The 72,089-nt window shown below is 40.1% G+C and overlaps 1 protein-coding gene across 1 annotated transcript; it reads right to left on the reverse strand.

Moving 5' to 3' along the window:
* Positions 1-15,203: 15,203 nt before the first annotated feature.
* Abca3 (ATP binding cassette subfamily A member 3) lies at positions 15,204-60,381 on the reverse strand. Its single transcript, XM_080279968.1, has 36 exons — positions 60,289-60,381; positions 59,990-60,132; positions 57,824-58,044; positions 57,554-57,649; positions 57,091-57,239; positions 55,933-56,080; positions 54,802-54,885; positions 53,681-53,847; positions 52,317-52,435; positions 50,906-51,030; positions 49,021-49,376; positions 46,900-47,034; positions 46,082-46,205; positions 44,629-44,783; positions 41,734-41,820; positions 40,048-40,327; positions 38,808-39,057; positions 36,849-37,078; positions 35,984-36,046; positions 32,284-32,441; positions 30,497-30,595; positions 30,024-30,176; positions 27,640-27,879; positions 25,216-25,327; positions 24,891-25,012; positions 24,540-24,705; positions 23,879-24,100; positions 22,690-22,896; positions 21,453-21,552; positions 20,626-20,827; positions 19,966-20,153; positions 18,716-18,886; positions 18,401-18,523; positions 17,314-17,426; positions 15,839-15,990; positions 15,204-15,371 (listed from the first exon to the last, which is right to left on the reverse strand). Exons 1-36 carry the CDS (start codon positions 60,364-60,366, stop codon positions 15,321-15,323), a joined length of 5,589 nt encoding a protein of 1,862 aa, XP_080136094.1. The 5' UTR covers positions 60,367-60,381; the 3' UTR covers positions 15,204-15,320.
* Positions 60,382-72,089: the final 11,708 nt, after the last annotated feature.

Consider the following 72,089-nt stretch of genomic DNA (forward strand, 5'->3'; position numbering starts at 1 on the left):
TCATACACTTCATAAATAACGTACAAAAGGATATTAACCAGCGATATCCAGAAATAAATCGCTGAGGGAAAGATGTTAGGATGCTTCCTTACCCAACGATAACCGTCTTGATCCTGGCCTTGATATCAGTTTACATGAGGCTAGGTCGAGGTTGGATTGGGTTATTGAGATAGTTTGGGCGACTTATATTTTCCTGAGGTGTTTTCACTGCTTCGCCACGTTTGAATATTACCAAGTGTCTTTTCAAACCCACAAGATGAAAGCAACTGCGTTTAATCCCGGTGTCATATGCACAGAGTGACTTATGCAGGAAGTTACCGTTCCCTTCTCTATTTGGCCTAAATTAACCTAACTTTACTAAACCTAAACCAACCTTGATCTAACCTAACCTAACCTTGTCATACATCAACCTAACCTAAATAAACCTAATCTTATTTCATGAAATGACTGATTTCACAATCTACCTGTAACATATATTTATTTATATAATGTAATTCCTTATATTGACCTATAGTACAGCAAGTCAAATTACTGTCTCTACTTCCTCTTAGGCCAGTCATTTTGGGGAGATGCTTAAGATCAGGCTGAATGTTCTTGTAGGAGAAAAATTACTTTTGGAAGAGATCCCTATTTGAAACTGATTGCCCTTGTACATACCTTGGATTAGTTTGCCGGGATGAAGCTGTTCCTTCGCTTTTTCTTACCTTTTTCTAAATTCTCAAATAGTGCTAGTATTCTTTTCACACACACAAACTCAAATAATACATTTAACGCCGCAGGTGGCCGAAATACACGACACGAGCAGTTTTCAAAGCGAAAGGCTTCAAATTCAAAGATGAAAATAATATATAGTTTGTGCATAAGTTCAGATATTGGTGCTCATCTCTTATCGTGCTATGTTAAAAATTATATTCATTCCTCAGCCGATCATAATATGCGAAAATAAATATACTTACTTTTGAAAAAGTTGCATTCGAAAACCTCCGTCGCTTGTGACGTCACGGGCGCCAATTACAAACTGTAAGATGATTCATCCATGAACTCCATTTTGAATGCTGAGCTATAGCAAGAGATTAACACTAGAATAAGTAGGTAATCACGAAGAAGTGCTACGGCAAGGATGCAGGATCATAGTAATATCTTATTCTGAAACTGACCTACGCAAAAAAAGGCCTTAAAAAATCTCCGCCAAGTTAAAGTGAATAGAGAAGATGGAGGGATGGGATGGAGAGGTATATGAGAAGGGTGTGCGAGTTGGAGGGAGGGTGTGCGAGCCAAATGACAGAGGACAGGGTGGCCTGGATGCGATTTGTTTGTGGCCACCCCTTATAGGATTAAGGAGTCTGGTTATAGATACATAAAATAAATAATGAAAAAATGTCATTTAACTGAAGGCATTTAATAAACTGCATTTCTATAGACGGATATAATTCTTCCAATGATGATAAAAATTAGAAGAACAATTCCAACAACGTAATGGTTCATGTATAGGACGGTACGAGAAAGGTAAATGAGAAATGTATATGATGCCCTGAGAAAGCATGTGTGTGTGTGACAGCCTTCTCTGTATACCTATTTTCCTCCTCCTCTCTCACACATAGGCCTCGCTAGAACATCGTCCCTCCCTCCTTTTCCACCCTATGCTGACCTTCCTCTTTTCCCTCCACGTCTTTCCTCCTGCCTTTCCTTACATTCCTTCTCTCCTGTTTATCCCTAGGCCTACCCCCCTCTTTCTCATAGGCCGTTTTCCCCCTCTGCCTATAGGGGATGCAATTATAAACACTCTTAACCCTAAGTAAGACATGGTAAATGTTCCCCTTCCCTTATAAACCTAATATACATCTCACAATCAGATTTTAGTGAATGCAGTAACACAAGAAACAATAACGACTCAAAAAATAAATGTTACTGAGATTCGTTTACGGTAAAGTTGGTTAGGATGCTTTATAAATACCTTCTCCATAGGCCTACCTTCTCCCGCCTGCCTCACACATAGGCCTACGTACAGTGCTTTCCCGTCCAATAGAACGACATAAGGCCTACGTACTGAAAAATTCCATGGTACTGATGTTTTTATACTTGGTATTTGGTACTGTAGAGGAACGCCTTCACGTGGTGGCACTAATACACCTGGCCGGCTCACCTGTCTGGTTATACAAACGTCCCTCAATACTGTACTTACCTGTCACCCAAAGAAGGACGGTGGACTGCAAGAGCTGGGCAGTTTAAGCCTGCAGTCCACCATGTTCACATTTCAGATGAACCTGGGGCTACTACAACAGCAAAAACTACTACTACTGCTACTACTACTATCACCACCACCACCACCACCACCACCACCACCTACTTACTACTACTACTACTACCACCACCTACTACTACTACTACTACTACCACCACCACCATTACTACTGCTACTACTATCACCACCATCAACCACAACTATCACCATTACTTTTGCTACTATTACCACCATTACTACTACTACTACCACCACCACTACTACCGAAATCTCATGGCTGGTAGAGTGAGCACACAGGCCTACACGTCTCAAACAGCTCCTTTTCATTTCGTATTTTTATTCACTTCCTTATTTGCATTCTTCATTTCCTTATTTGCATTTTTTCATGTCTTTGGTTCAGGGGATATATGATGGAGTGAAGGGTTAGATACAGCCTTCAATAACCTCTTCACTACGAGAGTCTTCTTAAGTTGAATACAATCTCTGTAAATGGCAAAATAAAATCACACACACGCAAATGCACAGACCCCTCCTCTCTCTCTCTCTCACACACACACACACACACACACAAATACATACAAACGCACACAGACCCCCCTCCCTCTCCCTCACACACACACACACACACACACACACACACACACTGCCGCCAGATGCATTGATGGTAACAGCCGCACATAAGCAGGGAGAATACCAGGTGCATTGGGCTGCATACAGGGCAGGGGGAGGGGCTGAGGAGAGGCAGGAGGAGAGAGAGAAAAAAAAAGGAAGGGGGGGGGGGCGGTGGGAAAGGAGGTGAGCAGGTAGGAAAGGTGGAAGGAAAGGTAGGGTGACTAGGACGGAGGGAGGGTAGGAGGGAAGGCAGGTAGTGTAATGGAGGATAAACCCATGGGAAAAGTGGGTAGGATGATGCTCCCCTCCTCATTCACCAACGCCCCAGCCAAAGCCAGCAGGAAAAAGTGAGAAGGGCAACCATGCAGCGAAGAAAAACTGTAATGAAAAAAAATCCATGAGAGCGATTGAAAGTAAATGCTATATTCTACATAATCTTAATCTGTAAGGGTAAACATACATTATTTTCTTAATAATATTGCCCAACACCTGTACTGCCTGTGATCAGAATGTGAAGAAAACAATTAGCAATGCACTTAGAGAATGCAACACCCGCTCACACGAAATGGTCTATGGCCGGAATATCTGATGCTCTTGACCTTCGACAGATTACAATATCTGTACTTTACAAACCAAATTAATTCATTTTTGCCTAACCTTTAACACTTCCACCAGCTTTGGTTCAAATCAGATAAAAACTGTTTGACTTTGCACAGTGACCCTGACTTTTGAACTATTTCTCAAAACAATCTCTTTGTTTTAAACGCCCTTCCACAAAACTTTGGTTTACATCGCATAAAAGACTTAGCTGACCTTGCCATATGGCCTTGACCTTTGACCTATTCTCAAAAAACAATAAGTGAACCTCTCTTGTAATTCTCAACTCATACAACAGAGGATAACACCAAAGGCTTTACTTATGTCTATTGTTGTCAGACATGTACTTCGTGTGGGTCTTGTGGAGTTCATGCCGTCACATGCGTGTTGGTGAGGTTACAGGAGTGTTCATAGAATGTAGTGCTCCAATGCCATGTTGTGAGGGAGCAAAAGGGGACATGACGCATGACTGTTACGAACTGGGTGTTCAGGTATCTTGGCTGGCATGCTAAACAGAGTAGCATTACAGGTCTGTGTGAAGAAGGGTGTACTGGATACTTGTCTGGTTTAAGAAAACAGAAGCAGTGACTGTGCTATCTTTCCACACACTACTAGTAGAAATACTAAAATGTGTTTATGAGCGGTTACTGCTGTTTGTGAGGACCTGGATGCCATGTGGACCTAAATGATTCAAGTTTATGTTAATGATACCATGAAGAGAGAAACCTGTCTTTTTTAATGATACCATCCAACCCTGTGCTTTCTAGAGTTTTTTGTTTTCTTGATAATGTTTTGCATCTCTTCTGGAGTGAAGGGGGTCAAGTAAAAAGAGCTACTTTTTTTTTTTTTTTTTTTTTTTTTTTCCAGTGCATGTTTGCGGAAGGTGAAATATGATTGCATGGTGATTCATGAGTATGTCTGGGTGTTCTGTGTAAGAAGGGATGTGTTGGATACTGAAGGTGAGGGAAGCATGGGTCTTGTATGGGTTTGTCTGTGATTCAATGGCACAGCTGTATTGTGATGTGTTGTGTACAGCTGAGAGAGGTCTGAGGAGTGGCTGGGTGTTGTTGCAAAGGCTTTCCAGTTTTCTGTTTTCTTTGTGATGATTCTGTGCTCATGTCTGAGTGAGATGTTTTATGAAGCAAGCAGTCTCTGGTGTACAGTCAGGGTTGTAATGCCTTCTGCTGACTCATGGAATATAGTGTTTGTCTGCAGTAAGTATGATCTCGTTAAATTTTGTAATGTTCCTGCCAATGTTAGTGGCAGGTATGGGTTTTGTGATGAAGTGTTGCCTTGTTCCTTTGGTAAATTTTGTCCAGTTTGCTTTCTTGTAGTTTATGTAAGTGATGTGTGATTGCTCTGGACTGGAGTGTACTCTTGTGGTAATGACAATAGGGAAGTGAGCTGATGGGAGCTTGGGTTCCACTCACTAGGGGGTAGCGTGTGGCAGTGTGTGCGAACAAAACATGATGTCTGGGGAGGAGGGGGAGTGGTGTGTTTGGTGTGGGATGTTGGCATATTGTGTGGTGTCACTGAGAATGTAAATGTTGTTGAACTGTGATCCAATGTCAAGGTCTTGGCACTTGTTTTCACTGTGCTCATACCAGGCAGTGTTTTTAGCATATAAAATCTGTTTATCCATACAAACAAAAACCTTTCAGCAAACACTAATACAGAACTGGGAAGAGGAAATAAAAAATATCAGTAATATATATTGAATTTATATATGTTATAATTTATTTGCACTAGTTAATATAGAGCTTAGTTAAATCACATCTACCATACAACAGACTTGTTATAGTTCTCACCGTATAATTATATTCCATCTTGTACCATATGACACATATGGTCTATACTTCTACTTACTGCATAACTCTTGTACTGCTCATTAACACATCCTTCTAGCAATACACACACACTCATTGTTATATTTAAAGAAATATGCTACCATATATATATATATATACTGTACACATATTTGTACAAAAATATTGACTTTAAGTCAACTTCGTAATAACATCTAGTTAACAAGTTTTATGGCAATTTTCTCATAAATCACAGTTCACAAAGATAAACATCTGCATACTGGTATACAAGTGGTGAATAACCACCTAAGTGAAAGGAAACTTTTAAAATGATGATGAGGGTGATACACTTATGGGCATGGAATGAATGAGAAAAAGAAAAATGAATCTATCAAAGAGAATGATGAAGTGGAGTGCTCTTGGCTAACTCAATGGGTGAGACACCTTGAGAAAGGGGGATAAGAACATGAGGTAAGGTCGAGAGACATTATAAGAACTGATAAATTTATGATATCACATGAATTGAAAAGAATGATGAAATGTACTAAATTAATTGCTTCACTGCAGTTAACAGAAATGCTGTACCATACCTAACTGCACACTGGAGCAGGAGTCTGCTCTAAAGTTATGAGACAACAATGGAAACCTTTAGTGTAGAATATTATTACTGTCAGTTTTCCACAAAACAATAAGAAAAATAGAAGCAGATGGCAGAAACAGTGAATAGGTGAATAACTGATTAAAGACAACTATGGAATGGCTCTACATCACAGGGAAGGTGGTGGTCAAGTATGGTGGGTACAGGAAAAATCTGCTGTCTGAAAAGATGAGAGTTTGATGTCCATTTGAGGCTGGGAACAGTGTAAGGAATTTAATCTTTTAGACAAAGGCTTTACTTATCTTCCAAATGACCCACTAACATGCTAAAAAAAAATAAAATAAAAAAAATAAAATAAAATAAAATAAAAAATGGTAACACTGGCAGGCCAGTTTTGAATGAGACAGGTATAGCATGTATTCAGGAGACAGGAATTAATGACATCAAGCCAATGCCCTGAGTCCAGGTAGTCAAGTGATGTCCAGAGTTCAAGGGGTCATGAAGTCACTGATGGTACTGTGTTGGAAGTGAGACTGAACTGAGACTTTTGAGAGCTTGGAGGATCAATATACAGGTACATCCTATCACACTATGTTGTCTTGGCAGTTGCTACTTTGTTGTGTCTGGAACCTGCCCACTCCACTGTCATAGGATACTGAATAATGGATGATGGTTACATGGCAGAGGTAAAAACTTGCCTGGGATGCCTAGAGAAGTTATAGTTGTGTAATTATATAGAGAGTCATCGACTACAGGTTAAGATCAGTGGCAAACAGGATGAACTGAAAGAAGGAAGTACCTGCTCCCAGATCTTCCAACCATGTCACCTGGCAAGGCCTTGAAATTACTGACGATAAGGAACTGAAAAATATGTTGCACTGATATTTTCAGAAGGAAACATGTCTTATTCACTTCATTCTGGATCTCCTCAGATGACTTTATGCAACACAGAAATTGTGCACGGGAAAAGAGCTAAAAACTATAACTGTTAACCTCTTCAGCATAAATTTTTTTTCATTACATTCTGGCCTTTATCTTTTGTGCATGCAGGAAGGGACTGCTCATACTAAACAGCATTATAGAATTTAAATAAGTTTGTACTGTACATAAATTTGATATGATCGGTTGGGGGAGAGGGGTGCTGAAAATACTGTACATGGTACAGTACTGAATTGAGAGCTGATTTGTGATGCAATTCTTTGATGCAGGCAGAAGTTTATACTTAATGGCAAAGAAACCTCATAATTTGTTGCTGTTATTTTTTTCCCCTTGGCTTACACACATATGAACAATACAGAACTCTAACAAAGGCAGTCCTTGTCATGTCAGGGATGTGTTCCAAATTATCATGACACTTTTCACACAACTGGTTTTGTAAAATGGGGGAAATGGCCAAATCAGCTGTATAGGCACCAATGAAGGTTTATATATATTTTTTTGTAACTTACTCTGGAGTTAGCTTAAAAACATGAACATAAAACACGAACACTTGCTGTAATGATGATGATGTGAGGTAGATTTGGGTCATGTCAGACTGGCTGATTATTGGACACATTAATGGAAGTTAGAGAGAGTAGATGAAGCATCTGTCCAGTAAACAAACAAAGAAGGGATGTGACAAACTGTATAAGTGTATATTACACGTCTATAAGTTGATGCTAAGTTTTTACGTCAGAAGCAGAGACAAAAGTACACAGAGTTACATGACAGTATAATACATTGAGAAAAGTCAAATAAATGAACCTAAAAGAATAATTAATTTCTGGATCTTATTAAACCCAATAAAATAGTAGAAAGGTGTGACGCCAATGATGATGAAGAAAATCTTACCATGATAAAAAAGAGTGATGGAGCTGAGAGGTATATGAGGGAGGGGGGGAGGAGTTGGGGGGAGGGTAGTCAAATGGTGGGTGACAGAGCGACTTGGAGGCGTTTTGTCTGCGGCCACCCTTTGCGGGATTAGGGCGTCGGGCTATAGATACAGTAGATAGATAGATAGATAAAAAAGAAAGTGATGAAATTGTAAATTTTATATGCACTGCCAGGCTACATAATACAGTATATGTGTAGCACAGTATAGGAAGATGGGATGCTGGCTACACCTAAAAATAGGAAGTACTGTATTTTCTTGAAAGGTAGGGATGTCTTGTGAATACTGCATAAAATGGGAATGAAAGATCGAAGAAAGGTTGCATCACAGATGAGGAGTGACGGGAACACTTAAAAACTTAAATGATGCATCTGTTAATTAAGATATTCACCATGGAGTTTTGACACCCGAACAATAAATGACATCGTACTTTGAAAAAATAATATATATGGCAAACACAGCTATGATTATAAGTAACAAAATGACAATAAAAACCATTAAAAGTCAACTGTACAAATGAGTTAAGGTGCAGTTATATGGGAAATTTTAAAAAGGGATGGTACAGATGTGCTTTAAGCTTGTATGAGGTTAAATTTCATCTAAAATGTATCAAGAAAATTCAGCTGTTTTATATGCCTTCTACTGTACACACCAGTCAGAAAGACAGGGGGAAGGAAGGAAGAAAATCAAAAGTGACAAACTAAGTGTATCAGTATTAACAGTAAATAAAAAAAAAAATAAAAAAAAAAAGAAAGAAATACTAGGAGGGTCCAAGCTTTTAGCTGGAATCAGATTATAAAGCACTCAATTCACGAGATGAGGAAAATGATTATGAACACCAGTGTATATAAAACTGACACCATTACAGTTCGGTTACTGAACAGTGCACAATACTGTACATTAGTCTATCTTTCTTCCTTTTCATTCATTCAGCAAATGTGCAAACACATCATAAACATACAGTAATTTGTATTGATAGTGTATAACATTACTAAGATACCATATAATTACACAGACAAATAAATCCCTTACAATAGGAAAATGAAAAAGACATCTATGAACATCAGATGAAAAATTGAGTAGGAAGTGTGAGTCATTGCACATTACACTGGCTATAAATATCCAAACTGCTAATCTAATACTCCCAACCACACACTAGATAGTTAAACAACTTAGTACGCCGTATTACTGGTACATTTCAAACTGTTATTTTATATATATATATATACTGTACTGTATTAGGGAAAATTTCAGCTTGTAAGTGTTCTATAGATAATTATACATCACAGTTACATACAGTGCTACATAATATTACATTTGGTTATTTATATAAGCTGTAAAGATCTTGTTTTACAAGTACTGATTATCACAGGAAGAAAACAGTTTATCTCCATCTGCTGACTTGACATTTCATACACTCCCATTCCCTCTGAAAGCTGATCTGGTAACATCACAAAATAGCTACTATCATCATCATCATCAAAATAGCAACTAAACCTGCAAAAATAATACTGTATGAAGATTACACCACAAAGTTTACACTGGGAGAAATTTCAAAACACCTTCTACAATTTCTTGAAATACGTAAAACAAAGCCCACACAATCATCCACACGTCGTGTAGATGTGTCCATGGATTTAGATCCACAAGTTTTGGTTTCCACAACTTCTTAAAAAAAAAAAAAGTACACTCACAATGCTGAAAAATGTGATTAAGTTGCTCAATAATTCTGCCAGTTATGACTTATCTACCTTGCAGTCAGCTATAGTACAAAAGTTTCATTTCAGTATCATAACTATATTTACCTGTATGTTTGTATATACGTGGAGAGGCATACCTGTGAGGGGGACTTTGGATACCAAGAGCTTGAATGGTGAGTGAGTATGAGTGTAGGCCATTTCATTGGGAATGTTGTTGATTAGCAGTTCGACTGTCAATTTTTTTCTTCTCTTTCTCCTTGCTCTCTGGACCCTATCTCACCTCATCAGTATATGGGAGAGATGGGCTGGATCAGGATGATGATAATGATGTATGTTTCAAGTTGTTTCCGTCCCAGGCTCATCTGATGGAGACCCAAGGACTGTACGAAAACCAGCCACTTTTGCCAGGTGCTCCAAGAGACATTTTGTGGAGACTAAAATGAACTACCAGTATTGTAAGAATGAGATACTTAAGTATGTTGCAGTATTGGGCAATACAGTACAGCAACAGCACAGTGGACTGAATGCAAGTTGTATATTCTGATTGTACTGAAGCAATGAGGATTCATGATGGATGCTGTTTGGCTGTAGTTTTGGATGGCTGTGGTGGCATGCACTTGTGTACAGGTTTGTGACAGGTGGTGTTGGGAGGAAGGCAAGGATATTTTTAAGGCATTTAGTTTAGTATTGGGACTATCTGTTTATTGATTTATTTTGTCCCTGAGCGGAAGTACTTTTGTTTCTTGATGCAGGTGGTGCTTTTATGGCCTGTTATTATTCTTAAAGGTTTGTTTTGTGTCTTAGAAGCTTTTTGTGGCTGCAAAGGTGGGGCCCAGTTTGTTTGTGTAATTTACTCTTGTCTGGATGAACTGTTTACAGTGATTCTTTCTGTTGTCTGAAGGTAGTGCATTTCAGAGTGTTCAAGACACTGAGTTTATGAGATGCCTTTGTATTAATGTTACATACATGTTGGAAAATAGTCATGTGAGTGTTCATCCTAGGTTGTACAGTTTGGTTGGCGAATGAAGAAGTGAAAGAATGTTGTGGGGTAGATGTGGATGTGATTGAGAAAATTAGGTGAAATACACTGAGGTGGTTTGGACATGTGGTGAGAATGGAGAATCAAAGACTGACCAAGAGGGTGTATGTAGATGAAGTGGAGGGAGGGATAGGGAAGGGGGGACTATGGATTATGTGGAGGGATGGAGTTGAGAGATATATAAGGAAGGGTGAAGTGCAGTCAAATGGTGGGTGACAGAGGGACTTGGAGGCGTTTTGTCTGCGGCCACCCTTTGCGAGATCAGGGCGTCCGGCCATAGATAGATACATAGATAGATAGACAATTTGGTGGCACATTTACAGTGGAAGTGGTTGGTTAAGGAAGGAAACTTGAGGGTATGCTTGAGATCAATTTTTGTCTGGAGTGAAGAGAGTGAGTGTATGGTAGCCAAGCTTCAGGTACTCTTCCCTCTCCAATAGGGTCAGTATGGGACTGGTTATCACAGTTTTATATGTACTGGCGTCACCATCATCATTATCATCATCACCTCCCACCCTTACTCCCACATAAAAGATGGGACAATGTTTTCATTCATTCATTCATTGCCAGACGCCATGCATCCCACACGGGGTGGCCAAGGGCTTAGAGTTAATTGTTTTACAGGGAGGGGCACTAATCCTCCACCAACCCCACTTGACACGTAGGGATGCCAACAGCATCTGGTGTTCCCAGGCGGTCACCCATCCAAGTACTAACCAGACAATGTGCAACCCAAAAATAAAGAAAACAAAAGGGTGGACGACGTGTCAAACAAAATGCCCCGTGCAAATGGGATACACGATCATCCGCACATTATTGAAACCTTTGGAATCCTGTCTCAACCTCAAATGAAATTCCAAATTATTGGCCAATATGAATGTGGGATTGCAGTCTCTTTCTGAATGATTAACGAAAACCCAGGTTCAACACTAACAGGAGAAGCACTTCTTGCATACATGTTCCTAAGCCTTTGAAGTGCTCCATTTACTGAAACTTACCAACAACAGCTGTTACCTGCTGTCAAATACGGCTGACAGAGTGATTTATAAGTGACGTCAATGGGGTGGAAAGAAGTCAAGGGAAGAACAATTTTGCAAGCCATTCAAAAAACCCTCACATTCTCAAAAGGATTGATCTCCTATTGTGTGAATCTGGTGCCCATAATGGCTTCTGCTCATAGCAATCTCACAAATATTTGCATTTAACTGTACTTAAAATACAGTACTTCACGCAATAACTATTACTGATGAGCATGACTAGGCAAATCACTATGAAAATCATATAGCAAATTTATATTATCCAGATTTTTAAAGAATTCTGAAGTCCACACACATGCTATAAAATTCTCTGTGCCAGCATAACTCCTTGAGTCTCATCTCATTATAAGGCTTCAGTTACTGGGTCTAACAATTGTTGTACAGTATTAAAGCATCCTATCTTGCATTACTCTGTATGTTACAGCAGCTGTACAATACATCACAGTTATCATCTAGGCCTATAAGAATTAATATAGTACATTATACTGTACAAGGCTATATATGAACCTTAGACAAGTTCCTATGACTGCAAAGGAAAAACTTTTACAAACAAATAAGTGCATGTAATTTCATAAAACTAAAACAGTATGGTGGTAAGTACAACAAAAATAAAAGAACTTGAACACATAGTTATAATCTATACTTAATCACTTGTTAACAAGTACTTCTAGAAAACAGTGCATTTTAAAGTTCACAGTACACTGCTTGATGGCACAAAGGCATGGAGTTAAGTTGAACTCAACCAGTTATAAAACAAGTAAAACTGTCTAAATTTGATTTTTTATCACAGCTTACATCACGAGCTTTCCCTTGAAGAAGGGTGACTCATAATAACAAATGCACACCGGTACTGTACAGCAGTACAATTCAAAAACGGTAACAAATGTAATAGGTTTTGATTTAAGTACCCAATACACAAGTCCTGCAATTCTAGGCATCCTGGATCTTAAGTGAATTTTATGAATTAGTTCTGGCAATATTTCTCATTCTAAACTTTCATCAGACAGATAAAGGTTTCAGTCTGAAATGGTGAGATAATGTCTTTGACAAAAGTAAAGTACCAGTACTGTACAGTACTGCACTTGTTGCTGAACAACATTATGATCTAATCCAGCTGAAAACATGTGTGGCAAGAAGATAACCAACCAAATCCACTGAGGCAGACCACTGATCCAGCTGAACTGAGATGTTGTGCTCTTGTCTCAGTTACATGACTGCTGCACCATGTGACAGTATTTGTTGTGTGGTGTGGGATGCAACTTAATGTACAATATGTATATTGTCCACAGTGCCATCAAGTATTTTGCACAAGCAGAGCTGCTGGGTACATATGACTACTTTTTCCTTGTTCAAATATCTGTACTGAAGCATCTCCTCTGATACCACTGGGCAATGAAAGACATAAAATTCTTCACTGATACCCAATCCATCCACACTAAATACCTATCTTGATATTTTGCTCTTTTAAGTTACCTGCTATCCATGTCCTGAGATGCTAGGTATCCTGGACACAAAATAAGAGTTCCACTTACCCCCTGAAGGACGGTTACAACACTTCTGAATTACATTCTGGCTACTACAGTCAGATGACTCTGCTCAGTGAGGAATGGATCCCTTTCTTAAAGGGTCAAAACCTGCCTCACTTAGCCTCGACAGGATTCCTGGCACATTTCAGGTTATATTTTTTCTGGCTACCACCAGTCAGTTCAAGAAAATCATCTGTGGGATGCAGCCAACTTTTAGAGGGTTAAAGTACATGATATTCTGGATTTTTTTTAAGGAGGGGCAGGAATGATAGGTACCTTTTTCAACCCCAGACTTCCTTTCACACTCTGATCCACAAAATGTATGCTATGGATAACATCAAATGAGGGAAGATTAACTACGGTACTGAATATAACTTCTGTCTTAAAATTATAATCCTTCCTACCTTAATTATATAAAAAAAGGAAAACTAAGATAGATGAGATTCTGTAAGAATCAAAGTTTTTCATTTGCTTGAATGCCCTAGTAAACCTATGACTAGTTCTGTAAGAAAAAATACTGTACAGTTCATAAATGTCAAGATTGATCCATACTCAAAAGAATTAACCAACTGAAGCCATTGTGACCATAAGGAACAGACCATATTCTACTTCACCTTTTTACAAGTAACAAGTGCATCAGTGGGTGGGTGAGGTCATTTCATTCCCAGACCAAGGATAAGTGTGGTGGGTGGAACCACCTTACTTTGTAGCCACTGAAAGTTTAGGTGGGCAGAGCAATGCTCAGTGAATGAGTACAGTATATATCAGAGGTAATGTGATAAATGCACAAACCAAATACAGCTTTGCTCTGCCAGGCAGCATGGAGCTTTACATCAACACCATTGTTCACAATTTTCACAACTTCGCTGCACATACATCTGAATGTTCATCTCAAACAAAGTCATAAAAGGATACATACATAAATCATTATATGAAATATCTAATAAAATAAACCCACTGAAATACTGACTTTAGATATGAATCTTGAAAATTTAACTGTTTGTATCTTCCAAGCATCCAGACAGTGTCATTAGTCTATGAAACAAAATGTATTGCATGCACAATAGGCTTGTATCACCATATTCTTTTCCATGGCTAACACCTACAGTATTAACGTGTTTGCTGCTACGGCTGTACTCAGAGTTTTGTTTTTGCTATCAGCAGCAAATTTTCTTTATCTGAGAGTACTCCTTTGCATGATACACAGAATTCCCTAAACTGTACTGTACTTGTCTTCATTTAATTCTAATAGCAGCTTTACTGGCGTATGTTTATTAGTTCCTTATCAAATGCCATTGTCATTACACAAACAATGAGGCATGTTGTGTTAAAATGTATTAAGACTCCCTACTGGCCTTACAAAATTCATACTTTTCCCTCACCCTCATCCTATATTACTCTCTCTCCATTACCCACACCGACTCTCCCTGTCATCCACAATTCCAGCATTTCTTTCCCGGCATTCTCCCTCAATCCAACCCCTTGTCATCTTCATCAGAAAGTACCAGCAGTAGTGGCTAAGTCTGGTCTGAGCTAGTTATGAACTAGTCTGAGTGTTGCTAATTAGTTCATTCATTCATTCATTGCCAGATCCCATGTATCCCAAACGGGGTGGCCAAGGGCTTAGAGTTAATTGTTTTACAGAGAGGGACACTAATCCTCCACCAACCCCACTTAACACGTAGGGAGAACGAGCCAACAGCACCTGGTGTTCCCAGGCGGTCACCCATCCAAGTACTAACCAGACCCAACGTTGCTTACTTTATCATTAACTCAGAGAGAGTGTCACCTAGGAAGGCAGATAATATCAGACTAACCTAGTGGCCTGAGATACCAGTGTACTATATAGTCATAAGCTACTCTATTTTTAAACTTTTCACAAACTCAAATTAATCAGTTCTGTTTAGAATAAGCACCACAGAACTGTGTTAATTATTATTAAAAAATGTCATTACTTCTCAAGAGCAATGCCACAGGTGTCAACATACGTACCGGTACCTAAGACTCAATGACACAACCCTCAACTTAACAAGCTAAGAAAGATTTAACTCACTCTATATCCTGATTAGGATATCAAATTAGGAAGGATTTCTAGCTTTGATGAGATTCATTAAGGCTGTAAGTAACCCTTCCAGTTTGGAGAGTCTCTCCTAAGCTTATTAACATTATCTGAAGTTGAAAAGACTAAAATAAAAAATATATCATTGGACTGATGAGGTTAGTCACACATAACTGTCAAATCATGAAAAGTGTACTTGCAAGCAGGAAAGATGTCCTTATGGCAAGGTATCCCTCTATCTCTTGTCCTCCTCTGGCCTCTGTCCTCGTGTGAAAGTTAGGAATACCTGGAGGCAAAATAAAGTAAAAATGTAACAGATGGATTTTCTGGCTAGAGTATTCCCAGTAATTATCACAAGTGGCTGATATGCAATAAGTACAAGAAAAATTAATACAATATGAAATGACAACGTAGTTATTAAGCTTGCAGCCAAAACAACAATATTATGGTATCAACTACCTCCTGTTACTGCCACTAAGAAGATGGAAACAAAACCTCTGATTAGTGATAACTCAGATCAATCCTCTGTATCAGCATTTTGTGGTGTAGTGATGGGGTGGTTGGGGTTTATTGATCACATAATGCCACTCAGGGATGTGTCAGGCTGCTCACTCTCAACTTAAATGTCAGGACCAACCAGCCTAGCCCCAGGCTCCTACATTCCTCTTGGGGCAAAACAAGATTAGATGATAATGATTATGTGAATGATATCAACAAAACAACCATTATAATTTTATTCCTTAGTATCCATACCCTTTCTAGAGTTGTCTGAGTAACTGCATAGTCTTCAATGGGAAGTATGTGCCGTGACCGTTCCAGGGTGCCAAACACACTTGCCCAAGTCACACCCTCGGCTCCCACAAAGTACTCCAACCGACCCCACTGTACCTCTCGCACATGGTGGCCTAAGAGCGAAGCACAAAAAGGTGAGTAAATATTAATATGCAGGAATATCTTTGGATACATGAAAGACTGACTACCTTGTGTTAAAAATACACAACCCACAATTCTCTTGATACAGTTTTAAATTATCATTAATCTGAACTGACAGTTAGCAGTAAGGTAGTATGCAGTATTTCATTTAAACCAAACTTTTTCCTCTGGAATCTTCCATGTTATAATAACACATTTTCACCACTAATTTATTATGATTTACATCAAGTGTAACATACAGGATGAGCTGCTTCAACAATGTCCAGTATATTTTGTATGAAACTGGAATCCACTGGCAACAGGAGAGCATAACTGGAATATCTAATATTCTGATGTTTGGCAGAAGCAGTTGCCATATGCTTAACTTATCAACACTGGCACACAGCATACTGATGCATCCTTCACAAACATCAGCAAGCACCAATTAATGTGTCACCATATCTAGAAGGAAATTCAAATTTTGGTAGTAAATTTTGTGTGTGTGGCACCTGAGCTGGATCTGGAGTACTCAAGAATCCATGGACTCCTCTCCATTTTTAATATGCACTGAGTTACCTTGATATCACACCAATCATAGCCATACACAGAATTAATCCCACTCCGTCTTCTCATCTAGTCAGCATCTTTTTATTTATTTTTGCTGCTCTCAAAGAACATCATTCAACTTAAGAAGCATCTGCCAGCACCTGAATTTCTCCTCCAAATGAATAAAATCATTTTGAGATAATGAGAACGAACTACAGACTGCATCACCATATTCAAGGCGTTAATCACATCACACTCTGCTTAGCATGTCTAAAGCAGGGCAATTTCATCATCTGATTTTTTTTTTTTTTTTTTAAAGCTTACTTCTGATTTCTCCCCATATTTTCCATTACACAGTACCAGATATGCTGCATAAATAACAGATACTGTCTCCCCCTCTGAAATGGGTTAAACACTTCTAATATAATTTTCATCTGTGTACACATGCATTTAAATCTATTTCTTCTCCATATCTGCCCTGTCATGCAGTTAATGCCCAGAGAAATTAACTAACAAAGTCTGAGAGTCAATACATCCTTCTGATGCTCTAATATTCCTGTTTACATAGAGGAAAAGGAGAGATTTAATTTACTTTATATCATCTGATCCTTTGTGATCCTTCCTCATCCCCTATCACATTTTTCTCCTTCCCTCATATCCTTTCTAGACTCCTACTTCTTATCTACCATAATTCATCGGCCTTTTCATAACCATGCCTCCTTTTCTCCTCATCTTTGCCATCCACAAATCCCGTCTCTCCTACATCTTACCTGGGTATGTCTCGTTCATGAAGTTCTGTATCTTCTTCATCTCTGGAGGCATATTACTGGCTAGTTGCTCCACACTCCTGTCTTCTTCCTCTTCAGTCTGGGACATTCGCACCCTGACAGGGCAAAGGGTGTCTTACTGCGGTGCATTTATGTCAGTGTCAGCTGCACTATTAGCAGGTGACCCAGCTGCTGGGACATGAAGCTCTTATAACTCTGCAAAGTTCTGTTTCATTCACATTTTCCCACAGCACTACTCAATTCTCATCATTTTTGTAACTCCTCACTTATTCAACTTTCATCACTTGCCAATTACATCATACTACTACCAATGTACCGTATTACAATAAAAACAACAACTACAACTATTACCACTACTACTATAGCTGTACTACTGTGGCCACTGCCACCACCACCGCCACTACCATTGTCTCTCCCTCCTCCTCCTCCTCCTGCGATGGGTAATGACAAAGAGCTAATGCAGATAAAGGGCAAAGTGTCGGCTACTGCAAGAGAAGATGGCTCAAAATGTGATATGCTGGTGAATGGTGCTGTGACTGAAAACTGGGGGAAGTCAGACTGACTCAATCAAATGGAAGCAAATGGCGTGGATGGATGATGTCTACAGGATAGAGCAAAGAATTCTGATGGCTTGAATGGTTAATGAATGAATTTATTTCTCATGTCTTGATACTCTGTTGATAGTGGTTTACTTACTTTTTTTGTTTTCCTTTTCAAATTTCTAGATCCTACCCATCCCATGGTTTATGACACTGATGATGTACTAATGGTGCCATATGGAAGAGCAGTGAAGTTCATTAAAGCAAACTTAACTGATCTTCCAAAGACCTGCCAACATGTAAAATCAACCCTGCTAATACCAATACACCAAGCCTCTACGAGACTGCCTTAGCATGTATCTGATGTGCATGAGGGGTGTTAATGTCAAAGTGGTGGTATGTGGAGGTGTATGGTATGTTGGAGGACTGATGGGCCTTGGAAAACATACTATTAAGCCTAAGCCCACAGTCGCATGGAAAAAAAAAAAAGGTCACCAACTACCTTCTGAGAACTGTGTGTCCTCTCTCACCTGATAATGATGGAGTAGCCCTGACTAAACTTGCTCTTGAGATGCTGTGGGGAGCCAAGGCAGCAGAAACGACCATTCACCATGATGGCCAGGCGTGTGCATAAGGCTTCACACTCCTCCATGCTGAATGGAGAATAAGTTACAGAATAACAATTACATACAGACTTACTCCAGAATATCTATAGGCAAAATTTATTTTATTATGGTGCTTAATGTCATCAACTTACTTGGTAGAAAAAAATTAAAGTTTATTTTGCTGATGGCTCATACCTTCCTACCCTTGTCTGGCCTATCTTACCCTTCCACCAGCCTTACCTGTGAGACGTGAGAATTATGCTGCGTCCAGCATCCCTGGCGGAAGTGAGGACTTCCCAAAGGAGGCGGCGTGCTACAGGGTCCATTCCAGAAGATGGTTCATCCAGCAACACCAGAGGAGGGTCACCCACCAGTGCCACACCGGTGCTTAGTTTGCGTTTGTTGCCACCACTGCATGGGAAGGCAGCACATTCAGTAGACTGGCTGGATGGGATTATAGCTGAGTATTTACAGCACAAAGTCATTTAAGGCAATACAGTAAGATTTACATCAGTATATATACTGGTAAACCTTACATCCCTCTCAAATATAAAATACCATGTATTCAGTGTTCAGTATGATGTACACTACCCACAGCCCAGCTTTAAGAAACTGTGAATCACTGAAACTATTTTTCTTTACTTGGTATATAAAAAATTTAATTACTTTCTTGTTTTCAGATGCATACGTACATCATATCTATAACCATTAATGACATCAACAGTTAGCCAGTGCAAAAATTAGACATCACAGGTGTCATCTGGCATTACCATCAAAGGAACAAGTGTTAAAATGGATTACTGTGTTCTTGTGTAGACTAACTGTGTTCAATTGAAGCCACTTCAAATTCAGAAACTTCAACTGCATCTCCCACAAAAAGCAGTGCACAAATACCCCACTTATTACTCTCTATCTTCAGAACCCCTTTCCAACAAACTGTCCTTGTTTTCCCCCCTCATTACTCCATTCAGATGTAGACCTACACTGAACAGTCACGGTGACATGCCACACAACCATATTAATCTCCTTAGTTTCACTGGGCCCTGGGTAGGCACTTGGTTTCTGCATCTTTATCTGGTTTTCACTTTGATGATTTATTATTTTAGTGTTCTTGCTACCTCTGGTCAGCTATATTTAACAAGAAAGATTTTGTATGTGAAGAGTTAATGATGGCTACATGCAATCCCACCAGTTCAAACAAACTCTCCCAAACAGAATACTGTAACTTCAAGTGACAACAAGAATAAACAAACCAATGCATCAATGGGTTGAAGGAGTGAAAAGGTAGTGGGATTCCTGGTCCTGCAGCCTCTTCCATTAACTTCATAACACACAGGGAATACATGGGTAGTTATTTTTTACTATATCTATATGACAATTTTTAACTGTTCAGTATGATTATCTACTTACAACTTACAACTTCCATTCCCAAAGATACATCATCTTCACTGAAACAACTAGAATATGATACTTTTCAATGATTCCCTCACCTATAATTTCCAAAGAGATTGTCAAGGTGCTGGGTGATCAGAAGTTCTTCTGCTAGGCCAGCTATCATGGAGTTTATCATGCGCTCCGGGACACCCCTAAGCCGGGCAAACATGCGCAGAACTTCTCGTCCAGTCATGTGGTCATGTAATGCATCAAACTGTGGACAGTAGCCTACTTGCTGTTGCACCTGTAATGAAGATAGAATGTCTAGTTAAAATAAACTGAGACATTTAGTAAATGACAATTATAAAATAATTTAAATGACTGCAACATGTGTGAAAACTGAATAATTTAAATGACTGCAACATGTGTGAAAACTGAATAATTTAAATGACTGCAACATATGTCAAAACTGAAAACAGTCATGGACATTAGAGTAAAACTGCAGAGGACTGTGTGGCAAAAGCTGGATACCTCTGACACACAAAAATCTAGGCAAAAGTGTGCCTGGAAGATGATGCAAGAATTAAGACCATCTCCATGTCCAGATGGTCTAATCCACTGTGGTGTCCTTAGTTTATGGATGCTAAATATACTCATGAATGCAGTAACAATCAGCCTAATACACAGTAATTCACTCAGATGAATAAATCACCTGGTCTTAGCTGCAACAGAGTACAAGCAGCACCATAACTAGGAAAGGGTTAATCATTATTTACTTTCTTTAGCTGGGTCCTGACACTGGCCCCATTGACATAGGCATCTCCTGAGGTCACTTGAAGGTCACCCGTCAGCATCTTAAACGTTGTGGTTTTTCCTGCCCCGTTGATCCCAAGCAATCCAAAGCATTCCCCTAGAGGTACCCCAAGGTTCAAGTGGTCCACAGCAGTCAGACCACCTTCATAGGTCTTGCACAAATCCCTGTGGTAGGAAAAATATGGTATATCCTTGTTATAAAAGGCTATATATCATGTTTTTTGTTATGAGAGAGAGGGTGTGAGCTGGAGGAAAGGCAGCAAAATGGCAGGGGACAGGGTGACATGGAGGCAATTTGTTTGTGGCCACCCCTTATGGGATTAAGGTGTCTGGCAATAGATAGACTGATAATTTTTTAATATTGAGTTTGTAGTAAACAACAGAAATTTCCAATGAAGTTCTGATGTTACTTATGAAGTTGGTATGCCAGTTTCCTCACAGTTTATATAGCAACTGTATGGAAGAAGTTATATCTTTTAACACATCTCTGATTTACAATGAGGACTGCCTGAGGGAAGATGTAGCTCAAGCTGGCTGATAGAACCTGGGTTAATGTGAGACTGAAGAGTTCAATGCACTTTCTTAATAGACATCTTACAATTCTAAAACATACATAATCATGGTAACGAATTTAAACAAATTAAATGTAGTTTACCTTAAAAGCATCAACTCTGTAGAGAAAACAATGATACAAACCAACATTACAGAACCATCTAGTTCCCGATATGTCACAAGCAATTCTATTTGGAAAAACTCATGATTCAACTTTGTATCAACCTGGCAGTCTAACCTGAATATAAGTTTGTCAGTTTCCTGCAAGACGTCTGGTGGAGTGTTGTGTATCCTCATTCGTTCAGCTGCTACATCTTCATCCTCGCCCTGACTACCTTCTGCAAAAACTAAAAGTGAAAAATGATCATGGTTAGAATAAAAGTACAAGTATAGAAAAATTTAAACATACGAAAAAAATTCTGTAGTTATCAAAAGTGCCTTAAAGTTGGGATACAGTATTCATCTACTGTACACTGCAATTAATTTGACTTTTCAGCCAGTTTTAAAAATAGCAGCTGCAATCAGAGAAATAACTAATCTATCTATTTATCTATAGCCAGATGCCAAAATCCCATAAAGGGTGGCTGTTTGAATTTGAGTTAGTCATTTTATGGGGAGGGGTACTAACCCTCCACCAACCCACTTGTTGACATGAAGGGAACACATATATGTTGGTTATATGGTTTCCACCAAGAACTGTAAATGGTTTCCTGGCTTACAGGAAACCATTAGGCTTGTCACTCAATGTAAAGCCACTTGAAAAGGACAGAAGAGTATTAAAAAGTGACAGGAAAGATGGAAGAAACAGGAAGAGAGGAGGGCAGACACTGAAAGACAATGACAAAAGTGAAGGAAGAAGTAGGCGGCACTACATCACGTGAGTGAATGATGGTCGCCACCACCTACCACCTAATTAATTACTGGCATGAAATTAAACTTAGCTGAAGATGTAATAAGAAACAAACAAAGCTTCCAGTATAGGTTATTTAGTCACCTGCACTTTAGCTCCTTCATTGCCGTGATGTCTTATTTTAGAATATTCATGCTGTGTCAGGTGAATTTTTACAGCAGAGGAAATCTCTCACCTAAGGAGCTGATGAAAGTTACAACTAACCCCTCAAGTTCAGAAAGTCTATTCTGGGCTGAATAAAAATGCCTTGATAGAACTAAGAATAATATGATAACTCCATCACTCTAATGAACAGGATAAGCAGACTGAGCACTATTGTGGGTTGGTTTTCCTCAATGGGAACTTGGCTGCTTTCATACGTTAAATAATATGCTATGGCTGCAAGAACCTTGATGATCTGTTGTTATAAGGCAGGAATGAGTCTTCTTGGTTACTAGTTAAATCTTCCCTCTAATCACACTACACTAGGCTATTAACTAAGCTGAAAAAAGTTGGGGGTTTCTGTCAGATTAAACACACTATAGTATCAGCATGGTAATTAAATAGGCTTGCTTGCATCACCTACCATTCCCCGGTGCAATTCTTTTCCAGAGGCGCGTAATGATGTACCTAACGCGTCGCAGGACCCGAAGCTCTATCAAGGCCAGGATGATGTAACAAGCCACCCCTTCCACTCCCATAAACACAAGCATGCGTCCCACTCCAAGCTTCTGCCAGCCAAGGTAATCTTCTGTCCACATCACACACCCAAAGCTCCCACACTGGTCTGCTTCTATGGTGTGGATACATGAGGAAAGAGCAAATAGGTTTTAAGAAATTGTAAAGTATTTTTATATTTATTTGACTGAGTTCTACCATTTGAAAAAAAAAAAAAAAACTATTAGTGAAAGATTAGGAGTGACTGAGATTAGCATAAAGGTACAATGGAACTTCACTTCTAAACAGTACCAAGTTACCTTTCTGTTACATGTATTTTAGATCTGACAAACCCATCCAGGGATTTAAATGGTGAGAGAAGATAAAGTATGGAAGTGGGAGATCTATCAACAGTATGCTCTGTGAAATGGGCCAGACAATCATGCAAGCCCTAGGGATTCTGGCTTCTTCTCACACACCTGACCATCTGCATAAATTCTTTCCATATAGATGCACTTCACAGAAAATTGGTAGGCAGTAATTACACTGACCGTTACCCATTAACCCCTTCGGTACCGGATATCTGCTCTGGTCACATTTACTGTACCTTAGACATTCCTCATTTTCTACTGGGGCCACACAGTACAATACTGTGTGTGTGTGTGTGTTTCTTATTACAGCTACATAAGGAAAAGCTGGGAGTGGAGCCGATGTCATGAGGTGCTTAGCTGCAGTGCTCAGCTGTGTATCTTAGGCCTATGACCCAATGGCAGGTTATTCACTCACTACCCTGGCATACAAGGTCACATACCACCTCCCTCAGGTGATACCATAACTGTTCTAATATGGTAGAGTGCTTAACACTCTATGGGTACAGTATTGCTGTTGACTCTGAGACATGGCAACATATCTGGGGAAGCAGCCACCTGCCAATGGCTGCTATATCATATATAACTTGGACATTAAGTAGTCTGATGACCATGAGTGGGCAGAGCTAATACTTGAGCTGGTGCGCAATTCTGGCTTCCCCCACATCAACAAGTAACCTCCTATCCTCCCAATATTCTTTAGTATGTCTACCGTACAGTTACAAATGGAAGTACCAAACAGGAACCCACCTCTGCAGCATGGGTTGGGAGCAATGCCAAGGGAGCAGATCACCGATACTGCTGCACGGCTGCAGATCTCGGTGGAGCGGTAGTTGCTGTACACATCAGTAATTGCAGCTGCCATGGCATATGAAGGAAACAGTAGGAAGATCCAGTCCAGGAGGTCTGCCACATGCTTCAATTCCAGGTCAGGAATACGCAGGATGGTGACTGTGATGACAGTAGCCATACCTGTGGCAGGGAAATAATACTCATAATCACCATCATCATCATCATCATCACCACTACCATCATCATCACCATTATCCAATATCAATTCCAAATGTTTATAAAGGGTGTGGAGTTCCAAGTCAAGGCTCTTTGATGGATGGACTCTCACCACCTTTACTTTTACACAAAATCAAAACCAGACTTTTTCCACTATACTGTACTGGTATAATCATCCACAGAAATCATGGAGTTCATCCAGACCCACACATCCACCCTCAGGCCCACACTAACCCATACTCCTACTCACACTGTTATCAGGGCAATGCAACAGTTTTCTTCTGTACAGAATTAACTTTCTTAAAAGGACTGGGTTCACAGAAAGCTGGGTTCAATGACAAAACTTCTGTGAATGAATGTACAACTTTACTTATTCAAGGTTTCTGGCAGATGTCTTACCCACCTGTGATAATGTTAATTAGGATCATCTTTGTGAAGCCACCTGAAGGCACAGAGAACGCGAAGGAGAAGAGGTACATCAGCGGGAGGGACACCCACGCATAGAGCACAAAGATCAACATTATGCGACCCAGTTGTTCTCCCTCACTCAGACCTTTCATGCCAAATATCTGTAAACGTAAAGGTGAATGTAAAGCTGGAGGCTTGGGCTGAAGCAATCTACTGGACAAGGGTTACAAGAGGTGTTCCTACTGGTTCAAAGCTCAGGCCTATAGTGTTCTAAATTTATATAACTGATATCACAGAGGGAGTAAACAGCTATATAAACTTATCCGTGGATGTTACGTGTACTTACAGAGAGACAGAGGAGACAGAGACTGCACGGCAAGAGAAAGAGCACATAATCCCAAACAGCTGAGGCAGTCCAGTACGTCCAAAAGCTGACACCAGACACAAACTGCAAGTGCTTTGCCTTTGCTGTATAAAAACACACTCCATTAATACACTATTTTGTTGTACAGCGTGATCTCTCCAGTAATATTTTTGGCAATAATGGTAAGTTAGAATAGATACTGCATATTCAATTTAATGACCTCATACATAATCATTTTATATAACAAAACGTATACAATATAGTCAGCATAAAAAAAAAAAAAAAAAAAAAACTCCATATAACTCACTGCTACGCTCCTGGATGATGAAGATCACAAAGGAGGCTGCAAGGAAAGACATGCCAAATGCCAAGTTGAAGCCAATTTGGAATCCCAGATTCTGTCGTTGATCTTGTGTCAACTGTGAATAAAGAGGGGAAAGAATAACTGGATAATGAAAAATCTGCAAAGAATGAGAAGAAAAAGCATGAAACTTATTTATCTTTGGCACAGATGTCATGAAAGTGCACAAGGATGAGTTACAATGCCGAGTGACAGCCACAGTCAAGCATACTGAGCAGAGAAGGGATTAGTCTGACTGCTTTTAACCCCTTCAGTGTGGGCAATCTTGACTATGCTGGATCAACATATTTGATGGCAAGAGAATAAAATACTGAAGAGGCACAATAGAAAAGATGTTCTCTGACTGAAAGGGTTACAAAATGTAGTTTCTTACCACTATATTACCTTACAACATTCTACTGTGAAGTATACAGCATTACATGGCTTGATCCATGGGTGCTGTATTTCCATGTAAAACTGACTCTCTGCACATGGGTATAGAGAGCAGGAGATGTTACAGAGCCTAAAACTGTGGATGCAACCGTTAATAATTTATGGGATGAACAGGCTGTAGTGAGCAGCCTTGCTAGATTTCCCTCCTTGATCAATTTCTATCTACCTAACACCAATTTAAAGTCCTCTACCAATGGTTTTATACAGAATAAATAGCGAAGTTAAGCAACGTTGGGTCTGGTTAGTACTTGGATGGGTGACCACCTGGGAACACCAGATGCTGTTGGCATGACGTTCTCCCTACGTGTCAAGTGGGGTTGGTGGAGGATTAGTGCCCCTCCCTGTAAAACAATTAACTCTAAGCCTTGGCCACCCCGATTGGGATACATGGCGTCTGGCAATGAATGAAAAAAAAATAGTTGTTATGGTTTTGTTGTGGCCTCAAGCATATATGGATGTGAACCTAGTGGATAACAGACTGAATGCATTTCTCATGCAGTCCACCATCCTTCTTTCATGTGTTAGGTGGGAGCTGTGGGATGTTTGTATAACTGGGCCAAGGAATATTCTGATTTGCTGATTATACCAGACTAAATGTACCAACTCCCTCAGCAAGTCAGAGACCTTGAGTCAACAAAAACAAACTATGATTTTCTCTTTCCCAAGGCACTTGTCTTCTGACTGTCTGACAATAAAGACTGCATATGTGGTATCTTTTCTAAGCATGCACCCTAAATGCATCTCACTGATGATTATCTATGTCTAATCACTCCTGTAATGACTCTTCTCATAATTTTCATAATCTGGCTATCAGTTTCTGATTTCTATACTAATCCCATTCCAGAGCCCCTTACTCATGCCCAAACCACTATTTTTTTTCTTTTTTGTTACTGCCACAATGCTAAAATATTCTCTTAATCTATCAACTGCAGCAAGAGCCTGTCATATGTTAAATGTTACAGTATTCTGAAACACATCCTTGACATATAAGGACTTTCTGTACTTCCATTTATCTACAGCTAGATGCCTCAATCCCACAGGGGGTGGCCATAAACAAACTGCCTCCATGTTGCCCTATTCCTTGCCATTACATTGTCCTCTTCCCAAATCACACTCCCCTCTCTCATATACCTCTCCACTCCATCCCGCCATCTCATTCTCAGTTTCCCCCTCCCTCTTCCCCCCTCCACCTCACTCACATACACTCTCCTAGTGTGTCTCACACTTTCCATCCTCTACACATAGCCAAACCACCTTAATGTATTTCTCCTGAACCTTTCTATTACATCCACATCCACACCACAACGCTCCTTCACTTCCTCATTTGTTAGTCTGTCTCTCCATGTAACTCCATATGCTCCTCTAAAACAGCTCATTTCCACTGGTCTCACTCTTGACTTGTGTCCTTTCAACAAGGTCTAAGCTCCCTGTACTTAGTGAATTAATGCTTACATTCATACAGAAGTATTACGAGAAATAATTGGCATGGGCATTCTGAAACCTTCATGAACCCACACAACACAGTGAAGATAAAGCATCCTTCTCCTCAGTTCTGACTGTGTTCAGTTGAAATCCATCATTTTGTTACACTTGTGCATAGTGGGAAGATGAATATTGTCTCCTAAAAAGCTGCCTTCATGACCTAACAGGGAAAAATAGGCTTTTGGCCGGACAACAAGTTATACATTTATGACTACCCATGCAATGTTAACATCTTTAACTCATTCAGTCTAATGACACATTTTTATTTTCATCTCGTTCCCTCTAAATAACTGTATTTAGCTCATGAAAGAATTTCTGAACTGGAGGACATAAGTATAACCTTCACTAATCCCTACTGGATATCCTCTCTAAGATGAATATACTGTAATCATCTGGTGGTGGCCAGAATTAAATACAAAATTACATCATAGTGATGGGTCAAGGCTTGATGCTGACCTTCTCTATGTCAGTCCTAGGTAGGGGATGGTTTGAGGTAGAAACAGTGATGTTGGGGTTGCCTGTGGCCACGCGCACAATAGCATTATCAGCAACAGCCAAGGCAAGTGGTGGAGTGTGGAATGGCTGGTTGTTGAAGTATACCAGAACATCAGCTCTGCCTCCCCTCACTATTGCCTGGCCTTTAAGCTTGAGTGCCACCATCCAGTGCTGGTTGAAGGATGGCAGGTCTCGGCTGGTCTGTTGGGTTAGTATAAAATGGTTCTTTAGTCACAGTGAAGTACAGTACGAACAAATGTCATGGGCTGTACTGAAGTACTTAAACTTTTTCTCAAGTGCAAGAATCTCCATTCACAACATACCATTATTCAGCTCACCTTCTCCCTCAGTAACCATCATTTTACTGTTATCTACATTTACTTTTAAATCAAGCCACCCACAGGCATTCACCCAACTCTCAAAAAGCTCCTTTTTATTGATATCATGCAACACTGTATCACATGCAAAGATGAGGCTCCACCCAACGATTTTAACCTTTCACTACACATATAATGAATAGCAATGGAGCTGTCATAAACTCCTGTCTCCTTCCAATAGTCCTGTAGAACCACTCACTTCAGATATCCAACTTTTCTTGGGGAATCAAAGGAAAAGTATAACATGATGAAGATGAGAAGAAAGTATAAAAAAAACGAAAAGGGCAGAAAGAACAATATACCTCATCCTAATACACTTGTAAAAACACACACACACACACACACACACACACACACACACACACACACACACAAACACACATAGAACCACACACACACACACACACACACACTACAGAGGCTAAAGGACATCCAGCCAGGCCACAATGTGAAGCTGAACAACCTGGTAGAACAAAGACCAATGACAGCAAGAGAACACCTCAATGATGCAGTCAAACAAAGCAATGCAAATGAGTCTGGGCAGGCAGGGAGATAACACCAAGAGAATGAAGACAAATGATGCATGGACTGCACAAGGGAATCACATTTATGAGAATACAATAATCAGTGGGAAGATTCAGTCCATGACTCCTTTAACTGCCAGACATATACGGTAAACCAGTGTCAATGTGATTTTCTTTTTGACTGGAGCTGTTATGAGATAATGTAGCTTATTCCAGGCAGTAAATCCTGAAAAGCCATAAAAATCATAATTTTTGCAATCAGTGTCATCTTTACTTAAAAAAGGGTACAATCACATGCATAATATACAAAGAAAGTTTAGACTGTGACTCTTGAGATGATCAGGTTTTTTCGTTTCGTTTCGTTTCTGAAGACTCCAACATGCTTGCACGTGTCGACCTTGGTCACCTAATGGCAGCTCTCCATGCTGCTTGATTTCTGGGAGTTTCCCTGTTTAGTCCCTTATCCCTGGGGTCACACTCAATGACCTCATCCCAGGTCTTTTTCGGTCTACCTCTTGCTAACCTACCCCTAACATTAACACTTCTCACTTTCTGTACCCAATTATCAACCCCATCCTCTCCACAAGCCCAAATCATCTCAATTGTTCTATAATTTAAAATATCATTAATGCCATATTCTGGTCTGCTAAATTTAAATGTTATGGACTACAGAAGCCTAAGCTCAAGTCCAAAAGCCTCAAAGGGAATAATATGAGACTGCATATAACTTTTCATGTTATAACACAACAGAATCAGAGAGGCAGGAAGGGATTAATCTTGGTGGAAAATCTTGAGCTATGTTAGCAGAGATGATATGAAATGTACTGGAAGTGGAGCTGGAGCTAGCTCGGTGGCAAAGGTAAAGAGAGGTTGGAAGAAGCTCAGGGAGCTGTTGCCCCTCCTGACTTTGGGAGGACTCTCCTTATGTCCTAAGGCGTCCTTATCACGTGTTAGGAGTGTAATGCCATACAGCAGTGAGCCTGGGCCATACAGGAAGAGGATATTCGTAGGCTCAAACAAACAGAGATGATTATGATTAGATGGATGTGTAGTGCATCCTTGAATGACAGGCCTAGAAGGATTTGGACTGCAAGCGAAGAGTTGAGAGGAAGGATGGGACTTGAATGTATTAGTGATGTGATGAGAAAGGATACACTGAGATGGTTTGGGTATCTGGTGAGGACAGATGATGCCAACTGGGTACGGAGGGTGAGAGGTATGAATGCTTAGAGTGGAGGTGTGAGGAGCAGACTGAAAAAGACTTGGGATGAAGTCATACAGTGTGACCTCATGGAAAAGGGACTAATTTTTTAGGCTAATAGAAATCGAGCAACATAGGGAACTGCCACTAGGTGATCAAGGCCGATGCATGCAAGCACATTGGAGTCTTTGTAAACAAAACGAAATGAAATGAAACAATTACACTCCTTTGAGGTAAACCTACTTCATCCACAATAAAGGTGGTAAGGTTAGTGTCCATGTCAACTTCTTTCATTCTGTCACGATGTGTGAAACTGGTTTCCAGCGCTGCTTTGAGTTCCTCTGTATGATTATTTGGCTCAACAACCTGAACTGCTGTTACTGTGCCATCAAAATTCTGTGAAAGAGATCACACAATCAAAGTAAAAATCTTCACTTAACTTAAAAAGTCAACAGTAGCCTACAATTTACTGCAGTACATGTAAAGCTTAGGGGGAGGAAACTAATACTCAGAGATAGAAGGTAATCTATGCCCATCATCATCATCATCACCTCTGTAAATGCCACACATATCTCTTTCCTTGAAGGATCAATAGAAAAAGTAAGTGTAACCAGTAAAATGTTCTGAAATAATAAGAAACATGAATTACAGGTAGACTTTTGAAGGAATATTTCCTCTGAAGGGTAGAATAATGCATCCACAACTGCATGACTTACGTTAAGAGTGATGTGGAGCTGAGGTGGGGCATCATTGACCCCTGGCAGTGTCTGAACCACAATCAAAGCCAAGATCAGGAACGCCACAGGGATCATATTCTGCAAGAAAGAAAAGATACCTTATGTTAGGCAAGAACAAGTGCTGTCATGGTCATACGTTCATCAATATTTCCTTGCTGTTTATGGTGATGGAAGGTGTTACACGAAATATTTCTCTGTGATAATATAAGTAATACAATGTGAGAGTAAGAGAGGGAAGGATATTCTGATGGTTCAGGAGGATTTAGAAATACTCAAAGCAGGACGCAATGCTAGCAGGGGACTGCCGATGAATTTTTGCTTGTAACTGCACTGTACCTCAGTGTTCTGGCTGAACATACCCTCACGTGGCACCGACCAATGTTGTAATCTAAAATATAAAGCACATTGCGTGTATATATATATATATATATATATATATATATATATGTTTATCATGATGCAGGACCATGGAAGTTTTACTTAAAAAAAAAAAAGAACCAGGGTAATTTCCACTCAGACCATATTTAAGAAGCATGGGGTCCCCAGCGGGTATCCCCGCCAGTAAAACTATAAATGGATATCTCAAAAGTATAAAGCTGCATGGACCTGAAGCTAAATACATCATGAAAGTTTGGCCTAGTGGTTATTTTCATTCACCTATCAAATCTTCAATCAATTTGACCACAGTACAAATTCTGGGTCAGTAGCAGAAGCTGAGCAGATGAATAATTTAAGGTAGATATATATATATATATATATATATATATATATATATATATATATATCTATCCTAGACAGTGTACTAACTGGGAAGCCTTTGGTGTGCAAAAATTTAAATTTGTGTAATCTAAAAATTCCCTCCACCTGACTCATATACTCTCTCCTCGCTCTCCATCCTCTCCACACAGCCAAACCACCTCAATGTATTTCTCCTAATGCTTTATATCACATCCACATCCACATCACAATGCTCCTTCACTTCCTCAGTCTTGTTTCTCCAGGTAACTCCACATGCTTCTCTCAAATAACTAATTTCCACTGCTCTCACTCTTGACTTCTGTCCTTCCAACAACGTCCAAGCTTCACTTCCATACGTTACAGTTGGTATCACAATACTGTCATCAAGTGACTTTTTTTACTTCCTTGCTCACGTCCCTGTTTCTTATCACTGCTTTCAAAGAACCAGCAACCTTTCTTCCTTGTTGTACCCTTTCAAGCACTTAACACTCCAAACTTCCATCCTTACTCATCACACTACCCAAGTACTTAGTGCACATACATTTTCCATTTCCTCATCATCCAACCTCACTGTACTGTACATTCTCTCGAAGACCATACCTTTACTCTTCCCTACATTCACCTTAATAATAATAATAATAATAATAATAGGATATCTGACTACTTCAGTTTAGAGGTGTTGTTTGTATTTTATTATTTGCTGCTATTATATGATTTTATTAAACTTACAAAGACATATCCAGCAGTGATGAGATTAATGAGGGCTGTGCCTAACCCTCAGGTGTTAAGAGTCTCTCCTTAGGTAAATACAATTGTCAGAGATAACAAGAATAAAATGAAAGATACAGCAAGCATTGGCTTTCAGGGTATAAGAACTGAAGTTAATATATTATCTGTATACTACACTGCTATTGCTTTGCAGGCAATTTAATAATTCAATAAAGTATCAGACAAGGATAATAATTAAGTAAAGCAATGAATTACTGTATAATAAAAATTCGAATACATTACAGAGGTTAAAATCTAACCTGTGCCAGCGTAAGAAAGAGGTTCCTGAAGGTGTAGAGCATCTTTTTGACCAGCATGGCTTGGAACTGCTGCATGAGCAGGAAACAACCAGAATTTTTCTGTAGCGGGGTGCGTCGTGGGTGGGACAACTGTAAGGTGTTGTTGGCAGCTCTTTTGGCTGTGGACAGGCAGAGAAATTTAATGTAGCAATTTACTGATATGTGAAAGGGTGGGGGGGAGGGGGCATTCTACTGCTCACATGTCTAATAATTATCAAGGGACTGAATGTTTGAAAGGATGTGAATTCAACCCCGGGCTGAAGCAGGGAAGAGGTTGATGGTTTTGAACTTCATTACAAAACAGACTGTATTGCCCTGGCAAAAGATTCACCAACATATAAAGACACCCCTACCAGTCATAAATGAGACAGTCCTAGAATGAATTCACTATGGACAGTGGGTATCTGTGCCAAAGTGGTTGACATGTAAAGGAATGTAACACCCTGGAGAATGTTGGAACTTAGCAAACAGACTTTCAAGAGGTCTGCTATATTAGAGAGAGAGAGAGAGAGAGAGAGAGAGAGAGAGAGAGAGAGAGAGAGAGAGAGAGAGAGAGAGAGAGAGAGAGAAAGAGAGAGAGAGAGAGAGAGAGAGAGAGAAGGAAAATGTATACAGTGTGATACGTCCCACTGTTTAAGGGTTAATACACTGCTGACTTGCATATTAGCAAATTCTTACTGGACTGTCTGGAGTTTCTTCAGTTCAGTGGTGTTACTCAGATAAACTACACCGGCAATAACACAAAAAATGTACAAATTTATTCTGGTAGGGCGATGTCATGATTCCAAAGGATTAATCTGGCAGACTTTTGCAAGTTCTCCTGCTATCAGGTTTTTCCTACTTTCTGGACTCTATCCCATCCCATCCTTAGGTGGGATAAGAGGTCTAGATGATGCTGCTGCTGCTGATGATGATGATGGTGACAAACTTAAAAAATTCTGGACTAATGATGTCAAGATACTTTGTCTATCTATTGCCAGACGCCTCAATCCCGTTTGGGGTGGCCACAAACAAATCGCCTCCAAATCGCCCTGTCCCCTGCCATTTCACTGCCCTGCTCCCAACTCACACCCCCTTCTCTCATATACCTCTCCAACCCATCCCTCCATCTCATCCTCGGCCTCCCCCTCCCTCTTCCCCCCTCCACCTCACTCACATATACTCTCTTCGTCAGTCTTTCACCCTCCATCCTCTCCACATGGCCAAACCACCTCAGTGTGTTCCTCATAATGCTTCCTATCACATCCACATCCACACCACAACACTCCTTTATATCCTCATTCGTCAGCCTGTCTCTCCATGTGACTCCACAGGCTCCTCTTAAATAACTCATTTCCACTGCTCTCACTCTTGACTTGTGTCCTTCCAACAACGTCCAAGCTTCACTTCCATACGTTACAGTTGGTATCACAATACTGTCATCAAGTGACTTTTTCACTTCCATGCTCACTTCCCTGTTTCTTATCACTGCTTTCAAAGAACCAGCAACCTTTCTTCCCTGCTGTACCCTTTCAAGCACTTCACTCTCCAAACCTCCATCCTTACTCATCACACTACCCAAGTACTTAAACGTACTCACATTTTCCAATTCCTCACCATCCAACCTCGCTGCACATTCACCAACTTCACCTCTCTCAAAGACCATCACTTTACTCTTCTCTACATTCACCTTTAGATTCCATTTCTTACACACTCTCCCAAACTCATCCACCAAGCCTTGCAGCTCCCCTTTGTCTTCACTCAACAACACAGTATCATCTGCAAACAACAGTACAGGGAGTTTCCAAACACTACCCTCTCTCACCAGGGCCACTCCCCTTGACTTCAGCTATATCTAAAGTTATTAGATATGTAATACTTTCAAAGACAAATGAATCAGTACCATTCAGTGTTGTGTTATGCCTTACAAAATGTAGTGGTCGGAACGTTTAGGGGTAAGTGACCAGCCACCATCCCTGGTGGTATTACATCATATACAAAGCATCCAGCCATGTTTTAAGTTACACTGACATATTTAATAAATTTATTTTAACACTAAATCACTGGCTTGGAACATTACTGTACTAAAAACTCAGTTAATTAAAACTTCTTACAATTAACTTCTACCTGACATTGCACATGATAATCCATTAACGTATAAATATCTCTAATTTCTGAATACGTCCTTAATTAAATACAGTTTAATAACAATGACAGAACTCACCGTAGACTCCAGCCCTGAGGATATGGGTTAAGTTAGGTGAGTGAGGCATCATGCAATTCATGCAAAACCGTCAAGAAGCAATACCACTCAGTCTGGGAAATGTAGAGTTGTACATGCTCAGCCGTGCATTAGTATTAGGGTGTGCTGGGGACAAATTTGGAAGAAATTCTAAACAAATACTAGACAGTACCTGACTTTTGATTCAAGCTAACGACAGTAATTTCTGAATTTTAAACTAATTAATGTCAAGAATGAATCACATGAATCTAGGGCAAATGAAGAAAATGTACATTTCTAGGAAGTATATTCAATGATATGCTTTATCTAGCTGTATCAATCAAATATGGAATACTTCATAATTATTACAGCAATCACATTTTACAGGTAGGCTGACTCAAAATAGACTGCTTTTCTACCTAAAAATCTATTATTGTACAAAGACTGCCTGATGCATGTAGTAGCTGCTTTGTAATGATTACAGTCAACAGCACATGATTATATTTAAAAAAACAGGAGTGCTTAATAGAGATCAACAGCAATTATGCTTGGCAGGTGAAATAAGCCTCACTGCATGAAATGAAATAAGGGTGAGAATGCTTGACATAAGAAAGCAGTAAAGCAATGCTTATCACCTATGCACAAATTTTAATGTTCCATAGCAATACAATCCAAATGCCTGCTAGTGTGCATTATTAAGAAAGTAGTTACTGTGCTTTATTACAATCGTTACCGTATATTATCAAGTTACAGTATATATGGATATTTCATTTTTATGTAACAATACTGAATAATCCATAAACTGTGACATTAAGTGTTCAACCCTTCCTGTGGTGTGCAAAAAACACTGGTTTATCAACTTTATCTTAAATCTGTTTTATTGTTTTGATGTGGAACGAAACATGTTAGTACTGTATATGTACGCTTACTATGAGGTTCATATCTTTCATAGTTTAGCTGTAACTGAATCATGATCCTGGATTTGTACAGTATTGTGAGTTGAAAAAATATAATTTTTATTTTCATCACAAACAGTTTTTAGCGCAATTTTATAAAAATATATTTTTTAAGTATGGATCTGCCTATCTTTAGGTCAATACCTGCAACAGCATGATCTGTGTGAATGATAAAAGCTTGGAGTTTTGTGGAACAATAACAGACAAATGAGAAATCCATCACTTTAGGTCCAGGGATTTTGTATGACAAGTATGTCACAACAAGACATGCCTGATATAGACTGGCAACATTTTGAACTGTATAACTGTGGAACAATTAAAGGTAGTCTCCTTTTCCAAAGAGTATGTAGCAGTTACCCATCACACTTTCTGGAAGGTATGTCACAGTCTATGGGTTGAACTTCCTTCCAAAAACCCATGAAAAAGAAGGGGAAAGGTCAGGGAGGTTGAAAAGCAAGATATACAAGGTTGAGGCAAACACAGGTAGGGTTTTGTGACTGTTTACCATTCTCTAGGGCAAGTGTGATGCGCTGTGAGGCTGTAGTGAACCAGGTAGATCCACGTGTGCCTGTCAGGTATGGATGCTTGTATCAAGGCTGTCTGAAAACTTTACATTCTAACTCTAAAAAAAAAAAAGCACAGCTTTCATATACTATACAAACTGGAAAAAAAAATGTACTGGCAATAAATAAACAACCATATGAAATTATACAAAAATGTACTTAAATAAAAGGAAGTGCTGAAATGTTCACATTTATGGCATACGTAACTCAAGAAGTGGTAAAAATATCAGCAGTGCGCCAATACGATACTATATATTTAATATAAATAACTATATAACATAAACTGGTCCTAATAACTGTGTTTTAAATAAAATACATAATGGATATAATCAGTTTTCAAATAAGTTTTGTTAGTAAGGACAGACAACATCTTGTGTACACTTGTAATAAAGAAATTACGCTGTAACATGTCATGCTGTTGTAAAGCAGACTTGCTATTTATAAGAAATTTAAAAAATGTAAGCTAGTTTCTCCATTTAAAATAAAACAATCAAAAACATAAACAATATTAGTAATGTACTGTACCTAGCACTGAAACTAAAATAAATGTCTGAACACATTAATAAACTGCAATAAATATCATTTGTTATTGTACTCAAATTTGAGAGTCTGGTCACATACAAACATAGCATGCAAACACAAAATATAGTAATATTAAAGTTATGTAAATTAACAAAACATTCAGACGATACACAACTGTACAAAAACGATATGCAAGCAATGAAAATTGTGTCCTTCCACAGTGTGAATATCTTGAAAATGCAGTATGAATTGCCAGTAAGACCCAGATACATGAAAATGCCTTACCCTGGTCTTGTGAAGTCTCCACCATCTCTATCTCTTCTAAGGTGTCAGTGTGCTCCATACCCAACAGGAGCCCATTTTCCACACCTACTGTGTTTGTTACCTGACCATTGACTTGAATCATACGTCCATTCTTTTGTCCTGGCACGGCTCCATTCACTCGGCTTTTGCCCCCAACTGGGACAACTTTATGAAGGTGCTCAAGTATCTCTGGGTCAATGGCTTCTCCAACCCTGAAGAAGAATGATAAATGTAAAAGAATGCAGATAAGGAATAGCAGGTAACCCTTTAATTGCTCTGGGTGCCTGGTGAAGCTTGACTATTGTGATAGTGTTACAGAACTCTTTGTACAGTTTTACCATTATCAGCTGTCCCTTTTTCCTTGCTTCCGCTCTAGTAATGTCAATGCTCGTTTAGCTGCTTTTGAACAAGATTCAAAGGACTCACACTTGTCAGGAAGGGAAAGGGAGGCAGGTGGAGGAGTGCTGATAGGAGAGAAGGTTAAGACTCAAGAATGTAAGGGCAGGAGGATATTTCTAGCAAGGAGCTGGGAAAGGTTATAATTCAACCTCTAATCCTATTTTGCCTTCATCTGTACGTCATAATTAAACATAAATAAGAAAGGGTGAATGACTTAATACCCACAGAAAACAGCATTCATCATTTAAGAATTTATTCTTGCATGCTGCAGTTACTAGCCCTGGTACTGAGGCCTCAAATAAAAATTGACAAACACTGTTAGTGAAAATCACATACACTCAACAACAACTATTGACAGCTTAAAACTTATTTATGTGACTGGGAACATGTCACTAGGCAAGGAGATAAAAGAAAAGAGTATTACTACAAAAGCCATGACCATCTTATGTGTTTATGCAACAGCCACTTCAGGCATTTCATATTTTCATCATTAGCACTAGCAGCCAACCCCACACATCATTCAAAACATGTTGAGCTTGAAGCTAAGCTTTTCATAATCCAGAACAGCAGAACTGTAAGATGTCAACCTATGTCTCTGTAAAACTGCCATTACAGTAAACTCCCAATTATCCAATGTAGTTCAGCCAAGCCCTATGTCAAAGTAAAGTGCCAGATGTTGCGTAGTATCCCCCACTGGTTCAATATACGGCGTCGAGCCTGATGCTGCATTATTATCCGCCTTGAGCCTCTATCCTGAAAACTTTCCCATGAGTAAAAGATAAAAATAAAGCTTAAAATACAATAGAGTAATGATACTATAGAGTAATACAGCACTACAATAAAGTAATAGCACAATACAGTAACAGCACTGGTTGGCTACTGCTTACTAGCTGGTTGACACACCTCAATGCCAGATATTGCATAGAACCACTGGTTACGTCCAATTCTGGTGCTGGATATTCCATAATTTTGCCAGATACTACTTTATTAGAGCTGAGCCAGCAGCACCAGAGAATGCGTTGGGCCAGATACTACGACAACAGATAATTGAGAGATTACTGTATAAAAATGATCTCCATTCATGTAGTTACTCTCTCTCTCTTTTTTTTTTTAACTACCGACAGACATTTGGTGCACTGCTACAGTAGTTAGAATGCTCCAGCCACAGTAACAGACCTTACATGGGTTCAATTCCCAATAGGTGACTGAAAGCTTTTCAAAAATGTTACGCCACCAATGGAAGATGACTGGTTGTCTACTTGTAAGTGTAGTGGATTATGGCAGCCTAGCCTGGGGCTCCTAAACCCTTATATCTTAACATGGGTAATAAGGGACTGGCTGTTCCCAGGCTACCACCACATGATTTGTATTACGTCTGGAAGATTTATCTCATACTGAAAAGGTTAAAACTAAGCAACTTACCTATTTCTGTATGTTGACATGTTCACTGCAGGTTACTCCTCTGGCTATTACTATCAAAACACTGAGAACAATATCATTTCAATTATTCATGTCACAAGTTTAACTGCTGGCATATCATACCTTAAAAACACTTCATCCATTGTAGTTTGTGAAGCCCCATAGCTAGATATAGAAAGTTTCTCTTTGCCTTCCTCCAGCTCGGTAAACAGTTGTTCAAAGCGTCCAACATCTGCATTGGGCAGGACGTATGTCAGTTCTGCCCCAACATTTTGATCCAACTCTGCATCAGGAATATGTGAACGCACAACGTCGCTTATTGCACCAACATCGCATCCTTTCTCTTTCACAATTATTAAACGGTATCCAGCACCTGAAGGGATGAGAAAGAACATTGAGGTAAAGTAAGGTGCCACTCAAAAGATAAATAGAATACAAACAGGATGGCAGAGTTTTACCTAATTAGCATAAATATACTGACACATGACACTGGTTATCTCTTTCCTAACCTGGCTGTAGATGGGCTGGCTCTACTTTACACATATTCTAACAATGACAGAACACCATCAAACAACATGAGAAAAGTATTGCCTGTGGGACGGAGCCAAGAGTAATGAAAAGAGTCAAAGGATGTGTGACCCTTTGTACTGGGTACAGTGTTAAACCATTCAATCTGCTTACATATTTTTTATTTATTCTTGCAACTACCAAATGATTTTATTTAGTATAGTAGGTTTTTTGAACTAGATTAGTTAGATATAGCCCTGATTAATCACCTCATTACTAAAGGGCTTTCTAATGTTGGCTGATACTGTCTGAAAGTACAGTAGCCAGAATAATCTATGAATAAAATGATATCCTTGGATTTAGGGGCCCATTATATCCCTCTCACTTATATTTTCATTACTTTTATCTCTCTGCATAGATCACATTGAGGATTTTAAGACAGAATGATAATGATATAAATGATAAAGCAACAAAGAACTGTGTTCAAGACAATAAAATACACAGTATTCTTTCCCATACAGAGTAGGTAATGAAAGGACAAAATGAAAGTGAAACTGGTGAAGAATGGTGATGGATGGCATATATAAAATCTGAAAATCTGATGCATGCAGAAGATACTAAGCAGCCAGATAAAAGTGATCAAGATATTTGTTCATTCATTCTGACTTCTGTGAATAATTGTGAGCCATGAGCTTTGATCTGACAGAAATTTGAAGTACTAACTGTACAATCATCCTCAAATGTTGTGTCATCAACCCCCACTCCACCGCCACCCTCGAACATATCCCTCCTCACCCTCTGGTCTTCACTAACTCAATGCCCTACACTGGGTTAATCACGCCCAACTGACACTCACCATATTTGCGTTTGAGGAAAAGCGACGAACCACAACACTGCACCACCCCATTGGCCATAATTGCTATGCGATCTCCCAGCAGGTCAGCCTCCTCCATGAAGTGTGTTGTCAGTAGGATGGTGCGCCCTGATCGCTCATGCTGCAGCAGGTCCCATATCAGTCGTCGTGCTCCGGGATCCATGCCAGATGTGGGCTCATCCAAGAACACTACCCGACTTCCCCCACACAGGGCAACACCAACAGACAGTTTACGCTTCATGCCGCCAGACAGTGTTTTGGCCTGGGGGGAGTGGGGAATCATTGATTACATATCACACAATTTGAAAAGAATATATGATGAGTTGCCATTTTACTAGCAGGGATTTTCCACTGAGGGGGAAAAAAAGAATCACCTCGCATTGGACAGAATAAAAAATCTAAGTGCGATACTACCAATGAAAGGTTCCACCTGCAAATTACAACATACATTCCAAACCACCAATACCTACTCAGCAGCCAGGATGTGAAGGTTCTCTCCAAGACTGCAAAGAATGACCATGGCCAACTCTGCATCATGGATGTGAAGCTTTTCACTCTGTCTGTCTGTCTCTCTCATTTATCTGTCACACATAGATGTTCTTAGTGTATTTTAACTTTTTATTGCTTAAATACAGGTGCTAATTTGTCACAAACACCAGAGAAATATGACAAAAATTAGTCAGCATGACTGAAGGCTTTGATGATCTCCAGGGTTTTCGGTTATGGTCAGCTCACACAGGTTACATCAAAATTTATGTAAGATGGATTGTGGCCACTGTTTTGGTCACTGAACAAATCATATCCATGTGAGTTCATCTGTGGAAGCTGGAGAATAACTCCTCAACACTGGTCAACAATGGAATTTTGTTCCTTATACTGTATTTTCCAATGCTTATGATCTCCAATTTATTGTAGTTTGTTTTTCCTTTGCAATGGCAAAATTTTGCAGGGTTTGTAACCTCCTTTTTTTTACCTGCATCAAATATGTTAATATTTTATCTGTACAGTATTTAAGACACAGAATTAAACAAAAAAGTTAGAAAACCTTCCACTTACTGACTACCATTCACATCAAACTTTTCTATCTTCTAAAAGTGTATCATAAATAAGGCATACACAGGCCAAATTTTCATCATGCTAGCACATTATAAGACACACAAAATAGTAGAGAAAGAGAGAGAGAGAGAGAGAGAGAGAGAGAGAGAGAGAGAGAGAGAGAGAGAGAGAGAGAATGTTAGTTTCAGTAACTCACCACACCAACTTTTAATATAAAGTGAGTACTTTTTGTGCAAGCAGTAAAAATAATATATGTTGGTTAATCCCTTCAAGCCAATGATGTATTTTTCAATTTGTTCATGCTATCTTAGAGGTTTTTATTTATCTCTGGATAGATTTTCTGAAATGGAACGGTTTTATATAGCCTCCCTTAACCCCTTCACTGCAAGACATCTTCCTTAACATGAAAAAAAATTATCTAGGAGTAGCAAGATTAAGAAAGAAAAATACACTGTCAGAGAGAGAGGATTATCCTTGCTTCTGAAATTTCAAGCATGTTAAACCAACACAGATGAAGCATCCAATTTACTAGAAAACATCATACCAGGTCACAACAACAACTGAAAAGCAAGATATCACTGTACACAACACAAGGGACAAGCAATGACTTACCGGTGCATCTCTCTTGTCCTCCAGTTTCAGTTTTTTCACCATTTCAGCCACTTCCTCATCAACTTTATCTCCTGACAAACCCTTCAGCTGTACAGAACATGGAAACATTAAAATATCATGCTTATTCAGATCTCACTCATCGTTCTCACTTATACCACCACCTACTGACAATTCTTAACCCATGGATTGCACAATTACCTTATTTTGTCCCACCCCGTGGTGTGCAAAAAGTTATTATTTTTTTTTTTTTGCTTTTGTTTATTATAAACTTGAAGATAAACATCCAGGGCATCATCTGGTGAAAAAGAGAGAACCTGTCTCTCTCTCCATCTTTGCACTGCATCGCAGGGGTGGACTAGGTAGTGGTGATGAACGGCCACTGGAAGGTTAGCACAGCCTGAGCTATGGCTCGCAATCCACGGGTTAATATGTTTAACACAATTAAACATATGAGATAGCTTGGGATGGAGGAGTGACTGGTCAGGGTGGATATGGCCATGTATGTGGGTGCTCGCACCCAGGTAAGGGTGAATGGAGTTTTGAGTGAGGAGTTTTCTGTGAATGTTGGTGTGCATCAGGGATCAGTCATGAGCCCATTGTTGTTTATTGTGGTACTTGAAGCCCTCTCACGTGACTTTAGGAATGGACTCCTGTGGGAGATGTTGTATGCTGATGATTTTGTGTTGATTGCAGAGAATGAAAGGAAGGCAGAGGAAAGATTTCGGAAATGAAAGGTAGTATGAGGCACATGGGCTTAAAAGTAAATGCAGATAAAACAAGAGTGATAGTATCTAGTGCTGGGGACGGTACTGCCAAAGAAGAAGGGAAGTGGCCATGTGTGATTTGCCACAAGGACGTGGGAAGTACTGTAATTCCATCTTGTGCGGTGTTTGTGATAAGTGGGTGCATAAAAAGAGATGTAGTGGTATCAGATGTAGACTGCGAGATAACGCTGATTTCGTATGTGTGATGTGTTGGGGAGATTGCCAGGTGTGAATAAACTGAACTTGCTGGTGAGTCTCTTGAGTGTGTGGAAGAGTTTTGTTATTTGGGAGACATGTTATGAGCTGGAGGTGGGGCTGGAACTAGCTCTGTGGCTAGAGTGAGGAGTGGCTGAAGAATTTCAGGGAACTGTTCCTCTCCTGACACTGAGAGGGCTCTCCCTCCGTGCTAAGAGATCTTTGTATGCGGCATGTGTTAGGAGTGTAATGCTGTATGGCAGCGGAACCTATGCAGTAAAGGAAGAGGATATTTGCAGGCTCACACAAACAGAAGTGGCAATGATTAGGTGGATGTGCAGTGCGACCCTGAGTGCAAGGCCTTGGGGAGGGGGGGGGGTGAGGTTTACAATGGACAAGTTGAGAGGTAGGATGGGACTGGAGTGTATTGGTATTGTAATAGGGAGGGGTAGATTGAGACAGCTTGGGCATGTGAAGAGGATGGGAAATGATAATTGGGTGCAGAGTACATGAAATGTTAATGTTAGAGGTAGGGTAGCAAGAGACAGACCAAAAAAGCCCTGTGACGAGGTCACAGAGTGTGACCTCAGGGATAAGGGTTTAAACATGGAAGCTGCCAGAGATTGAGCAGCATGGAAAGCCACCATTAGGTGACCAACACCAACCCATGCAAGCACATTGGAGCCTTCAAAAACAAAACCAAACAAATTTCATCATTATCATTCAAAATAGTTTTCAAACATTTCACAAGAGGTAGGGAGAGCTAAAAAATGGATCTTTGATCTTCTAAAGGTCATAAAACTGAGGAGAAATTGCAAATGATGGTCTACTCTTCCCTCTTGCACCATATAAGGCTACCTACACCTCCAGTTAATAAATCCTCAAATAGTAAGGTAGTATCACCACAGCATCACTTGCTATCAGAAGCTTACGCTATGGAGCTGGCAATACCACAAGTCTTCTTGGCTCTAAATACATAATCCCAGAAACACGATACCCTACAGGTGCTTCCAAGAACACCCCTATAGCATGAGAGCACATATCACGCCTCTACACTCAACAATATACCCGTATATGATCTCTTTATATCTCAGACTGGCTGCATCTACTGTGCTCTGTATTCCTTGCACTAGTTTAAATGGGACCCTGGGAATATCACTAACCTTTCAACTAATCGCTTATTATTTCTCACAATTTTTTTTCTTTAATTACTTTATCTATTTCATTTTCTAAGATACGCTGCATCAAAGGTGAATGAACCATTCTTAAAATATAGTGTATAACATTAGGGTAAGATTGTCTAGAAACACAGTTGTAAGGCTAGTGTCACAACTACTTGAACTGTCTCAAACTACCACCATCATCATCATAACCAACCTGTTCACTTTGTAAATACAGCATACAAAATGTTTAAAGATATGAAGGTGAGACGTCATAGTTCAATTTCCTCTCTTTTGTTGCGAATGTAACGAATGATGTAATTTCTTAAATCATTGCAACAACAGAATCACAGTAAGTTACTCAGACTATATAGCATTCACTCACACTGATGAAATTCTTTTAATCACTGCATCAGATGAATTACAGTATTTTACTCAATTCTGGTTTACATCTTTGTTCTTATTTTGCATACGGTTATTTTTCAGTCTGCTCACACGCTCATAATTATCAGATGCTGTTCTTCCTTTTTGGCTGTTTCATGATCAGGATTACTCCAGTATTCTATTCCAGCTAATGCCAGACAATTTATTCAGGTAGGGGTGAGTCATAGGAGCAGGAATGTAAATATTGGTGCCACAAACCTTCCCACAAAGAGGACAACTCTAATATGGTATTGTATTTTATTCTAGTTAATGCCTGGTTATTTTATTCAGCTACCAGGGCATCACAAGAGCCTCAATGTATGAAAAATTTTATACAGTCCACAGCAACGTACCTTGCTGAAGAAAATGATGTGTTCTGCAACAGTGAGTTCATCAAATAATACATCATGCTGGGGGCAGAGTCCAAGGGAGCGACGCACTTCATTCATCTGTCTCACAATATCATAACCTCCAACTAATGCTGTACCAGAGGTTGGGGGGAACAGGCCTGGGAAAGGATGGCAGTATGAAGAAAGTTGGGGGGAAAAGAAAAGATAGGAGAGATTTGGCATAGGATTTAGCTATAAATCCTGAAATAAGATTAAAAAACAAGGAAAGGGAAAGTATAAACATGAGATAAGTATCCAGTGTATGCCTAGTAAGGGGGCCAAACAATACTCTGCATCTCATTCAAGCTCCTAGAATCCTGGCTGCCAAACAAGTCTAACCATCTGGATACAAGGTGCATCCAGATAGTCATTCCATTAACTATCAGGTCAAAAAGGGAGTGTCAGACTGTTGTCAGTTTCTCAATACACACACATCATCCAATCAGCGGAATCCCCTGTCAATTCCCAAGCCTCATCAACTTCCATACCTTAATTTCTCACATATTCATTTACCATAACCAATCACCATTTTCTTGGCCTACCATCTTCAGACTCACTCACATAATTGGCCACTTGTGAGTTTTGGGTTGCAAAGAAGTTAAATATATCAACACTGAATATTTTTATATCTGTCATCATCATTCACTCATCACCCAGTCCTGTGGTGTCCCATGAGGAGCATAGGAGCCCTGGCCCAGGCAAGTTGGCTTTGGCATTTAAGATGAAAGTGACCAGCCTCACTCATCCCTGAGTGGCATTATGTGAGGAATAAACCCCAACGGCCCCTTGGATATAAATCTGCCCAAACTCAATCCGACTGGAGAGCCTCAATTACCCACTAAACCACCAGGCGTCGTAATTTGGTTATATGGTCACCACCTAGCATGGTAAATGGTTTCCTGGCATACAGGAAACCATCTGTCTTGTCACTCAGTGTAGAGTCACCCTAGGACAGAAGGAAGAGGAAAGAATGAAAGAAAGAAAGACAAAAAGGAAGGAAAGAAGGAAGGAAGAGAAGGGCAGTCACCCGACGCCGCACTACATCGAGTGAGTGGATGGTGAGTGCCTCCACGTACAACTATCATTTTTATACCATCACCATAAATTGCATTTAAAATAGATAATTATTGCTGAATACAGCTTTAACATAATACCAAGTGCTTGCTGAACAATGTCACGATTCAATTTAGCCATAAATAAGAAAATAATAAGCAGCTTCCCAAACACTGTTCAGCATGTACTTGATATTACATCAAAGCTATTTTTCACATGACATTTTTCTGTTTCAGCTGCAACTGGTTCTAACAATATGAAAATTATCGCTGTACACATTTTCAAATTCCTAGTGACCCAAAACTTACAAATGGCAAATTTTAACCTGAAGGAAGTAAAAATATAAAACAATAAAAGGGCATACCAGTAAGCATGGACATTGTTGTAGTCTTTCCGGCTCCATTGTGGCCAAGCAGCACAGTGATCTGCCCATCATACATGTTCAAGTACAGTCTGTTCACTGCAACCTTCTGGCCACGTGGGAAGATCTGGTAATAAGTAAACAAATGCAAACACCCATTCATATGCAGTACTGAAATTACAAAGACAAAATTCTCAACCTCTTGACTCTGATGATGTATTTTTGATTTTATTCTGGCACTTGAGGCACTATTCAGAATTTATGACATGGGTTGCCTTGGGAGTTTTTACTGCATACACTAATGATTAGGTTTTAACTGCTGATTGTATGCATGTGGTTAAAGAGAGGATTCTAAAGAGATGGAAGGATGGGATGGAAGCATAGGAACTGAGAGCTGATACTGATAAAATAAAGGCCATGATAAGTAGGTGTGGGGTCAGCAGCACAAGTTGTGGAGTAACCCTGGTCTATCTGGCTATGCACACCCATCAACCACAGGCAACCAACCACTCCTGCAGAACCATCCCATACACTGAACTTTCCTTTATGGTGGAAAAGTAGGAGTGTTAATGATGTACCTCCCCTAGAAAATAAATAAAAAAATAAGTAAAAGTTGTTTCTCAAACTGCTGTAGATACCTGAAACAGTTTGGAAAAGGTGATGGTGTGACCAAAGAACATCTGTTTAAAATGACTGTAGACCAGATAATAGTAGACATGGTGACTGGACAATGCAAGCTTAGTTCAAATCCTGTATACTACACTTGGGAAAATACCCACAGAATTTAACACAACACTGCAGCTCATTCGTTGAGTTCTCACCTTTGTCAGCCCTTGGACTTGGACTCCTGCAGATAGTCCCTTTGGGTCATCTTCAAAGAAGTTGTCATCCTGAACTGGAGATGTGACATTGTCACCACCTCCTGCATCTTTTGCACGTCCACTCCAATACCAGCTCTGGAGTTGGCCACACAATTATTTGATATGTAAGAAAACAAAAAAAATGTAATTTACTACCATAAGACTGAGATAGGAAACAAAAATATTTCTGTAAAGAAAAAAACTTCATTATATTCATGGCAGGTGATTTGAAGGCATCCTAAGGAAAAGGATTTAAGCCCTCTTACAACACCACCCAGGCATTTTGAATGGTGATTTGCAGAATCAAGGTGTTAAATTTCTTGTTTCCCTATAAAATACCTTACAAGGCATGGTGACTTTCATCCAAGGACATCAATTCTACGTCTACACATTCACAGTAAGCACTCTATGATGCACTTCCTCTGTGGAGCACAAGTGCTCCCTTGAGTGTGTTATGCAGGGCCCCCTGGCAAGGCCAAACTAACAACAGGTGTCTAAATTCTCATACAGCATGTGAAAAACATGGAATTAGGTTTGCAAAACTGGTGTATTTTAGAATAAAACCCTCTGCTTCATGGCTAACATTGTGTTGTGCCTCAAAACTATGTATTCCATGCTGGATGTAGGAGGTCTTGAACAATACAGTACTTTCAATCACTTAGCAGAAAAAAGGATTCCTGATGAAAAAGTATTATCAAGGCACGACTTATCCATGAACCTGACAAAACCTCTGAGGGAAGAGTTACATTTTTGCCTCCTCCTCCTATTCATCATGAACACCATCCATCATGTTCATCATCATCCAGACCTCTTTTGCCACCTAAGCATGGAGAGATAGGGCCCAGGGAGCAAGTTAAAACGTAACAGAAGAACCACTATAAAAAATCTGCTGAATTAAATGAACCACACACTCTTTCACTCATCATCGAAGCCCCCAGAATCATGACTCCATCTCACAATCATAAACATCCACACTTCATATTACCTATCAGCTAGAGTTAATCCAATGACTACAACATCACCAGGAAAAAAACAGGGGTGCCAAACCCTTGTCATATACAAGCAAAACTGTTCCAACTGGCTCAATTGGTAGAGAGTTGGCCTGCAGTCCTGACGGACCCGGGTTCAAATCCCGCTGGGGCAGGGAACAGCTTAAGGATTTGTATTTCATAAAAAATCAGACTTTACTGATCTACCAGAAGGCCCGCCGACATGTCGTAAAAATACCCCCGCTAATACCAATACACCAGTCCTGTATGAGACAGCCCTAGCATGTATTCAGTATGGATGATGGGTGTTAGCACTGAAGTGGTGACATGTGGAGGTGTGCGGTATGTAGGAGGACTACTGGGCCTTGAAAGCAGGCTGTGAAGCCTATGCCCAGAGTCGGTCACATAAAAAAAAAAAAAAAAAAAAAAAAAAAAAAAAAAACTAGCTTGAGGCCCCACTGTAACAGTCTAGAACCTTACAACTGGTCAGTCTTGGTTGAGCCAAGGTACTGAGAAGGACCCCAAATCAGCACACAAAATATAAAGGTTAAACATGGACAAGAAGATGTGAATGTGTGACCTCAGCAAACCACCACTAAGAGCAGAATCCTGATACACTCCATACAGGAAATGTGCAAACATCATAAAATTCTCACTTTCAATAAACAAACAACACACTGAAAAACCTTGTCACAATGCTTTGTGGGACATTTTAACTGAAAACAATCAGCAACAAACCATCATCTCAGATCCATAAATAAGAAATGATTCTGTGCCAAAATTTAAAAGGCTTGGATGCTGTCAGAAAATAGTTGAATGCCTCATCCCTAGAGTGCCTCCAAATATGGAGAGGAAGCATTCTGTAAAATATAAAACCTGATTACATATCTGTTATTTCAAGAGCTTAACAGTTCCTTTATCCAAAGCTACTTTCCTATGCAAGGATAAACTGTCATGTGGCATTTACAAAAGTAATCATAGCAAAAGTAACAACAACAGTAGCAAACAGATGTCAACAAAGAATGTATAATACTGAAACTATAAATATGTGATACTGTACTACACAACTGCAAAAAATAATAACATTACTTACTTTAAAAGGAAAATACCATGGCAGAGGTACCCCAAAATCTCCCGGCCAGACTCCCTCAATATACCAAGTCAAGAGTGCAAAAATCAGCGTATCCAGCAACAACATGCCAAACACATGACCCAAGGTGAAGGGGTCATCTGGGGACACGCCATCTGCCAACAACTTCCACTGTATGCCTGAGCCGACTCCTTCAAACATTGATGTGAGCTGACAGCCTAAGCTCATGGCAGTGTTGGGGAGGAGGCACAGAACCAGTTTGTTGGTCTGGGTGAGGGTGGAGTAGCGGGGCCGCAGAATCATGTATGGCACGTAGGTGAAGAACCAAATTAGGAATGTCACCGCTGCTGCACTGTTGGCTGGACAAACACAAAAATACTGATTGGGTTTATTTGCTCAAAACTGATTACCGTTACTTTTCTTAATTACTCTTATCACCTTTATCTGAGCTTAATTAGCTTTGGGAAGATTTTTCAAACTGGGGATAATAGACATATCCTTCAATAACCCTTCACTCTTAGACATCATTTTACAGTTTGCCTATTTAAAACTGTCCCAGGGCTGCAAGATTAAACCTGTAGTAAAATAGCATATCATCATAGTGAAGGGGTCAGATACATGTTTTACTTATGACTGATGATAATATTACATTTCCATGATGGACTTTAGATAAACAACATAATTCCTTCAGTCCAGTGACATTTTTAGCTAATTAATGATATCATGCAGTTTTATTAATCTTAGAAGGGTTACTGAACTGAAGGGATTCGGGAATAGTAAGATCTTACATGTCAATAAAGAGTTCAAAAATACAATACCCAAACTTTTCCATTATATGTCAATAAAGTGTTCAAAAATACAATATCTAAACTTTTTCCACGCTACTGCAAACATATTCTATCATCTATCTATCATCCAATCCTATGTTGCCCCGTGAGGAGCGTAGGAGCCCGGGGCTAGGTAAGCTGGTCCTGACATTTAAGATGAGAGTGACCAGCCTCACCCATCCCTGGGTGGCATTAAGTGAGCAATATCCCCAACCACTCCTTGGATATAAACCTTCACCGTCTCAATCCGATTGGAGTGCCGCAATTACCCACTAAACAACCAGGAGCCATAATCTGGTTACATGGTTACCACCCAGCGTCGTAAATGGTTTCCTGGAGTACAGTAAACCATTAGGCTCGTCAATCAGTGTAGAGTCACCCATAGGCAGAAGGAACAGAAAAGACTGAAAGAAAGAAAGAAAGACAAAAGAGGGAGTGTAAAGTCACCCGTAGGCAGAAGGACGAGGAAAGAATGAAGTAAAGAAAGACAGAAGAAGAAGGAAGGAAAGGAGGGACGAGAGGAAAGGTCAGACGCCTGAGAGCAGCACTACATCGAGTGAGTGGATGGTGAGCACCCTCACCTACCACAAATGGAAACATAAACTGGGGAAAATGGCATATTAGCCTCACAGGTATCAATGTAATGTAATTGGTAATTTTCCTGTATAAACAGTAACTGTGGATTTAAGAGCAAAAAAATAGCATTTAAAAGCAACATACTTAAGATTTCTTGTACTCAGTTTGAGATGACTGATAATAATAATATAATAAATAATTATAACATTGCTTTTCTTTCCGTTACAGGTGGCTTTACATTGAGTGACAAGCCAAATGGTTTCCTGTAAGCCAAGAAACCATTTACAATGCTGGGTGGTAACCATATAACCACACCATACGTGTTCCCTACGTGTCAAGTGGGTTGGTGGAGGGTTAGTGCCCCTCCCTGTAAAACAAATAACTCAGAGTCAAATGGCCACCCCGTGCGGGATTGTGGCGTCTGGCAATAGATAGATAGATAATAATAATAATAATAAACGCTAAGGAAAGGAAAGTAAGCTGACCTTTGGAGAACAGTGTAGACAGGAAGAAGCAGAATGCAATGGCACAGGCAGTGTAGAGGAGAAGGAACACCAGGACCAGAGAAGGGTCAGATTCACTCAGCACGGCTAGACTCCCAGACCCATGCCTGGTGGGGGTGAATAAATAATTAAACCCTTTGGATGCAGTGCATGACTTAGAAGCACCAAACAAAACGATATTTCCTAAGACTACAACACACGAGTCACTTCACAAATTCAAGTCCCTGTTTTTGTCCTTGGTGCAAGCAAACCCTGCTCAAAGGTCTCATGGATGGCCCAGGAACTGAACCCAACATCAATTGGCTGTTGACTGAGTGTGTTTCCAGTTAGACCACCGTTACAGTTTGTGCACTTGGGTACCATGTTCAGGATAAAACTGTATTGTTTTGTTCATCTGTGAGAAATTCAAATACTGTAACTTTAAATATTCAATCTTCTAGCTGTGATTGGTACACTTAAGTCTTTTATTCAGACTAACAACAAGCAATTTTGTTCAACTCTGAAATATCCAAGTGGTCAAAAAGCTTCAATAACATAATCATTTTGCTGCAATTAGTGCACCTGGGTATTTTTTTCAGGTATTGCACCAGACAAATCTTGGTAGTTAGGGATTAAACTAGTAATATAGCTGATGTTGTTGTTGCTTAACCTAAGTCATGCCTGGGCCAGCAGACACAGCAACTGCAACACAGCGTAATCAAGCACATATCTGATACCTGTAGGGTATAATCATTATTCAGTATGGGTACTTTGCCAAGTACCACAAAGCTCCTTCCTCGCTGTGCAAAAGGGGTCAAGTAAATAGTTGGTACCAATCATCTGACTACCTCATCACTTATCTACACAAATATTAATACAGAATTACATTTAATTTACGAGCAGTCCTCTACTAAAACAGTCCTCTTAAATATCAATATATGGATGAGTAAAGAAAATAGTATACAGTACTGTAATAAAGCTGGAATGAAATGACAAGAGCATGATCCAATGAATGTGTACAGTAATGCAAACTACATTATAACGGGTATATCCTCAGAAGAGCTGAGAAGTAGAAAACATCAGAAAGGAAGTAAAAAGATGAACGACTGGTTTACACATGCTGAGATGATGGACTAGGGGAGCTGCGTGAGAAGGCATAGAAGTATTGAGGTACTTGGCCATTGATGGAGAGGTAAATCAAGGAAGACCTGGGATGATGTAGAGGCTACTGACCTTAGATCCAACGGTATTCCTTGAATGCTGGCACAAAACACAGCAAAGTGGAGAAGTGATATCAGGTGAATCCATCTAACCCATGCTACAATGAAAACAGACATAAAACTACAATTGAAGATAATTTCTATTTTCTTGAATACAGTGGGGAAATCACTACAAAAGCCTTGCCTAAACTTACCAATGTGTACAGAGGAGGATGGTGATAATACCAGTGGATGTGGCCAGGAACATGAAGGATTTTATGAACCATGCGGACCAATGAAGCCAATTCTTTAAACCCATCATCTTCATTGACTCCTGTTTAGGTAAGACAGTGAGATCTAGTGTTACCAATACTGCCTAATACTTATTAAAGCAAAATTATTATTATTATCAACAACCTCCACCATTCTAGCCCGATAAAACTCCCTCTGAACACACTCTTATTTTTCTCAACCAACTTAACTTTTTATTTTCCAAATAATACAGAAGAAAGTATATTATCTACATATGATAAACATATTTAAACAAATAATATACATAAAGTGAGGAGGCTTCAATAAATTTCCCTGGAGAGGTAAAAGGATACTGTAACCTCATGATTCAAAAAGGAACTTGTGACTGCGACCAACCGTTTCCTACAGCACAAAATGGAAAGAAAGGAACTGTAACTTTCTTTCACCTTTGATTCATGTCCCAAAGAGGTAATAAGAATATTACTCTACATTTATCCACTTCATGTGGATACATGAAAAAGGGTTAAGATAATAATTAGGAACTAACTGATAGTTTCACTTGGTAACTTACCCACCATTTTATCATTCCCAAGTAAACATGTGATGGGGTTGGATTCAGAAACAAGGAAAGAGTAATGACAAAAGTAACAAAACTATCAACTGCATGCCAAGTGAATGGACCAAGTAATTATTCACATATCATTCATGTCTTCAAAATCCTGGCTCTATTTCAGTCATAACCACCTGCACTTTTTTAAAATCATTTTCCTTACAGATGCATCATCATCATCATCATCCCCATCCTCCTCCCCCTCATCATCATCATCACGGCCTCTTCTCCCAACTAAGGATGGGGTGAGGTATGATCCACAAACAAGGCAGAAGAAACTAAGAAAGTGGAAGAACTATCAACAGCAGGACCAGCGAAGTGGGACAGACAATCCTTCACACATCATTCAAACCTTTGGAATCCTGGATGTACCTCACAAATTTAATGCTCTCTGTTTTCTTCATACATATATGCAACTCACCTACACCTGCCAGATAGTCAATCCATTAAATGTTAAGTTGAACATGTAGTGCCAAACCGTTGTCACCTTCTTCTCCTTATACAGTGTAGTAATCTCATCAATAAAACTCAATTACCCATCAATTCCCTAATCTCATCAATTCCATAACTTACTTTTCACAGAGTCACCTTGCCATTCGAGTATATATTTTCTTCACATTATATTACTGATGTAATAGTAGTAGCAGTACAATAATCCCAGTCTGTCCGGCCAAGCAGACCCATCACCCACAAGACAGCAACTGCCAGTATGTTTACCTTTAGTTTTTTCTCTTTCTCATAGACAACACTCTTGACGATGTTGATAGCAGGGTAGATATATGACAGAAGAAGGACAAATGGAAGCCAAGCCTGGAGTGCTACAAGGTATTTGTCATCGATGAATGCTGGGTAAGGCATCCGCTGCATCTCCAGGGGATAGCGTACTGTAAGGAACACACAGACAAAGGCCTGCAGTTTTGTCAGCTGAAGAGGCTAACTACACTTGTTTCATCTTAGGGTAGACCAGATTTTTGTCCTTTTGCAGCTTATGGCACATACCTCAAGGCAGAATAAAACAACACTACAGCATGCTTTCTACAGTAGCTATTCCTTCAAAATGGAAAGATGGCAATTTTAGGCCAAGTCAGAGTAAAGTGAGTACAGTACAGTACTGTACATCATTCCTACCGGCTTATTTTTGTAGCTGCTGTGTGAGTGGCCCTTGTTATGTCAGGGCTTTGTTCTAAACTATCACAACCTTTTCCATATTTATAAATGATATTGTAAATGCTGCAGAAAAAAAATCAGTTTCATAGGTAGCAATAGGAATTTGATAAGTAATATGTTACTTACTACAGACATACCAGCTGAAATGGGGAACACCAAATAAAGCCTCTTATAATGAGAAAATGCTGTACAGCATTTAGCACAAACACAGCATGACATCATTACTGTAATTACTGCTGGCCTTTGCTTATTTATAAGCTCTGCTAAGATACTGGCAGGTGTCTGGATGATATGTGATAAATTTACCCCTACAATGTGGTGATGTATTTGTTTTCCTTTTTTTTTTTTTTTTAAATTCTTGATATCTCCTGAAACTTTTATTCATGTTAGGAGTTACTTTTCAAAAAGTTTGGATTAAATGTAACCTTTATCTCTCCCATTCACATAAAAAAGAGATGTCTTTTAAGCCCCCCCCCAAAAAAAAAATAAATAAATAAATAATATAAACACAAATTTGGAGATTACAAGAATAAAGTAAAAAATCTGTTACCAGACAGTAGGGGTTATGTGAAAAGGGCAAAACAATGTGAGGATAATGACAGATGAAAGTGGAAATGCTGTAAATATTCTGACAAAGGTACCATAGTGTACATGTACAATATAACACTCACTGCGAGGGTTATCACCAGTGAAATACTCTGCTACAGCCATATCAACTGCATACTGGATGGCTAAGAACCCTTCATCATAGTAACCTGGGGAGAGATTTAGATCAGTATTAACCTCTCATCAGTCTATGCTTTGCTGTCTATGTGCTTCATGAAATTGTGCAAAATACTGCATTAATTTAAACAGCCCTAACAATGAACAGAAATATAGGTACTATACCTGGGTAATATCCCAGCCTCCAATATTAAGATGCTGGGAATATTAACTGACACCAATTAAAAAACTACATGAGTGAAGGTCATCCTTGGGATATCAGTCAACTGTTAAACTTAATGAGGCATCAGCTTAATAATGTGGTCTTACTGCTAAGAACTGACCTATAAAATGTGGCTGAGATCCAGGGTAATCACTGATTTTCATCTGTTCATATGTGATATGTAAATATCTGGTGTGTGTACTTCATTTGTAAACTCTCAGATCTAATAATTTCATGATGTAAGATGAGGCATAAGAACATTCAAAAGGGTTTTAAATGACTGGTATTTATATACTATCCTGTAGAGCTTGTTTGTTTTTTCATTGTAAGTTTCTAGCCTTTGGTTTGCATTAAAAAAATATATATATATATATATATATTATACTGTAATGAAACTCATAAAAGAATAACTCTGAGCAAAATTTGCTACTACTTTATGTCATTTAAATGTCTGTACCTTATTTAAAAAAACAAACAAACAAACAATAAATACATATCTTTCTATGCTAGATGTTTGTACTGTTCCTGAATGATATGAAGCTATACGATAATTTTTTGGTCAGCCATGTAATGGTAATGACTTATCAAATGCTTTGTTGAAAACTGGTGCAAATGAGAATTCTGTTGTGCTTTGATTTTAAGCCAAATCTATAATTAATACTGTACTGTACTGCAATGCTCAGTGGTCGGGGTAAGTACCACAGTCAACAAAATGAAACTGAAATGAGGATTAAGGCCACTCCACACTAAAGCCAGAACTGGATATACAATATTCTGACACATTCATCTGATTATGTAGACCTGAATCAAAACTGGAAAAAAATCACAGATAACTAATGTAATAAATCCTGTTCATCCATCTGCTCCTTTTACTCACCAGGTCTACCTCCATGGTTCATATTCTTTGCTCTTGGCCCCGGCACTTGGAACAACGGGTAAGATACCTCGGTGTACCACTGAGGTGGTGGCATGAATGGATTTCGCTTACTGCCAGCACGCTGGGATCCCTTCAAGCGAATCTTGTACTGTTGGTAGGAAGTTGAGTAGTGTTAGAATTAAAATACTAAAGAGAATGCCATGAAGTGTAAAATTATACTTTTTAAGAGGAATGATATCACTGAGTGCTTGGTTAGGCTGAATGGTCAAGAAATGGAGAACATGAACACCTTCCAATACCTAGGCAGTGTGGTGAACAGAGATGGGAGCTTAGAGGATGAAGTGTGAGAAGGGGTACAGCAGGGAAGGAGGAGTGCATGTACACTGAGGATGGTGACAAGGGATAGCGAAGTGAAAATGGAAGTAAAGAATTCATAGTATGACAAGGCTGTGGTCTCTACACTGATATATGAAAATGTGTGAACATTAGATCACTAACCACCTGACCACCACCTTCCCCAGTGCAATGGCATGATGGGTGTAGTACAAGATAATTAAAGATGTACCAAAGTGGCACTACCAGCGAAATATCATAAAAGTGAAGAAACACAGAACGTTATAGCATTATATATGTACACGTACTTGTTAATTTTGACTCATTACACAGAAATTACACATGGGTGTTTATTCATTCATTCATCATCTAAACCAGTGTTGCCCCATGAGGGGCATAGGAGCCCCGGGATAGGCAAGTTGGTCCCGACATTTAAGATGAGAGTGACCAGCCTACCTCATCCCTGAGTCACATTACGTGAGCAATAAATCCCAACCACCCCTTAGATATAAACCTGCACCAGCTCAATTCGACTGGAACGCCTTAATTCCCCGTTAAACCACCAGTCACTATAATTTGGTTATATGATTACCATCCAGCTTATTTAAAGGCTTCCTGGTGTAGAGGAAACCATCTGGCCTGTCACTCTGTGTTCAGTCACCCGCAGACAGAAGGAACAGAAGAGAATGAAGGAATGAAAGACAGAAGAGGAAGGATGGAGTGAAGGAAGGAAGAGCGGAAAGGGCGGGCACCCGAGAGCAGCACTACATCGTGTGAGTGGATGGTGAGTGCCCCCACCTACCACTAATGAGTGTTTAAACTTACTGATAATTTCTCAGGCAACTCATCATCTTTTGGGAAGTCATTGGTGAAAACAACTCCACCCAAGATGTCTTCCACTTCGTCTACATTGTCTACCTTTGTAAGAGTTGTTAGACGCTTCACTAATTCTTCTTCTGTTGCAAAGCCATACCCTAAAGAGGGGTTGGAAGAGAAGTAAAGCAATACATCATTAGAGCATTTATAATTCCAAGTTGCATTTACAAAGAACAGAACAGTTTGTATTACTTCTGTTGCCAACATTCAGAGACATACACAAGTAGGCATCCAACGTACTGTCCTGTTAGAGGGATGCCAAGTAACAAAATCATTAAGTGAATTATATGATGCAAACTTTGTAAGCATACACTTGATTCATATGCACCATACATAATTTTCACCATTTCAACAATATATTCACAATTAAATATAAGACATTCCAGGAGCTCAGCTGAATTTCCAATCTTACCTTCCTCATCCACATCAAGCCTATAAGCAACAATGGTCATCAGCCTGCGTACTGCTGTGGTGTTGGGGGCGTATGCCAACGGCCAGAGGGCATCTCCTGTGATGACAGAAATACCATTCTGTGTTGTACACATTTCTATAGAAACTAAAGAATAATACAGGTCCCTCACTTGAATTACTTCCCAGTGGTGAGTCTTCTGACTACCATATGACAGGTACAGTATAACAGGGTAAAGTGAACAGAAAGTATATAGGGAAAACAGTTACTCACCAAAGAGATCACCAAATAAGTCTATAAATCTCTTCTTTCTGCGTTTTGGCAACTTCTTCCCACTGAGTGGAGGTGGAGGGGAGATAGGTCGTGGCTGGGGTAGTGTGCGGGGTGGGTGTGGGGAGGCACCACCAGGACTGAGCCATCTCCGTCGGCGGTTGCCAGAGCCCCCAAAGAGATCATTAGCAATTTCCTCAAAAAATCCACCTCCACTGTCTGGTCTGTGTGTGGGGGGAAGTTATGACATGATAGGTTGGGAGCTGTATTTAAGTTGGAGATTATTTCATATTTAATTATGCTGTACAATATACTGTAGGAGTAGTAGTACTGTAGTTTTAATTCCAGGCTCATCTTAATGTGAACATTGTGAACTGCAGGCTGAAGCTGTCTTTCTTCTGCAACCCAGTATCCTCCTTTTGGGGTATTGGGAGAGGACTGAGGGATGTTTGTATAACTAGGCCGATCCAATGCCCAGTCAAATTGGTGCCACCACATGAAGGTGTCCTTATCCAACACTGTATAATATTCAATGTAAATTTAGCTGGCAATATCTCTATGCTGTAGAAAGTATTAATATAGGAATGTGAACACTTAAGCTGAATACAGCAAGGCCTAATTGTATGTCTAGGATGTGGTTTAAAATCTGACAACTTTTCTCATACATCCAGCACTGTAAATTGTGAGAAGTTGATAAATCAGCATTACAGTTTGCAATGGAGTAATACTAAGCATTCATTTATGCAATTTACTGTGGATTTAAGAGCAAAAACACAGCAAAAAATAAGGCAATAAATAATGAGGACTTACTGCACACTGTCATCCTCATCAATATTCAAAACAGGTACAAAAGTACTACACAGACACAGAAGTTTCAGGGCAATGCTAAAGTCACTAAAGTCTAAGAATATGAAGCAGGGTGAAAGACTGACGAAGAGAGTGTATGTGAGTGAGGTGGAGGGGGGAAGAGGGAGGGGGAGGCCGAGGATGAGATGGAGGGATGGGGTGGAGAGGTATATGAGAGAGGGGGGTGTGAGTTGGGAGCAGGGCAGTGAAATGCCGGGGGACAGGGCAACTTGGAGGCAATTTGTTTGTGGCCACCCCAAACGGGATTGAGGCGTCTGGCAATAGATAGATAGATAGATAGATAGCTTCAGAGCCTTAATGTGGGATTCCACTAGAAATACAAAAAAAATAATCAATACTAATGCAAGCAAATCCAATGGGACACATTAAGATTTATTCCTAATCACCATCATTCTCATTTTCTCACAAAGATAAAGTGAGGTAGGATTAAAGAAAATGAAGGCCAAAATCATCATTGCGACCCTTGTTTTCACCTAAGGATGGGGTGAAACAAGGTCAAGAAAACAAAGGAAGAATGAGCTCAAAAGACTGAGAAACTTCCCTGTATCAACAGCATGCCCAGTGAAATGGACCTTACACACCACTCCAGCCCCTGGAATCATGGCTTCACCTCAAAGGCCTAATTATATGCACATTTTTCTTTTTTTTTGCATTTTTCTTTATACATTTGCTTCACGCACACCTGCTCTTCCTAGAGAGACAAGTTCACCTAGCCAAACCACAATGTGGCCATTATATCTCTCTGCTGCAGCAGTGACACACACACACACACACACACACACACACACACACACACACACACCACACAATCCGCAATGCGTTCACTGTAATGCAGACCCTCACTACAACACATCAACCAACCTTATTTTCACAACATGGACAATACTTCATTTTAACTTCTCAAAACAATCTTTAGAAGTACCTAGCTGAAATGGCTGGTTCCTACAAACCACTGGATTCATGTCCGGATGAGACTGAGTCAACATCAGCAACCACAACAACCTACATCTACTTATATCTTCTGTAACTCAAACTATATGTGCTTCACCTTAACTTAGCATAACACCACCATTACTCTACCCTGAATAGACCTATATCAAGAGACTGCCACTAAAATATCATAGGGTGCTAGTCACAAGGAAAAGCTGTGGAAAGGATGTACAGCAGTGTATCATATTATCTTATTCTTCCACTAAGACACAGGAAGTAAGCTACAATAGAAAAAAGATCTCCAACAAGTAAAGGTGGATGACAATCTCCAAGTGCCAAGTACAGGCAGACAAACTACTGATAACAACTAACGTGAGGTTGGCAGGTAGAGAGGACACTGAGAAGGGTTGGTAGTGTGTGGGGCTGGGGAACTCAGCATATGGTGCAAGGTCTCTGATCACCACCAGCAGCACACAAAATATCACTGGCACCACAACTTCCAGCACTGTCTGGATCTGTTCAAAAGGAGTCCACTGGATTAGAAGCTGCAAACAAACTGTATTTTAAAACATATTTTCTGTTATAATAAGATTCTTTATATACAGTATATGCTGAGGCTGAGAGTCTGACTGAGCAAAATACTCTAAGTTTACAGTGAAAGAAAGCCGTACCTTCCTGCGCTTTTGTAGTGTCCAGTTCTTCCAGAGGAGGAGCCAGAACTTCCGCAGGTCACTCACTGTCCTTCCCATACTCCTCTGACCCACCCACCCCTGTTGAGAGTAATACACAGTATGAGGACTCAAAGATCAAGGAATTATGAAAATAAATGAAAAAAAAAAAAAGTGATGAATTACTAGGTATAATGGGTTTAACAACAAATTAAGTAAACAATGATGATGGTTAAATGTTTATGTATGCAATACCATCTGAACAGGAGTGGCTGGGGGGTAGGAAGAAGTGACAAGTCAAGGCTACATACAGAATATGATAGCAATCATAACAAGAAAAGTATAATGAGTGCTTGGCTATTAAAAAAAAAAAAAAAAAAAAAAAAAAAAAAAAATCCCAGGTGAGAAGCTATAAATTTTGATTATAACGGACAGACTATGAATGGGAAATAAAATAAAAAAAAAGACAACAGGAATGTATGGATTGTATAAATGACTTCAGTCAAGTGACAAAACAATGAAATCACAGATGGAGAATGAGAGGAACAGTAGTAAGTCACAGATGCAAGCAATGACTGTGGGAAGTTTTAATAACAGAAACTGAAAGCCAAATGTAAAAAAAAAAAAAACTGAGAGGTAAAAATGTTGTATGTCAACATGGCAAGCTGTAAACAGCTGCAAGATTGTTAGACAAGTGCTTGTAAGTGTAAACAAATGACAATGCAGTCAGCTGGCATGTATGAGGTGTCTAGCTGTTACACATAACAACACAATAACCCACAACAAATGCAAATTGAGTACAAGGGAGACAAGCAGGTAACAAAATATAGTGCACGTGCAATTACGATGGCCAATTCCATAACCTCAACAAGGAGCACAGTGCCTGACATTGCATACAGAGAGGGGTGACCTTAACAAAAGAACTCCCACAAGTTTCTGCACTCACTCAATACTAACTACACTTCTCATGACACACCACCATCCTCTACAGTAGTGGACATACTGCACATTCCAGGCATGTGCACTGGCAGACCCCAGTCAATGCCTGAACATCTGCCTAAATGCCTTCTTTGAGTGCAGTGCCCTTTATAAAGCAGGGTTTTTAGTTTCATTAACATCGGGACTTGTCAAATGCCACTCCTGCACATGCGTCTTATCTAATCTAACCTGCCTTTACTGACAAAGGCATACAGAGGCACATCATAAAGTCCAATAATTTCATATTCTGTTGACTTCCAATGGACAAGTGAGGTCATTCAAATATACAAAAACATGGCCACACGTAGGCTGCCACTGTAACTAACACACATTTTTGCCTCTAAAGTATCAACAGAGATGGCCAGATCTATTGTCCAACTGTTCCAGAACAATCTGTATTCTAGACTATTTAATAACCTTACTCTCAGAAAATCCATTTAATTTTGTTCAGAGGATAGTGGTATTATGTAATGAGATTTACAAAAATTAGATGTCAGATGATAAGCTTTTAATCCATCATCATTCTAACCTAAAGTGATTAAAATGTATACATACTGAACTATTTCATCATACTCAACAATAATAGCATCCTATATTCCTAACTAAAACACTCCTTCTTCTCATAATTTTTTTTTTTTTAGTTTAGGTTAAACGAGGTTAGTTTAAGTTCTAAAAAAACCCTTTCAACAGATCACTAAGGCTCCTGTGTAAGGTAGGAACACAAAAACACCAAATCAATATGGTTAAAACAGACAGACCAGAATGATGTTTTCTCCAATTTTATAATGGTGCAATGGAGACTTTTAACATTATGTAATTATTACAAGCTAATCAGAAACCCAAGGCTGTGCAATGCCATGTTCATCAATGGAATTTAACACCTACTAACATATACTACAACTAAGTCATGCCTTACCTTTCCCACAGTTTCTGCAGGTAAAACCATCTTGGACTCAACTCTTGCTAGCTACTTATTTGACCAGCACTGTGATTATCTTATCTGCATTCAATGGCACATTACCACTTCCTGTTACAGCAAGTTACTGCTAATGTCACACAGTTCTGTCCACTAAATATCACCATCCACCACTTTCACAGAGGTATTGGTACAGTCAAAAGAAGGTCTGGTAATTATTCTGTCCCGTCAACCACATGCAGCAAAAAATTAACACCTCCCTCAAAACAGTCTGTAATTTCAAGTAGGCCTACACACCTGAGTACAACAAATTCAATCTATTATTGTACAAATTAGGTTACAAAATGCAATGTATTTTTTCGTACTCCATTTACACCCAACTCATACAGTACTGTAATACCAAGACTTACCACTTCTCTCACGTAAATCTAATTCTCAAACCACTATGGACTAATCTAAACCAGCTGCAACCTACATGCCCCTAAGAATGGGCTGAGACTCATTCCTTGTGACTAGAGGATACAGTAGGCATAGCCATGAAGATATCAGCTGTGTTATGAAATATTTGATGAGGCTATACTATAATCCTTCTTGAAGTTAAACCATATCACCCTCCAGAAAATGGCAAGCAAGTGTGAAATGCTTTAAATAATGCAAAATAACCAAGGCCATACACAGGAGAGGGAACAGAACAATCACTGTACTGTACTTGTAATACTGGATACTCCTGAAGCACATAAAATACCTGAAATATGTAACAATTTAATTTTTATGGAAGACTATATATCTATCGTCTTCAAACAGGCATAATAAAACTGTGCGGTCCTACTCCAGTGGGTGACTACGAAAACTAGAAGCTCACAGCCAATGCGAATACTCATAATACTACTGGCATCCCTATTTAAAAAAAAAAAAAAAAAAAAGCACACTTCGCCCTAAAAACATCTGTAACACTCAGGAAAAGCTTATGGTTAAAATCTTTACCCCCCTCCTCCTCCTCCTCCAGAAGTAAAACCACACCTTGCCCACTCTTTAGAGCAGAAAAAACTGATGGGATGTGACAAGTATTTGGAACACACACTCTCCAAGCATCACACATCACAATCCCTATTTTCTGCAAGTCCTCGCCATACTAAAGGCGGAAGATAATTACATAAACACCCTGCAAAGCTGATTAAGAAAGTTCATAAACAATTTAGAAAAAGCCACAGAAAGAAAACAGGAGGATAACTAGTGAAAATATGTGTTGTGTTGTGCTGAGGAACAACAAAGGATGCATTATTAATTTTTATAGGAGAAGTATGGACCTGTTACTTCATTATTAAGTACGATCAATGGAAAGCCTGGAGAGAGAGAGAGAGAGAGAGAGAGAGAGAGAGAGAGAGAGAGAGAGAGAGAATGCAAAGCATAGGGGCAAAACATTATCTTACTCTACCCTGTCTCTGGACTCTATTCAATTCGTTAATATGGATTTGTTGTTGCACAACTTAGCATATTAACGTAGCTCACACGACATTTCCTGTTTTATCAAGTTTCTTATCTGGGCTGAATTTAGCATCATGAAATTAATTTGGCTCATTTCAACACCGCATTATCTATAGACAACTGTGAATTATCTGTTACATCTCCACTCACTCTACTCACGTATTCCTTCTACCAGTGTGGGCTGCAGAACTTGTTGATATGCAGTACCATGTAGATAGGTTTCTAGTCTGGGCTAGAATTGAGTATCACAATGAAGGGTATAATTTTGTAGGAAGTCCTTGTACTGATCGACAATAAAAACTGTCATGAAACATTCAAAGGTCCTCACAACTCTTCTCTCCTCTTCCTCCCTTCCTCTCCTTCTTCTTCCTCACTACCTTTCCATTCTCCTCCTTTTTCCTCATTTTCTACTCTTGTCTTCCTCCCTTCCCATCCCTTCCTTCCTACTCTTTTCTTCTTTTTCACTACCCTTCACCCTCTCTTCCTCCTTTCCTCTCTGTCCTTCCCTCAACTTCCTCCAAGTCCCAATCTCTCACTTCAAGCCTCTCATTACTTCATATTCAGCGACCCCTTACTTACCCTACCACTCCCTTCTTCATCCTAGCAGCAGCCTCCCCCTCTCTATCTTTGCCACCTGAAGAGTATTTTTTTTAATTCTCCCTTTTTTTCTTCCCTGCACTACCCCCCAACCCTATCATAGCCTCTCTCCTACCCCCTCTTCTCTGTTACATCCCCTTCCCTTCTCCCTCTCCTACCCCCTCTTCTCTGTTACATCCCCTTCCCTTCTCCCTCTCCTATCCCCTCTTCTCTGTTACATCCCCTTCCCTCCTCCCTCCCCTACCCTTCCACTCCCCCTTAAAACATCCCCTACCCTCCTCCCTCCCTTTTAAGGTACCGCATCACCTACACCACTTCTTCCTCCACATCCTCAACCCTATCCCTCCCCCTAACACATCCCCTACCCAACCCTTCTCCCCTATTGTATCACCTACCCTCCCTCCTCCTCCCCCTAGCACACAACCTACCCCATCTCTTCCCCCTACCAACATCCCCTACCCTACCCCCCACCCCTACCATATCCTCTATCTTATCCCCATCTATCCTCCACCACCCATTTCCCCTCCCTTCTCCCTCGTCATTAACCCTCCCTTTTCCTCAAACAAACCATTCCTTTACTCTTCTCCTACTTCCCTATTTGACCCTCACACAAACAATACACATTCTTACTCTCACGTAATTCTCTCTTCATCATCCTTTTCCGCTTCTCTCTCCCTTTTCCCTCTCCTCTTCCCACATACTATCATCACTTTTCCCCTCCCTTCCTCTCATTCACTTCACACCCTGCCATCATCTTTTTTCTCCCTTCCCGCTTTTTTTTTCTCCTCTCTTCCCCAGCCTTTTCTTCCCCTCTTACCCAGTTCACTCCCTGCCTTCTCTACCCTCTCTTTCCATATTATCCCATTATACAAAACGCTTCCAACCTCCACTACCTCCTTCCTCCCTCTCTTCCCTTATTTCTTCATCTCACGCGAGCTCCTATTTCTACCCCCCACTCCCCTCCCCTCCTCTCCTCTCCCCCACCCTTCTTCCCACCTCTCCCTCCCCCCTCTGCTCCCCACCTCTCCCTCACCCTTCTCCTCTCCCCTTCTCCCCCACCCCTCTCCTCTCCTACTCTCCCCCACCCTTCTCATTTCACCCTCCTCTTCTTCTTCCCCCACCCATTCTCCTCCCCTCCTTTCCTCCACCCCTCTCCCTTCCCTGACACACCCTCACATCCCTTCACTTATGAAACACACACACACGCACACACACACACACACACACACACACACACACGCTCTCTCCCCTTCTAACCTTACATAACCAACAAAAATGGCTCAAGTTATGTAGTAAGCGGGGGTTATATAAAGCCTATATTTCCCCCTTCGATCCTTACCACGCCCTGCCCTGATCCGCCCTAACTCTCCCTTCTCCCACCTTCACTCCCTCCCCCTCTCTATAATTTCAGTACACATGCACTCAACACTCCCACTTCCTCCCCGCCATTCCACACCAGTCTCTCCATTTTTTTCACCTCAGCTCTCCCTCCCCACCTCTTTCTCTTTCTCTCTCTTTCACTCCCCCCTCTATAATTTCTCAGTACACATGCACTCAACACTTCCACTTCCTCCCCGTCAACGCTTGCCCTTCTCCCCACGTTTTAACCCCCCCCCTCTCTCTCCCGAACACCTGAGCACCTATAACTTCTCTCTCTCTCTCTCTCTATAATTTCAGTACACATGCACTCAACACTCCCACTTCCTCCCCACCAAAGCCTGCCCTCCTCCACAGATTTTCATCTCTCTCTCTGCCCTCCTCCACACTTCATTCTCTCTCTCTCTCTCTCACACACACACACACACACACACACCCATTCTTACCTCCCTATCCCTCCCCCATCCTCATCTAGCCCTCCTCCTCACCACAAACATCCCACATCATGCAACAGGTCGATGTGTGTTCACTGTTACCCAGACAACGATATAAACAGGAAGATACGAACTTACACCATCTTCACTACGCTGCGGTGTAATTTTATCGCCACAACCCTGAAATTAATGCATGTACAGTGTTGCATGTGCAGTATCTTCATTGGTCCTTATTATATCTTGCAGGGTTGGTTTTTTTAAGCGAGGGTGACTGTAATTCTTATTTCTGTACATTCATCATCGTGTAATTTTAAACCCCTCAGTTCTGATGAAACAAGTTCCTTCGTAAACATTATTCAGGTTAGGTTGATGCAGCCACATACAGCCTTCAGCAGATAGATACAGCCTTCAGTAGATAGATAGAGACTTCAGCAGCCAGATACAGCCCTTTTACTGATAATTAATAGGGACTTACGGTAAAAATCAGCGCCCCAGTCCACTCCCCCCCCCTCAAAAAAAAAAGAAAAAAAAAAAAAAGAAAGAAAGAAAGAGAGAGAGAGACATTCCGGCATAAGGATTTTTTGTACTACAATATACTTCCGTGTTGGTATGGGTGTCGTCAACGAGAGAGAGAGAGAGAGTGTGTGTGTGTGTGTGTGTGTGTGTGTGTGTGTGTGTGACTACAAAGGGTGGGCGTGTCAGTGTCGTGTACATACGAGTGTAGTTATTTTCATACCTTTGTTTATAGGCGACATGATTCTCTGGCTTTGTAACACGTGAACATAATAGTGTACATTACATGAAAGCTTGCAGTGATCAAAAGTGTACAATCATGAACACCATACCTATTTCTTACTAATATATCATCATACCTACTTACTTTTCTCGCCTGGGTAATATTCCTAAGCTGAAGGAAACTGGCATGCTTCCCTGCCCACAAAAAATTCTCTCGTCTATGATACGTCAGGGTGGAAAGCGGTGAACAGGCCCAAAGGATGAAGCAAGTGTGGTGAAAATGTAAGCAGACTTTTGTTCCTCACTGTACATAGACTGTGTAATCAGCTACCCGGTGTGTGTATATATATTAAAAAGCATGTCAATTTTTCACTGCGCAGTTTTGTGTGTGTGTGTATGTGTGTGTGTGTGTGTGTGTGGATAAGAACCCAGTCCACATACACGAAACAGCGGTCTCTTTAAATATTTATATAGGATGATAGCTGACCCCCCCCCCTCGCCTCTCTCTCCCTCTCTCTCTCTCAGTATGTTCTAGTCAGGCAAGGCTTTTCCAGATTATTTCATCCTCCCACTTATCTTGCTGCTCAATTTACTGTCCAAGCCAAATCTGTCACCCTGATATAATCCTCCCGTCACCCAGGTCTTTCTCCCAGCCAGCTCCTCGTTCTGGTCAAACTCCCCCTTGTTACACCAGTCCATATAACCACCTCGTTCTCCTGACAGGGTCGTCCCCTTAGCAATATGCTTTACAAGGTCAGTTCGTATCCCTGGCCATTTCGCTGGAGAGTTGAGTTCTTATTTTCACTGATAAAGAGGCTTCCAGCGCTTCTCCCTTACCATTTCTTTTCTGTACATGGAACATCAATATATTCTTCTACTGTACGTTATTTATGGAATCTATGTACGCAAAGTCAAGGAAAAAATTTACGTTAATAATTCAGTGCGTCTATTTCACGCTTCTGGCTTGTCCGTGACGCTCCTTCGTGACGCATTACATCAAAAAGAATAATTTATGGTCGGAGAAACCCACCAAATCCACCACAGCTTAAGGATATTAGTCAGCTGTGGTGAGGGAAATGACACAGAGGTGAAATACTAAGCGAAATTTTATGCCACACTTACTAGAAACACAAAGGGTAAGAGGGAGTATACTGGTGTAATATTCAGGATAAATCGCTAGGAAAGAGGTGTTAAGAAAGAGTTCTCAGTTCAGGGGAACAGAGAGAGAGAGAGAAAGAGAGAGGAGAGGAGAGGAGAGACTATTTTCTCCGTAAGGCAAAATGAACGTCGTCTCCAAGATGTCCTGACGTAGGGGTGTTTATGGCACAGGTGTGGGGAGACGAGGCTGTATCCCTGAGTAACTTCTGCCTGTAGTATTTATAACTCTCACCCGCCCTTACTCTCTCTCTCTCTCTCTCTCACACACACACACACACACACACACACACACACACACACACACACACACACACACACACTGTATACATTTCTCTCAACCCTGATATCTCATTCACATCCATGTTCCTTCTCTCTCTCTACCTCCCTTCCTCCTTAAATACTGAATATTCCAATTAAAGTGCTCATACCCTTTTTTCTCTACCTTAGCCTAAAACTGCGATCTCTCCATCTTGACTGCTGAGTTGTAGCAATATATTAGCACCAGAATACGATGCTAATCACGAAGAAGTGCTATGGGATGGATGTAGAGCCGTAGCATTGACTTCTTCTGCCATCCAGTTTCGCGTAATATGCTGGAGGACGAAAATCTGGGCAAAGTTAAGGTGAGGAGAGAGAGAGAGAGAGAGAGAGAGAGAGAGAGAGAGAGAGAGAGAGAGAGAGAGAGAGAGAGAGAGACTTATGCTTCCTTCCAACTTAACACAAATGACAACTTCTCTCACTTACCTTACTAGCTTTCTCGCCTCCTCATCCTCACCAATTATTACGTTCCCTCCTAACTTTAATACTATCACACATGTAAACTCCTATCCCTCATCTTATTACCCTTCTCGCCTCCTCATTGTCTCATTCATCACCCATTCTCCTTTACCAGCACACTACGACACACTACACCATCCCACCCACCATATAGCTTACACTCTCATTATCCTTCCCTTTCACCCTTACTTGCCACTCTGTTTACCACTCACTCACTTTCCAAACATTCATGATGCGCGTCTAAATATTATGCAACATGACAAGCAGTGTTTAGTGGAGGCATTAGCACACGCAAACTGACCTACATCTCAAGATTCAAAAAACAGCACGAAAACAACACAGCATAAATTAAACACTCGATAACGTTAAGAATCAAGGAACGTTTACTGGATCGTGATTGCATGAGACTTAGTGAACCTTAATTATGAGGTGGAAATGAGTCTCCTTGGTTACTAGTCAAACCACACTCCAATGTGACTACACCTGGCTAAAAAAAAAAAAACGAAATGAAAGGGGTTGGGAATCTTTGTCAACACACACACACACACACACACACACACACACACACACACACACACACACACACACACACACACACACAAACGAGTACAGTAGTTGCAACCCCAGGCTCAGCTGAACGTGAACCCAGTGGACTGAAGGCCGAAGTCTTCCTCCTTCCACAGCTCACTAACTTCCTTCTGGGGATGCGGAGGGGACTGACACTATGAAGAAAAAACTAACAAAAAAAAAAAAAAAAACTTTCCTGGATTTAAAAAAAAAAAAAAAAAATTACAGAGAACGGAAATCGGGGGTAAGGAGGCGGAACGGAACTGGACTGGAACTTTTGCATGGGACTGTATTGATAAGGAAGCAGTCGTAGGTAGTCTGGATGTCACAGCAGCAGACACACCCACACACATCCACACCCCACCACGTCACACACAAGACTGGCTCGGGGGTGTCCAGGATCCAGTCAGGCCTCTGGGTACTATATTTATACAGCATCTTAACTAATGTGCTCGAAGACGATATTTATAAAGCATCTTCATCAATATCCCCGAAGATATCTATAAAGCATCTTATCCAACTTACACGATAAACAATTCTTCATGAACGTAAGATGTGATCGGATGTTTTAAGTCTCGCATATTTTACTTTGATATTCAGTGTAGTTTTGGTGTGAGACGTCTGGCATGTATGGGTGAAAATAAATGTTTAAACAAATAATTTTACGCACAGTTTAAGCAGAGGAAAATCTATGGATATTAGCAAAAAAGTTCACTAGCTGACCCACCCACCTGTTGTAATTCTACTTCCCATTTACCTGCCTATATCACCACCTCCTACGTCCCATTTACCTGCCTATAATATCACCACCCCCTACCTCTCATTTACCTGCCAATGATATCACCACCCCCTACCCAGGTACAGTCGTATGTGCCTGAAACACGGATTGAACCACATCTTCGACGTCTGTTTAATTACTATGATCGCGCCCTCCTTGGGGACACTATTTTAGAACAATGAATCCATCTGTAAATAGCAGACGAGACGGTATCTGAGACGGTTACCTTACTTATGCGTACAAATAAAAAATGGATTTGCACCTGTTTATCATATGCCAACTGAGGAAGTAGTGAAGGCATGTTTAATTCATGTACACGGTGTTCATGGCAGGTCACAGTTCACAACATGCATGCAATGAGTGTACGTCGTGTCATTATTGAGTGGGATAATTTTTTATGTGTCCGTGTGGGGAAGCTTCATTGAGAGTGCACATGCGGCTGGCAGGGGCAAAGACCTCACACCACAGTTTTTGTCGCTCTTCCTGTCTCCACCTCTTCACGACTTTCCAAATATTTAGGACCTGAATGCATGAAAATGAAAATAAAGCGAGGGTAACTGAATGCCTCGTACAACAGTTGCTGGCAAGATTTTCAAACTTTAAATAAGCCGTTCACGGTTACATCCACACAATAATAGTATTCTTAATCCATCACGACTCTTAAATGAGCATCCAGCTGATCTGCATGTTGTACGAAAAATTGAATATTAATAAATGTTCATGACTTATTAATGCTGGCGTCGCAGAAACAACATATCATCAGCATCCTTAAATATATTGCTGGCACACACGAACTCTTTGGGATATTCTGCTCTCACGGGGAAGCCGAGGCTCCCTGATGTCGCCTTATTGGTCTGATCAGGTTGTTTTTTCCGATGTAAAAAAAAAAAAAGTCTACTGGCCCCCTAGGTCTGCCTATACACAGATTTTTGTAGTTTAGTCAAATTGCTAAAAACTACTCTCTGTACATTTTTTAACAATTTATCCTTACCTGATGAACTAAGGAAACTGCCTCTCGCATAGTTGCATCGCTTGACTACGATACCTAAGAGAAAGATCTTCATGCACACTACACAATAAACACCACACACACACACACACACACACACACACACACACACACACACACACACACACACACACGAGTTAAATATATCGTTCAGGGCACACACACTACTTGTTCTGCCGCATGTAATCTCGAGTCACGGCTGCTGACACTCTAAAAGGCGCTCCTGACTGGCCAATGGTTTAATGAATACACTTTTAATAAAACTTAATCGGTATATCTAATGGATGGGACACAAAAGACGCAGTGAAGTGTCCCTGCTATTGGGATTAAAATTTAGTGCCTTTCATATATGGACAGCATCACAGATAACCAAATATGTAGGATGTGGATGAGAGACAGGTCAGAGCTTGGATACTCTCTCTCTCTCTCTCTCTCTCTTGTCCCCCCTATTAACTCATGACGTAATTATTAAAAGCATAAACCATACTCAGTAACTCTCTCACTTCCGCTCTCATTACCTTTTTCTGGCACATTTAGCCTCTCTCTCTCTCTCTTTCTCTCCCATGTGCATTGGTTAGCGTGTCCAATTTACAACTGGAGGAACCCGGTATCGATTCTTGTGCTGGTCAGACTCTAAGACAAAATTTGCTTCCCCTTTGTCCCTCTTCACTCAGCAGTGCAAAATGGGGACCTGGGTGTAACGTAGACTACTGCTGATCGTTTTCTAGGGGATGATTGTGGCTTAGCATGAACTGTGGGCCTGTATGACTCTCTTGCGGTCGACAGGCATGATCTACACCTTAGCCCCCTCTGCACATCATTTATCAATCCCAGGTTTTCTTCCTCTTCCACCTGTGTGTATTAATTTACCACCATCTCTCTCTCTCTCTCTCTCTCACTGAACTTCCACAGGGCATGACCCGCTTCAAGGTCACCACTGCATAACTTACACAACGCCCTACACACCCATCCCTGTACTCTTTTCTTACCTCT

This window comes from Coenobita brevimanus, chromosome 82 (genome assembly GCF_032717465.1).
Source record: "Coenobita brevimanus isolate Jiangsu-jjx chromosome 82, ASM3271746v2, whole genome shotgun sequence".
NCBI lineage: Eukaryota > Metazoa > Arthropoda > Malacostraca > Decapoda > Coenobitidae > Coenobita > Coenobita brevimanus.

Excerpts from the sequence above, each read along its gene's own strand:
- Abca3 (XM_080279968.1), bottom strand. The coding sequence starts at position 60,366 with ATGGGAAGGACAGTGAGTGACCTGCGGAAGTTCTGGCTCCTCCTCTGG. Across the intron at positions 40,328-41,733 it reads AGGACAAGAGAGATGCACCG|GCCAAAACACTGTCTGGCGG; the intron begins GTAAGTCATTGC and ends CACTCCCCCCAG. Across the intron at positions 20,154-20,625 it reads TCAGGACCCAGCTAAAGAAA|GTGCAACAGCAAGTAGGCTA; the intron begins GTAAATAATGAT and ends TCTTCATTACAG.